The sequence below is a fragment of the Somniosus microcephalus genome, chromosome 14 (assembly GCF_052327205.1).
Source record: "Somniosus microcephalus isolate GS21.2 chromosome 14, FLI_Smic_1.0, whole genome shotgun sequence".
In the NCBI taxonomy this organism is placed as follows: Eukaryota; Metazoa; Chordata; class Chondrichthyes; order Squaliformes; family Somniosidae; genus Somniosus; species Somniosus microcephalus.
This window is the reverse complement of record NC_141000.1, coordinates 17,839,538-17,911,626: the sequence shown is the minus strand read 5'-3', so window position 1 is coordinate 17,911,626 and position 72,089 is coordinate 17,839,538. Positions and strand designations below refer to the sequence as shown.

General features: G+C 47.7%; 1 long non-coding RNA gene across 1 annotated transcript; it reads right to left on the bottom strand.

Moving 5' to 3' along the window:
* Positions 1 to 26,520: 26,520 nt before the first annotated feature.
* Positions 26,521 to 61,763, bottom strand: LOC147107358 (uncharacterized). The gene is made up of 3 exons (XR_015080775.1): positions 61,209 to 61,763; positions 46,771 to 46,883; positions 26,521 to 29,116 (listed from the first exon to the last, which is right to left on the bottom strand). It is a non-coding gene; the product is annotated as an uncharacterized LOC147107358 (long non-coding RNA).
* Positions 61,764 to 72,089: the final 10,326 nt, after the last annotated feature.

Here is a 72,089-nt window from a genome sequence, read left to right as displayed (position 1 = left end):
CCATGCCCTCTGCCTCCATGCATAGGTCTCCATTTTGGTCCCTAATCAGCCTCACCCCTCCTCTTACTACCTGTTTACTATTTAATTGCCTATAGAAGACTTTTGGATTTCCTCTTATGTTAGCTGCCAATCTATTCTCATACTCCCCCTTTGCCCATCTTATTTCCTTTTTCACTTCCCCTCTGAACTTTCTATATTCAGCCTGGTTCTCACTTGTATTTTCAACCTGACATTTGTCATACGCCCCCATTTTCTGCTTCATCTTACTGTTAGAAAAAATAATTTCCACACGGATAAAGGCAGGAGCAGTCTGGAAGCAGTGCTCATTTATTCGGCCCACAGTATTTGAGTTGGTGGGGGGTGGCGGTGGGGGTGCGGGGTTGGGGGGGGGAAGGCGGAGGGAAATGGACCTGCTTCAAGTTATGCCTAAAATCGGGCCGAGGCTCACGTAGATTTTTGATAATGTGGAGATGTGTTGTTTGCAAGTTTACTCGACAAAAGATGTTTCCAAAATGGCGCACTGTTTTGTAGACCCTGAGCTATACTACATTAGGAAGTTCTGTACTGGCTGTATTTGCAGCAGTAGCCAGCTGATAGAACACTTTCAGAAGATAGCACAAGTCCAGATTGGCTCCCAATCTAGTCCAAAATTGTGGTCTATATTAGAATAAATGCAGCTGCTCTGAGGCTGAGGTGAAGGAGTCACAAAGTATTCCCCCTCCTAGTACAGTTCTTTTCACTTTAAATGCACAGATACATTTAGACATCCCAGAAACACTGCAGCAAATATTCTCTCCTGGTTGACCACGCACAGTATCATTTCACTAGATTTAATCAATATAGTTCATAGCACTTTCTCAAGAAATTAACTTACCCACTATACATCATTTCACCTCAAAACTCACCTGAGGTCTGTGTCTGTTACAATATTTATTCATTGGAGCGGTAAATATAAGCTACTACAGGTAGACTATCCTTTATCCGAAAACCTCGGGACCAGCCGTGTTTCGGTTTTCTGAAAATTTCGGATTTCGGAAGGTATTTTATAAGACTGGGAAATTTGTCGGGGGTGGGTCGGCGGGGGTCGTCGGGGTGTCGGGGGTGGGGGTCGGCGGTGGGGGTCGGCGGGGGGGTCGGCGGGGGGGTCGGGGTCGGCGGGCGTCGGGGTCGGCGGGGGTCCGCGGGGGGGTCCGCGGGGGGGTCGGCGGGGGTCCGCGGGGGGGTCGGCGGGAGTCGGGGTTGGCGGGGGTCCGCGGGGGGTTCGGCGGGGGGGTCGGCGGGAGTCGGGGTTGGCGGGGGGGGCGGCGGGGGTCCGCGGGGGGTCGGCGGGAGTCGGGGTCGGCGGGGGGGGTCGGCGGGGTCCGCGGGGGGGTCGTCGGCGGGGGTCGGGGTCGTGCGCCACTCTGGTCATGTCGTGCGCATGACTTACGCTGAACGAAAAAACCTTCGGTTTTTAGAGGGTTTCGGTTTTCGGAAGTTCGGATAAAAGGTAGTCTACCTGTATAAAGAACAAGCATGCTGGTCAATGCGTGTGTCAGATTCAGAACTCGACGTGCTAATATTTAGGAGTAACTGAATCCAAAGCTTCAGGATAAATCAGTTTTGAAACAGGTAAGGAAATTCAATGTAGTCTGTGGAGTCTACCATGGAGTCACATGCCCGCCCCACCAGACCCACAAGAAAACATAATGCAAAGCCACCACTAGACCAACAGGGAATACATCATCACAGAAAGTCGATGACAATTGTTTTTCTTTTAAAAAGAAAGCTGTTTTTAAAAGTTAAGAGTGAAGACTATCAACACCCAGATAGTAATGTACATGCAGAGATTCGGCACAAACTGTGCATGCATAGTACCGTGTTCTGAAAGAAACAGGCAGATCTGTTCCAATTGTTCCCATATTATTTCAGAAGAACATTAATTTATTCAGTGAGGCTAAAGCTACTTAGTCTTTACGGTTTATTAATGAACAGCTTTGATAGCCTGAGTTTTGTTAATTTTAATATAATTAATAAGGTCCATGGCCGTACATTCTATTGGGGATGGAATGGACTGAACCATAACCTTATAGTCTATTGGTGAATCATTTGGATAGGTCACTGGCCTTAACATAAGAACATAAGAAGTAGGAGCAGGAGTAGGCCATACGGCCCCTCGGGCCTGCTCCGCCATTCAATAGGATCATGGCTGATCCGAATCTAGACTCACGTCCACTTTCCTGCCCTCTCCCCGTAACCCCTAATTCCCTTATCTGCTAGGAAACTGTCTATCTCCATTTTAAATTTATTTAATGTTGCAGCTTCCGCAGCTCTCTGGGGTAGCAAATTCCATAGATTTACTACCCTCTGAGTGAAGAAGTTTCTCCTCATCTCAGTTTTGAAAGGGCAGCCACTTATTCTTAGATTATGCCCCCTAGTTCTAGTCTCGCCCATCAGTGGAAACATCCTCACCGCATCCACCCGATCAAGCCCCCTCACAATCTTATATGTTTCGATAAGATCGCCTCTCATTCTTCTGAACTCCAATGAGTAGAGTCCCAACCTACTCAACCTTTCCTCATACATCAACCCCCTCATCTCCGGAATCAACCGAGTGAACCTTCGCTGAACCGCCTCGAGAGCAAGTATATCTTTTCTTAAATATGGAAACCAAAACTGCACGCAGTATTCCAGGTGTGGCCTCACCAATACCCTGTATAACTGCAGCAAGACTTCCCTGTTTTTATACACCATCCCCCTCGCAATAAAAGCCAAGATTCCATTGGCCTTCCTGAACACCTGCTGCACCTGCATACTAACTTTTTGTGTTTCATGCACCAGGACCCCCAGATCCCTTTGTACTGTAGCACTTTGCAGTTTCTCTCAATTTAGATAATAACTTGCTCTTTGATTTTTTCTGCCAAAGGCATAACCTCACACTTTCCAACATTATATTGCATCTGCCAAATCTCTGCCCACTCACTTAGCCTGTCTATGTCCTTTTGCAGGTTTTTATGTCCTCCTCACTCACTGCTTTCCCTCTCATCTTACACTATTAATACATGATTTAGGCAGGTGCATGGTCTTAGAGTTCATCAGGGGATGGTCTTAGAGTTTATTAGGGGATCGTCTTTGAGTTTATCAGAGGATGGTCTTAGAGTTCATCAGAGGATGGTCTTAGAGTTCATCAGAGGATGGTCTTAGAGTTCATCAGAGGATGGTCTTAGAGTTTATCAGGGGACGGTCTTAGAGTTTATCAGGGGATGGTCTTAGAGTTGGTCAGGGGATGGTCTTAGAGTTTATCAGGGGATGGTCTTAGAGTTTATTAGGGGATGGTCTTAGAGTTCATCAGGGGACAGTCTTAGAGTTTATCAGGGGATGGTCTTAAGGTTTATCAGGGGATGGTCTTAGAGTTTATCAGGGGATGGTCTTAGAGTTGGTCAGGGGATGGTCTTAGAGTTTATCAGGGGATGGTCTTAGAGTTTATTAGGGGACGGTCTTAGAGTTTATCAGGGGATGGTCTTAGAGTTTATCAGGGGATGGTCTTAGAGTTGGTCAGGGGATGGTCTTAGAGTTTATCAGGGGATGGTCTTAGAGTTTATCAGGGGATGGACTTAGAGTTTATCAGGGGATGGTCTTAGAGTTTATCAGGGGATGGTCTTAGAGTTGGTCAGGGGATGGTCTTAGAGTTTATCAGGGGATGGTCTTAGAGTTTATTAGGGGACAGTCTTAGAGTTTATCAGGGGATGGTCTTAAGGTTTATCAGGGGATGGTCTTAGAGTTTTTCAGGGGATGGTCTTAGAGTTGGTCAGGGGATGGTCTTAGAGTTTGTCAGGGGATGGTCTTAGAGTTTTTCAGGGGATGGTCTTAGAGTTTATCAGGGGATGGTCTTAGAGTTTATTAGGGGATGGTCTTAGAGTTTGTCAGGGGATGGTCTTAGAGTTTATATGGGGATAGTCTTAGAGTTTATCAGGGGATGGTCTTAAGGTTTATCAGGGGATGGTCTTAGAGTTTATCAGGGGATGGTCTTAGAGTTTATCAGGGGATGGTCTTAGAGTTTATCAGGGGATGGTCTTAGAGTTTATCAGGGGACGGTCTTAGAGTTTATTAGGGGATGGTCTTAGAGTTTATATGGGGATGGTCTTAGAGTTTATCAGGGGATGGTCTTAGATTTTATCAGGGGATGGTCTTAGAGTTCATCAGGGGACAGTCTTAGAGTTTATCAGGGGATGGTCTTAAGGTTTATCAGGGGATGGTCTTAGAGTTTTTCAGGGGATGGTCTTAGAGTTGGTCAGGGGATGGTCTTAGAGTTTATCAGGGGATGGTCTTAGAGTTTTTCAGGGGATGGTCTTAGAGTTTATCAGGGGACGGTCTTAGAGTTTATCAGGGGACGGTCTTAGAGTTTATCAGGGGACGGTCTTAGAGTTTATCAGGGGACGGTCTTAGAGTTTATCAGGGGACGGTCTTAGAGTTTATCAGGGGACGGTCTTAGAGTTTATCAGGGGACGGTCTTAGAGTTTATCAGGGGGTGGTCTTAGAGTTTATCAGGGGACGGTCTTACAGTTTATCAGAGGATGGTCTTAGAGTTTTTCAGAGGATGTTTGGGTTGGCACATAAAGGATCACCCATGGATATTTTAGGCGAGCCTCTTGTTTTTACAACTTATTTAATTGTAGCTTCAGCAGCTCCATGTGCTGTATAATTAATAAACAAAATGTTTGAGCCATGGATGACTATAAAATGTAAGAGAAAGCATAAAACTAAAAGAAAAGGAATACAATAATGCAAAAAATAGCACAGATCCTGGTGAATGGGAAAGATGCAAAGATACAAAGAACAGCAAAGGGTGACAAAACCAGATAGTAAGATCTGCAAAAAGGGTGTATGATAAGAAACTTGCAAAGGATACCAAAATCAACACAAAGAATGTTTACAATTGTATTAAGAAAAAGAGGGTGGTCAGGAGCAGTGTTGGCCCCTTGAAAACTGATATCGGTGATATTGGCCTGGAAATTGCAGTCGGAGACTTGCTGCCTGCATACGCCTCCGAGCCGAAAGAAAACGACGTACTTACCTGGTGTCTCCGGAGCTTTGGACTCTTGGGGTCCTGGGCCTGCAGGCGTAGGCCTACGTAAAGGCCCACGGATCCCAGGGGGGTCCCTGGGATCACATGTGTGCCAGGCCAACCAATGACAAAGGGGGATTTCTATGATGCTTATTGGGATTCCATTTACATACGGAATCCCCAGGAGTAGAATAGAAATCACCTAATAAATGGAATTTCATACCACTTACACAAAAATAAATGACCACAGGTTCAAAATAGCCCTTAATTAAACATTTAAAATAAAAAATTTATTTTTTGAAAAATAAATTTGAACATTTTTAAACGGGACAATATTTACCTAAACTAAGTTTAAATGTAAGTGAACGTTTAAACCATTTCAAAAATGTTATTTGAACATTTATTTTAACCATTACGCTGGTAAAAGTAGGCCTTACGCCAACTCTGCACCAGGGAAAGTGAATTTACAATGGATGCGGTGGATCTGTCCGAGCGAAACTTGACAGATCGCAAGTTCCGGGTTTTCGCAGATGTGCAGCGCTTCTGAAAACTTGGAACTTGCCGGGCCTTTCCGGAGGCTTCCGGCAGTGTACGCTGTGACAGCTGTGTGTACCCTGTCGGAAGCACCGTAAAATCAAATTTTCAGTTGATCAGAGAGAGCCAGCATGGATTTGTGAAAGGTAGATCATGCCTGACAAACCTGATTGAATTTTTTGAAGAGGTGACTAAAGTAGTGGACAGGGGAATGTCTATGGATGTTATTTAAATGGACTTCCAGAAGGCATTTGATAAAGTCCCGCATGAGAGACTGTTAAGGTTGAAGCCCATGGAATTGAAGGAAAATTGTTGACCTGGTTAGGAAATTGGCAGAGCGGCAGGAGACAGAGAGTAGGGATAATGGGTAACATAACAACATAAGAAATAGGAGCAGGAGTCGGCCAATCGGCCCCTCGAGCCTGCTCCGCCATTCAATAAGATCATGGCTGATCTGATCCTAACCGCCAATCCACTATCACAGAACCATCTCCTGAATCCAACAGAATTAGACACACGAAATAGGAGCAGGATCAGGTTACACGGCCCCTGGGCCCGCTCCGCTACCCACAGGGCCATGTCCGATCCGAACCTAGACTCATGTCCAAATTCCTGCCCGCTCCCCGTAACCCTTAATTCCCTTTACTTCTAGGAAACTGTCTATTTCTGTTTTAAATTTATGTAATGATGTAGCTTCTACAGCTTTTTGGGGCAGCATATTCCATGGACCTACCACCCTCTGAGTGAAGTAGTTCCTCCTCATCTCAGTTTTGAAAGAGCAGCCCCTTATTCTAAGACTATGCCCCCTATGCCTTAGAGGAACTCTAATTGGCAGGATGTGACTAGTGGTTTCCCACAGGGATCTGTTTTGGGGCCTCAACTATTAGCCATATTTATTAATGACTTAGATGATGACATAGAAAGCTACATATCCAAATTTGCTGAAGACACAAAGATAGGCGGCATTGTAGGCACTGCAGATGAAAGCATAAAATTACAAAGGGATATTGATAGATTAAGTGAATGGGCAAAACTGTGACAAATGGATTTCAATGTAGGCAAATGTGAGGTCATCCACTTTGAACCTAAAAAGGACAGAACAGAGTACTTTCTAAACGGTGAAAAGCTTGAAACAATGGAGGTCCAAAGAGACCTGGGAGTCCAGGTACATAGATCATTAAAATGTCATGAACAGGTACAGAAAATAATCAAAAAGCTAATGAAATGCTGGCCTTTATATTTAGAGGATTAGAATACAAGGGGGTAGAAGTTATGCTTCAGCTATACAAAACCCCGGTTAGTCCACACCTGGCGTACTGTGAGCAGTTCTGGGCCTTGGAGGGAGTGCAGCCTAGGTTTACCAGAATGATACCCGGTGATTTGATCGAAGTTTTCAAGATAATAAAGGGAACAGATAGGGGAGATAGAGAGAAATTATTTCTGCTGGTTGGGGAGTCGAGGACTAGGGGGCATAGTCTAAAAATTAGAGCCAGACCTTTCAGGAGTGAAATTAGTAAACACTTCTACACACAAAGGGTGGTAGACGTTTGGAACTCTCTTCTGCTAATGGCAATTGATGCTCGATTAGTTGTTAATTTTAAACCTGAGATTGATAGATTTTGTTAACCAAAGGTATTAAGGGATCTGGGCCAAATGGAGTTAAGTCGCGGTTCAGCCATGATCTCATTGAATGGCAAAACAGGCTCGAGGGGCTAAATGGCCTACTCCTGTTCCTATGTTCCTATGTTCCTAGATCTATGGTAGTTACAATTCATTAATGAATGGTTAGGGCTGGCCTTGGACACTGGTGGTTCAATGCTAGATAGCACTAATTGACCCATGGGCTTTATAATTCATCAATGAGCAGTTTAGGCAGGTCTAAGATTCATATTATTCATTGGCATATAGTTTCAAGTAGTCCATCAATGTTATAGGTCATTAATGGAGAAAATAGGTTGACCCATAGCCTTATGATTTATTAAAAGTCATGTAAGCTGGCCATTGCTGTTTCTAATCTTTCATTCAATGCTCTTGGCAGGTTGCTAGTTCACTAATGGGTGTTTAGGTTGGCTCATGGGCCTGACAGTTCATTGATGGCTGGTTTGGCTGTTGTTTAGGCCCTATGTTTCAGTAATACATAGCTTGGGCTAGCTCAGGGGCTTTATAAGAAGAAATTCATTAGTTCATTAAAGGATAGGGTGAGCTTATCCTAGGAATGTAGCAAATGATCCAGAAGAACCCCAAGACAATTAACCCTTCAAAAACCCCTTTAACGTTTATGTTAGAAGCACATGATTTCAAACAATTCATTTTTATGACTGTGATAAACCCTTGGTTACTTACCAAGCAATCTCCGTGGTTTCCTTGCACTGTAGTATTCGTACTCTGCTATGTAACATCAATGAGTATTAGAAAGAATTGTGGTCCAAGGTAATGAATATCATTCATGTTTCACATATAACTTCATTCTTAAGCTATTTTCCAAACCTGGTACAGATTGCAGCTCCATTATCTTCTTCCATTTTAATCTTAGCCTATTGAAAATGGCACATTGAGGTCCCTCAATAGCTCAGTCTGTCTGAGAGCTGCCTCCCTGACTGGGGGTTCCTGGCATGGATCACTGGTTGGGAAATCAGCGCTACATTGTATTATAGGACTGAGCCCTGCAGACCATGCGTGCGCCCGTTGCGACCTCCGTCGTGTGGTAGGTGTTGGGGAGGAACTGTTAACCTGGGGATGAGGTAAAAATAGGCCGATCTTCTTCTCCTCACCACTATCCAGCCACTCTTCTTGTTCAGTGAGAACAGGGAGCAGGCTCAAATGTGATGACCTCTCCGCTGATACCAGAGGGTGCCACTGTCATCAGGCAGGAGACGTAAATGGAGAGAATTCGATTTGATCATTGGACTCCACCTCAGCCATTCCTGGGAGGCACATCTAGGCCAGTTCTCCCTATGCTTTGTCCCTCCCCCGCTGTGAGGAAGCATTGTGCTCCTGATCACCCTTTGTCTTGATTGGGCAATTCAGAACAGCAACTTACCTTGTGGGAAACTGCTGTCACAACCCCCCATTCAACCACTCATTAGCACAAGTATATTCCTCCTAACACTGCACCTCTGGTCACCTGGCTTTCCTAAAAACAGCTTTTTGTTGCTTGTTACCCATTTTCTAAAGTTATTTTCTCTCTCGCTTTTGGGCCCATATGTCTATTCTTTTTTAAGAGGACACAACATCCTCCTCTGAAAACATCTTACCTTGGGTCAAAAAAAAAATCACCAAGTGATAAAAGCTCTGTAAGCCTGACATCGGTAGTGGGGAAAATGCTAGAGTCCATTATAAAAGATGTAACAGCAGAGCACTTGGAAAACAGTGACAGGAACGGACAAAGTCAACATGGATTTACAAAAGGTAAATCATGCTTGACTAATCTACTGGAAGTTTTTGAGGATGTAATTGGTAGAATAGATAAGGGAGAACCAGAGGATGTGGTGTATTTGGACTTTCAGAAGGCTTTCGATAAGGTCCCACATAAGAGATTAGCGTGTAAAGTTAAAGCACAAGGGATTGGGGGTAAGGTACTGACTTGGATAGAGAACTGGTTGACAGACAGGAAGCAAAGAGTTGGAATAAATGGGTCTTTTTCCGAGTGGCAGGCAGTGACTAGTGGGGTACTGCAGGGATCGGTGCTAGGACTCCAGCTATTCACAATATATATTAATGATCTGGACGAGGGAACTAGATGTAATATCTCCAAGTTTGCAGATGACACAAAGCTGGGTGTGCGTGTGTGCTGTGAGGAGGATGCCGAGAAACTCCAGTATGATTTGGACAGGTTGGGTGATTGGGCAGATGCATGGCAGATGCAGTATAATGTGGATAAATGCGAGGTTATCCACTTTGGTGGCAAAAACAGGAAGGCAGATTATTATCTGAATGGCAATAGATTGGGAGAAGGGGAAGTGCAACGAGACCTGGGTGTCCTTGTGCACCAGTCGCTGAAGATAAGCATGCAGGTGCAGCAGGCGGTTAAGAAGACAAATGGTATGTTGGCCTTCATAGCGAGAGGATTCGAGTACAGGAGCAAGGATGTCTTGCTGCAGTTGTACAGGGCCTTGGTGAGACCACACCTTGAGTATTGTGTGCAGTTTTGGTTGCCTTACCTGAGGAAGGATGTTCGTACCATGGAGGGAGTGCAGCAAAGATTCACCAGACTGATACCTGGCATGGCAGGAATGATGTATGAGGAGAGATTGGGTCAATTGGGCTTATATTCACCGGAGTTTAGAAGAATGAGAGGGGATCTCATTGAAACTTATAAAATTCTAACAGGACTAGACAGACTAGATGCAGGAAGGATGTTCCCGATGGCGGGGGCGTCCAGAACCAGGGGTCACAGTCTAAGGATAAGGGGTAAGCCATTTAGGACAGAGATGAGGAGGAATTTCTTCACTCAGAGAGTGGTGAACCTGTAGAATTCTCTACCACAGAAGGCAGTTGAGGCCAATTCATTAAATATATTCAAGAAGGAGTTGGATATATTTCTTAAGGCTAAAGGGATCAAGGGATATGGGGAGAAAGCAGGGACAGGGTACTGAATTTGGATGATCATCCATGATCTCATTAAATGGCGGAGCAGGCTCGAGGGGCCGAATGGCCTACTCCTGCTCCTATCTTCTACGTTTCTATGTTTCTATGTAGTTGCATTAAACCGGTACAAAGAATATCACACGGACTGCAATGGTTCAAGCAGATGGCCCACCACCACCTTCTCTGGACAACTAGGCATGGGCAATAAATAGTGGCCTTGCCAGCAATGCCCACATCCTGAGAATTAATAAGTTTAAATAAACTTCCAGTAAAATCCCAATGATAAAAACTTTATGAGCGATACCAAAATGAAATGCCTCTGTGTCTCCAATCATTGGCAGTAAAGGAGCAACTGGGGCCCTTCATCCACCAGTGAAATCTTCCCAATATGTAGCTCCAAGTCCAGGCATGCACAGGTACTGAGCAGTCAGGAATATCCCACATCTGCGATATTTATTCCAAGTTGGACGTGACGGTATTTTTAAATAGGAGTTTGTAAAATCAATACTGTATCTGGATCAATGGTAGGCCTAGACTTGGAGCCATGTATTAGTCTTCCCAACACGCACTTACCAAAGTGATGTATAGAAATAGAAACCCTTTAAAGGTTTTCTGCAAAGCTTGGCTGTTCATGCGTCTTATAATGTACTACACTGAAAGACGAGGGGCCGAAATTCCTGGCTTTACTAATTTCAAGTTTTTAAAAAATGACAGCTTGAGTAATAATTGGTGGCGTGTCGATAGAAAGTGCTAACAGGCTATTCGGCCATGGGTAGCTCTGCTCTGGCGATTCCTGCCCGTTCAAAAATGGATTGATGGGCATGAGTGAAAAGTGAGAGAAAACAAAAAGACATTGGCCCAGAAATTCAGGTCCCAACGCGTGAGTACGGACGGGGTACTCACGCGTGGACCCGTTGGAAGTGCCGGATTTCAGCATGCACAACGCATGCGCGGGAAACCAGCATTTCCTCCAAGGGGTTCAGAGGTCCAACGCGTGCGCGCAAGACTCTGCGCGCACGCGTTGAACTTCCTTCTTTTTGACAGGTTTGCGCGTGTGCAAGGGCCTGAACTTTTTAGACATATAAAAAGGAGGCGTAAGGAGTGGATTCTTGAAGGTAAGTGGTCTATTATTTAAAATTATAACATTTTTCCACAGCTTCATTGTTTTTAAGGACTTTACAGTAAGGTAAGTTTATTTTTAGACCCGATTTCGTAAAAAATTATTATTTTCAAAAATTTTATTAATTGTTTAAAATAGTTTTTTAAAGTTATTTATAGTTTCTTTAATTATTGGGATGTTTTTTAAAATTTTATTTAAAGTTAAACTAGTCTTTTGGGCGCCCGTACTTTTCATGAGTTTGACAGTCTTTACTATCAAACTCATGAATGACGTTTCCCCTCCCCTGATTGGCTGCAGAGTGCTCACCTGATCCCAGCCGGCACATCGCACTAACTACGCCGTTGGATCAGGTAAGCACAGCGCGCCGACATCTGAACCAGGCCAGTGACAGGAATTCCAAGCAGGCCCGGGCTTCAGATGTCGGCGCGCCGGGTGAGTGCACATCGGGGGCTTGCACGCGCGACAAGCTCCCGATCCTAATTTCTGGCCCATTGATAAGGAACTTCTGCAGCTTTCCTGAGCAGCACCGTCAAATGGCAAAGTGAGTCTCCAGGTCAGAACTGGCTAAAGTGAATTTAACAAACAGAAATTGTTGAAGTATCACCATAGCAGTGACAAAAGTGATCTCACGGCACATGGTGCCCAGGGTTATATATACAATAGTCTATCTGACTGTAACTGTTATTATCTTACACTGTTTCTATCGCATTGTGCAGTTATATTCTTCAGTGTGTATCCCTGTTAAATTTTCTGATGTGTACACTGCAGTTATATTGGCCCAGAAATTCGGGTCCCAACACGTGAGTACGGACGGAGTACCCACGCGTGGACCTGATGGAAGTGCCGGTTTCTTGCATGCACAACGCATGCGCGGGAAAACGGCACTTCCGGTCCCCTGAACGAAGGGGTTAAGAGGTGAAACGCGTGCGACGTATGAGGCAGCACGTGCGCGTTGAACTTCCGGTTTTTTGACAGGTTTGCCCGTGCGTGAAGGCCTGTACTTTTTGCACATTTAAAAACCAGGCGTAAGTACTTCGTTTTAAAAGGTAAGTGGTCTATTAATTAAAGTTAGAAATTTTTTTCCACAGGTTTATTATTTTTAAAGACTTTACAGTAAGGTAAGTGTATTTTTAGACCCGATTTTTAAAAAAAAATTTTTTTTCAAAAATTTGATTAATTGTTTAAATTAGTTTTTTACAGTTATTAATAGTTCATTTAATTAGTGGGATGTTTTTTAAACTTTTTTGGGCACCCGGAGTTCTTACTATCAAACTCATGAATGAACTTTTGCAACCTCCTCACGTGATCCCAGCCGGCTCATCGCACTAACTACGCCGCTGGATCACGCAAGCACAGCGCGCCGGGAGCTGCAGCAGGCCACAGACCGGAAATGCACGCAGGCCCAGGCCGCAACGGCCGGCGCGCTAGGTAAGTGCAGGTCGGGGGCTTGCACCCGCGGGAAGCCCCCGACCCGAATTTCTGGGCCAATATTCAGTATCTATGGCTCTAATTACCCATTTGACTCTGCAATATATTTACCGTACTGTGTTTCAGGCTGTAATATTACAATTTTTTATGTCTTTGGTTATTTATTATTTTATGACTACCTCACTCACTCACTCTCTGTTATATTGTTTTATATACTCTTTGCGATGTTACATTCTATTACTGTTTATAGTAGAATCCAGTGTCATAATATTTTATATTTCCCACTCTCTCTCTCGGTGTCCTGTGGCTCACACACTGCATTGTTTAGATAGTCCATTATATTATTGATTATTGCTTAAAATATAAATGTTCACAACGGTTATATTTTAAATAATGGCCAACACAAGATGGTGGTCGAAGAACTCGCAATTCGGAGGCAGGAGAGGCACAGGAAAATTTGGGAGCCTCCCAGAAGTTCCTTAAAGCTCAAAGGGCATATTTTCAATAATTTTTGGGCAGGAAAAGCAGCGCTATCACTGTGAACCTGAGCATGTGCAAAGCCTTGTAGGTAAATCGGAATTTTTTCCATTTTCCACAAAATTCGCTCACTTCACAGCTTTGTGAATCAACTTTGTGACATTTACACTTGTTACGAGGCTCATTAGCTGCTTGACAATGTTAAAGGAGCATTATTGCAAGTGTGTTGCGATTGGATGCTAGTTTTTCATTACCAATAGAACTGAACTCACAGGAAGCATTTCAAGGCCACACATTTGTTAGTGATTCTTAAATCTCAACAACAACAAAAAGGACTAAAAACAGAAAATGCTGAAAATGCTCAGCAGGTCAGGCAGCATCTGTAAGGTTTCAGGTCGATGCCCTTTCGTCAGAACTGGAAAAAGTTAGAGATGTACCAGGTTTTAAGCAAGTGCAGGGGCAGAGAAAGGGGGGCGGGGAGGTAAGAACAAAGGGAAGATCTGTGATAGGATGGAAGGCAGGAGAGATTAAAAGACAAAAGAGATGATGGTGCAAGGCAAAAGGAGATGGTAATGGGACAAGAAACAAACAGGACAACTTAGAAAGAAATTTCAGCACCAATGTCATATGATTTCCTCCTCTAAGTATATATTTTTTTACATGTTGGATTCTAAAAAGTGTTTTTGAAATATTATTTTTAATTTTTGCAAGTCATAATTATGTTGTTAGAAGTATTATTTAATAACTAAATGAATCTAAAGATATAGCTTAGCTTAAATAATAACCTACAGGATTGTATCTAGCAAGGATAGACATTTGTGTCATTCTGCTTTTTATGTTGAATTGTGAACTGCAGCGATTTCCCTTATACCTGCTAATTATTGCCTTGAGCCTAGCTATGCAAGGGACTTTGTACATATTCTATAAAAAATAATGTTGTATACACTGATTTTGTTGCTCCCCTAAATTTAAAAAAGTGCTGGTAGTATCTGCACATGTGTACCATCACAACACTGCTGAGTAATGGGATACAGTTAGTGTGAAATGTTTGAATGAAGGACCTAACTTGCAGCAGTAATACAGTGATTTCTGAGTTTGGAATCAGTTTAGCACTAATCCGGTCAGGTATTTTAAGCTGTCTTATTCTGCCTGCTTATTGGAGTCAATTTAGTGAGGCTCTGTTCCCTCATTTGTTAGGGAATCGGGAGCAGCAGTCAGCACACCCCTGATTTTCCAGTCTTAAATTTACTTAGTTGCCCCTTGCTGAGTGCCATGAGCATCAGGGAGATGCAGCAACACAGAGAGTCAACCCTTTATAGGAACAGGTGTTGCACCATTCACTTAGATCATGGCCGATCCGTACCTCAACTCCATTTATCCACTGTGGCTCCATACCCCTTAAAAACCTAACAAAAATCTATCAAATTTAGGCTTGAAAATTGAAAGACCAAATTCCTGAATCAAGAAAGCTTTGTAAAATTATGACGAATGCATTTGCAATTTCTTCACCATTTTATTTTATTACTCTGGGGCGGAAACCGTTCAGTCCTGGAGAGTAGTCTATCTTAAGTCCCATTATTTTCGCCATTACCATTTAAAAAAAAACTTATACAATAAACTCTTGTTTAAACAGCACTTTATCATCCGGAATACTTTAATAACCGGCAAAATAGATGTATCTCAATACAAAACAACACCTCAATAACCGGTAATCTTGCCGATTCTACTATACATTTAATGGAACATTCTGTAGGTGAATACCCAATTATACAGTACATTTCTTGATTTTTTACTTTTGTTTGTGTTAAAAATTGCCTTGGTAGGTATACCTCTCTGTTATCCAGAATTTTTCATCAACCGGCACCATCCTGGTCCCATAGGTGCTGGATAAGAAAGAGTTTACTGTACTAAAGTTCCTCCCTTTGGCTTATTTTAAGGTTCCCTTGGTATTTTTCCCTTTTGTTCCACTGTGAAAATGGATTCAAGATAGGAGAGCAGACTCTCCCAGCAATGGATCACCTAAGGATGCCTATCAGTAAAAGGTTACAAATAATGGTTAATTCAATCAGTGGGTATTGTGTGCTGGCTGTGAGAACCACAAGCTAATAGTTAAGAAAGATCAAGCTCTACATGGTGAAGGATTCCTTCTGAAACTTGAGGCACACCTGCACAGTCAGGATAGGGATGTACAGCCTGATGCACTATCAATAACACCAAAGACTACGAGTTGAACTTATACGAAGTAGGCTTTTATTGACTAAGAACTGGAGCATGCCTCTGCTAGTGGATCCATCCTAAGAGTTCCCGGGGGAAGGGTGGTGAGTCACCTTTATACCCGGGCTTAGGGGTGGAGCCAGGGGTGGAGACATGCCCGGACTTGTACAGAGTTAACAGTGGTTTACCACACAGACATGTACAGGGTTAACAGTGGTTTACCACACAGCCATGCTGCTATCTACCACACCTGAACAGCAACTAAATGTGGCCTTTGTACTATGGTGGCCAGGTCATCTTTGAAGTGAGAGGAGAGGATGTTCTTCAGTTAGTATGATGTGAAAAAAGCAGTACTATAGATTGCTTTTTTTCCAGTTTTCTTCCATTTCTTTCCTGACAGTGGAAAACTTACAGGCACCAGTTTGGAAGGATAACTCAAGGCCAAAAGCAGGGGGCAACCGCGGATATCTTGGCTTGACAACATCAAGCGGGGGACTGATGAAAAGATTTCAACCTGTAAATCTTTACACCTGTGTGGTTGCAACTTCCAATCCTCCATAGTGGGGATCGGGGGCAGTAAATTAATAGACAGAAAGACTGTGTCCTAATCCTAGTTAATCCTCATTTATCTGAAGCCAGATGAGACTTGGAAAGACAGCAGAAGCAATAAAGGGCAGTTTGGCATGCAGCTCTAGATACTGTCAAGACAATTAGACCAGGTTCAGGGGTATAGTTGGAAGTAAAAAAAGAACTAGCAATGATAGGAGGATGCCATTCAAGCCCTCAAACTCTGCATGCAGATTATGCTGTGTAGATGTTTGATAAAGATGCTGTCTGATGTGCAGACACTGACAGCACACTTGGACACTAGTCAAAAATTATAATGCTATAATATTTCCATATAATCTGCATTTCCAGAGCTACCTAAAACTATCAGTTGGGGATTGGGCTATGAGCTCTTCACTTACTTCTGATCCTTACAGTCAAAAGTGTACAAGGAAGCCTTGAAACGTCTCCCATTAGCTTTTTCCCCCATGTCATTACTAGGCTGCCCCTATTAGAGCTAAAACACATCTTTGCAGAAGACCTTTAAGGGCATATGAGAAAAGTTTAAGCACGATAATAGTAAACCAGGAAGCTCCTGAAGTATATATAATGTTTTCCTCCTTACCTGAATGTTTGAAACGAGATTTGAGAAACTGTTGCCCTAAAAGATCAGAATTTTATCAATATTCTGTCCCACCTAAACATGCAGACGAGTTGCATCCTTCAGAAGAAGAACTGCACTTATTACCAGTTTGGACATGAGTTGCAATGCTGGTGGATTGAAATCGCAACTTGACATTGTTAACACAAGTGTAAACACGTGCAAGTGAAATTTCTTTGTCCATCATTCGATCAAAGGCATTGATCTATTTATTTGAAATGAATGAGTGCCTTTCATACAAACATGTCAGCTTATTCATTATGAATATTGCACAGTATGAGTTCAAACCCTGAAGGTTTTGTTGATACCATTTAAAACTCAGCACCAAGAAGCTTTTGGGAGCAAAACCAACTGTTAGAGAATAATACACATATTTAAAGACAATCATTGCCAAATAATTTCTAGTGTAGTAACATAGTAACATTAGGAACAGTAGTAGGCCATTCAGCTCCTCGGGCCTGCTCCATTCACTTAGATTATTTAGAGGGATCTAGACAGAGTAGACAGAGAGAAACTGTTCCCATTGGTGGAAGGGTCGAGAACCAGAGGACACAGATTTAAGGTGATTGGCAGAAGAACCAAAGGCGACATGAGGGAACAAAAATTATGCAGCGAGTGGTTATGATCTGTAATGCACTGACTGAAAGGGTGGTGGAGGCAGATGCAATCGTGGCTTTCAAAAGGGAATTGGATAAGTACCTGAAGGAAAAAATTTGCTGGGCTACGGGGAAAGGGTGGGGGAGTGGGTCTAGCTGAAGTGCCCTTGCATAGAGCCGGCACAGGCTCGATGGGCCAAATGGCCTCCTTCTATGCTGTAACTATTCTATGATTCTCTCATGGCTGATCTGCACCTCAACTCCATTTTCCTGCCTTTGCTTCATATCCCTTGATCGCCTTACCGAACAAAAATCTATCGATCTCAGTCTTGGAAACTCTAATTGTCCCCCATCATCCACAGTATTATGGGGGAGAGAATTCCAAACATCTACTATTAGTGGCTCTGTCATTCTGGAGCATTATGTAATGGTATGTTCCATACATATATATGTAACCCCTGTGTGTCTGTACTATATAAACTCATCCTTGGTACAGATTATAGATCTGCACACAGACCCTTAAGACACACTCGAGTGGCCATTGAGTACCTGACACATGAAGCACATCTCAGGTACACTGCCCGTGTTTTTCCTCCACTGGGCCATTCGCATGGGCTGGGGAAGCCCCAGGTACACTGGCCTATGCATCTAAAAATGCAGAAAGCTAACTGTGCAGAAAAAGGCTGTTGAGATGAGGGCCTGCTTGGTGCTTCTGAAGAGCAACAGCCAGAAGCTCCTGAGTCATCCAAGAGGAGGAGGGGGTGTGGGTGTTGAATAAAAATGTAAATAGTTGTCTCATGAGTCTTCAGCCTGCCCTCCCGAACATCTCCAGACCCTCTGGTCCATGGGGATTCCAGGACAAGCCCTCATGCCAGCAATCTTTAGGACAACCTCTGCTGACAACAAGCATATGGAGAGGAAAAATGCAGCAGGAGAGCATTAATTTTTTTTTAAGTTTCCTCGTGGGCCAGAAGGACCAGGAGTCCTTCTCTGGGCCCCACAAAGAAACCTTGGGCCTTCCCTGCCCCAGGCTTCCCTCCCTCTATAACCGTGATTCCACTCCCTGAGTCCTGCGATGCACTTACCTTGTGTCAGAAACCAATCCAGCAGTGGCCTCCTACCACCCAAAATCCCACCCCTGCTTGCCAGTCAGGTGGTGGATGCGGCCAGGTAGCCGGCAAGTTACATGTAAACGAGGTTTGGCAGTTATAATCTGACAGGCCTCATACTGATGATGACGTTCGGGTCCATCGTCCGTCCAGACTCCCCCCTCAGCACCGATTCCGCCCCGACTTAAAGTCAATCTCAATGTCTAACTATAACACATCGAAACAGGTTTTTGTCTGAAAAAGTACTATTAGATCTCCTGTGACATTGCCCATGACAAGTCAAAGGACATATTATTTTATATTATGGACACAGCAACCATCTATCTCACTCCCAGCAGAATCTGAGATGCCCTACGTCCAAAATGCAAAAGGGTCTCTCTCATTCTTTCACTTTCTTCTCTTCCCCCGCACCCCTCCCACCACCCCCCCCCCCACACTGACTTCAACCAGGCCTCCAGGAGGGTCTCTCTCCTTCTCCCTTCACACTTTGCCACAGGGATTATATATTCCTCTTCTTTCTGCTCCTTCAATTGAGTTTTCTCCACTTCCTTCCACTCTTCAAGAGGATATTGCTCTCTTTTGTCTCACCCAACAGTGCCCGTCTCTCCCTCCCTCATCTCTCCCTATTTTTGGGCCATTGCATTGCTGAAATAAATAAAGTCAGTCTGTTCATTAAAAAAAAATCTCCTATGCATGCATATAAGTTTACACAAGGGCAGAACTAGGTTCCATGTCAAGAGGTTCTTCTTTCCCCAGAGGATAGTAGACCTATGGAACAAGCTGCTGGCCCGGGCAGTGAGTGCAGTTTCACTGTATACCTTCAAAAGAGCACTGGACCAGATCCTAACTGGGGTGGAGCTCATGGCATACAAAAGATAGGTGGAATACAAAGTTATATAAATCACGGTCAATGTTTTGATGACCTAAGGGGGTTGGAGAGGAATTTTCCAATTTTTTTCTCCCTAAATTGACCTTTGATTTTGTTTTCTGTTTTTTTGCCTCTCCTGGGAGATGACATGGCTGCTGGTGGCTGGGGGTTGTAAGATAACCTATTCTTATATATACATAATATACGTAGGATTAGGATTTGGTTTAATCTCATATGATTAAAGTTTTTGTTTTATTTTTACTTCTAGATAGCTTGCAGATTTGTACTGTAGCTAGAAATAATGAAATGGGTAGAGTTGTTCATTCACAGGATACTTTAGGGTTTACTGTGTCAGGGTACAATTTAGCTCACTGTGCTGTTTAGCTTCTGCTGAAAGTGCCAGATGTGGGTTACAGGATGTGTGATTCGTGCCGGTTGACTTTTTTTTTGTCACCACATTGTGCAATGAGATAGCCTGGATTGCCTTGAGGTAAATAAATTGGCAATGGGGCTGAGATGATTAGTTACGTGCTTAATGGTAAACAGATTGGTCATCTGAAAGTTTTGCAGCAACAATAGCTGTTATCAGGAAATAATGAATCAGCAAGGAGAGTGTGTGTGACTAGAAGCCTAAAGAGATCTGGAGCTGTCCTTAACAATTTGTAGAGAGCATCAGGGTCGAAAGGATTGATGAATGTTACATCTCTATCCAGGGAAAAATGGGGTAATATTGTTTATGTCTCTGTATGTCTACTGCTTAGATACATTGCGTGTGTCAAAGGCTTGATCGAACATAATAAAAAGTTTAAGTTGCAAACCATATTTGCCTGTCGGATTTGAATTGTCTTACAGGGTGTCGTGCACCATGATGGTTAAAGCATCATGGCTGCATGGGGCAGGCCCAATGGACAAGCTGGTATTTTCCAGTCCCATTATTTTCATATGTTTGTATCTGCATTTCAGGAATAATGCTGGCTGCATGAAGAAAGAAGCACTTTCCCTTGAGCATGCTTTAGAGTCATGGCAATTGTCATCATTAATATCGGAGACAGACTTCTGTGCACATGGATTTTGGTTGTTTACATCAGGATGGTTACTGGACCACCAAATGTGAGAAGTCAGCGGGCCAGATGAGAATTGTGCAACATGGAGTGGAATGATGAATCAGAAGTCCAGTATGTTTATGGTCCAGTGGAGTGAATCGCAATGTTTGTGGAAGAGGGGAGCCATTGAAATGTAGTTTATCGTTGGTTTGTGATTTTTTTTGTGTGTTTGTTAAGTGAATAATACTTTTTTTGCAGTTTATGATGAGGTAAGTCAGGTAATCATAGCAACTGTATCTCAGAGAATTGTTTTTCTTGAATATGAATTGGTAAAAAAATGTTGGTGAAGTGTGATGGGAAGAAATTTTAGGTAGAGTGTGAATTAAAATTTGGGCAAAAGGTTTTAAACAGAATTACATAGGATATACGGCACAGAAACAGGCAATTCGGCCCAACCAGTCCATGCCGGTGTTTATGCTCCACTCGAGCCTCCTCCCGTCTTTCCTCATCTAAATCTATCAGCGTAACCCTCTATTCCCTTGTCCCTCATATATTTGTCTAGCTTCCCCTTAAATGCATCGATACTATTCGCCTCAACCACTCCCTGTGGTAGCGAGTTCCACATTCTCACCACTCTTTGGGTAAAAAAGTTTCTTCTGAATTCCCTTTTGGATTTCTTGGTGACTATCTTATATTGATGGTCTCTAGTTATGCTCTTCCCCACAAGTGGCAACATTCTCTCCGTATCCAATCTTTCATAATTTTAAAGAGCTCTATTAGGTCACCCCTCAGCCTACTTTTTTCAAGAGAAAAGAGACCCAGCCTGTTCATCCTTTCCTGATATGTATACCCTCGCACTTTTGGTATCATCCTTGTAAATCTTCTCTGCTCCCTCTCCAGTGCCTCTATATCCTTTTTATAATATGACGACCAGACTGTACGCAGTACTCCAAGTGTGGTCTCACCAAGGTTCGATACAGGTTTAGCATAACTTCCCTATTTTTCAATTCTATCCCTCTAGAAATAAACCCTAGTGCTTGGTTTGCTTTTTTTATGGCCTTGCTAACCTGTGGCACAACTTTTACTGGTTTGTGTATTTGTACTCCGAGATCCCTTTTCTCCTCTACCCCACATAGACTCGCATCCTCCAAGTGATTCTGGGAATCACTTGGAGGATGCGAGTCTAGGTGGGGTAGAGTATTCTTCCTACCAAAATGTAATACCTCACATTTAACTGTGTTGAACTTCATTTGCCAATTATTTGCCCATTCTGCAAGTTTATTAATGTCCTCCTGTAATTTATTGCAGTCCTCCTCAGTATTGGCTATCCCCCCCAATTCGGTATCATCCGCAAATTTAGAAATTGTGTTTTTGTTTCCAAAGTCTAAATTGTTAATGTAAATTGTGAACAGCAGTGGTCCCAGCACTGATCCTTGTGGAACACCACTACCCACCTTCTGCCACTGTGAATAGCTACCCTTTACTCCCACTCTCTGCTTTCTGTCTTGAAGCCAGCTAGCAATCCATTCGGCTACTTGTCCCCTGACTCCGCATTTTCTGACCTTATTCGTTAGTCTATTATGGGGTAACTTATCAAGGCCTTTTGAAAATCTAGATAAATTACATCTACTACACTGCCCTTGTCTACTCTCTCTCTGTTACCTCTTCAAAAAATTCAATAAGGTTGGTCATGCAAGATTTTCCCTTGTGAAATCCATGCTGATTATTCATTATTATACTTTTTGTTTCTAGATGTTCTTCTATTCTCCTTTAGTAGGGATTCCATTATTTTTCCTACCACCAATGTTAAGCTGACTGGATTATAATTCCCTGGACATGTTCTATCCCCCTTCTTAAATATCGGTATTACGTTAGCTATCTACCAGTTCTCTAGCACTACACCTTTTTCTAACGAATTATTAAATATGTGTAGTAATGCCTCTGCTATCTCTTCCCTAGAATCTTTTAAAATGCGTGGCTGCAATCCATCTGGACCAGGGCTTTTATCCTCTTTGAGTTTGATTAGTTAATTTAATATATCCCCTTTTTAAATTTTAAATGCATTTATCTCATTACTCATCTCATCATCCAAGGTTATATCCACCTGTTCTATCTCCCTGGTAAATACTGAAGCGAAATAATGATTTAATATTTCTGCCATCTCGTTATCATTACCTGTGGTATTGTCCTGTCGATCCTTTAATGGCCCTATTCCCATCCAAACCTTTTTTTTTATTGATGTGCCTGTAAAATATTTTACTATCTTGTTTTATGTTCTTTGATCATTTAATTTCATAGTTCCTCTTTGTCTTCCTAATTGTTTTTTTGACTTTGTGGTAAACCACTAATCTGCCTGTACAGAACATGTCTGGGCATGCCTCAGCTGGCTCCACCCCTGGCTCCACCCCTAAGCCCAGGTATAAAGGTGATTGACCTCCAGTCCCCCTGGCTTTAAGGATCGGTCTACCAGCAGAGGCATGCTCGTATTCTTTTGTTAATAAAAGCCTACTTGTTATAAGTTTAACTCTTAGTCTTCTGGAGTTATTGATGGCGCATCAGACTTCTCTCCTAATCCCTTCATATTCTCTCTTATCATGCACTCCTCTGCCATCTATGTACTTAATGTATGCCTCTTTCCTTACACTCAATTGTTTCCTTATGTCTTTATTCATCCATGGAGTCTCATTAGTGTTTAGTTTGTTCTTTCCTTTTAGCGGAATATATTTTTCCTGCACTCTGTTGAACACCATTTTAAATGTTTCCCATTGTCCTTCTACATCGTTGTTTGCCAATATTGTTGCCCATTTTATCTTCCCAAGTTCTATTCTCAGCCCCTCAAAACCAGCTTTTCTCCAATCTATTAACCTGTTTTTTGTCATATTATGTCCTTCTCTATTATCATCTTAAAGCGTATTATATTATGGTCACTATTGCTTATATGTGCCCCTACTTTTACTTCTCTGATCTGCTCTGGCTCATTCCCCATAACTAGATCCAATAGCGAATCCTCCCTTGATAGGCTTTTTATATATTGGGTTAGAAAGGAGTCCTGTAGACATTGTAGGAGCTCTATTCCCTTATCCCATTTACCTTCCTCTTTTGTCCAATTAATATTGGGGTAGTTGAAATCTCCCACAATTATTATCTATGTTTTTTACTCATTTCTCTAATTTGTCTGCATATTTCTTCCTCCACCTCTTTTCCACTATTAGGTGGTCTGTAGACTACGGCCTAGAATTTCAGTATAGCCAGTTTTGGGGCGCTAACGTTAGCGCCCGCCCAAAGTTAGCGCCCGCCCCAAAGTTGCGCCCCCTTGCCGGAAATTCAGTGGCTTCGCCCTAAGAGGTTGGTGGAGTGCTAAAAGAGGTGTTCCACTACTATCTTTAGGCGCTAAGCCAGCGGTGCAGAGGGATAGTGCCGAGGCGGGGCGCAGCGCGGGTGCGGTCATTTTTTGATTGACAGCAGACCCCGTGGCGCCGACCAGCTCTTAAAGGGGGAAGGGACGATTTGGTCTGCTGCCATGCCCTGCACACTGCAGCTTTGCAAATAGGCCTCAACACTGCTGCTCAGCCCCAGGGAGCCAGAGAAGGCCCGTGAGCGTGCCCTGCGCTTCTCAGAGCGTGATCTGGAAATAATGGTGACAGCTCTGGAGAAGAGGCGCAGGATCTTGTTCCCAGAGACTGGGAGGAATCCGAACCACCAAGAATACACCAGAGCCTGGAAGCAGATCGCCAACAGGGTGACGTTCACCGGCGATGCCCCCAGGACCCACAAACAATGTCGGAAAAAATACAACGACCTGACCAGGATTGTCAGGGTGAGTACCCTTTCCAGTCTCCTCCTCATTCTTGCATGTACACCTGACATGATGGGCAAAGGGAGCTGAAAGTCCTAATGGCCAGCCCTCAGCCAGCAGCTTTGGGACAGTCATGAGCATCAATTGCCCATTCTGCACTCTACACTCTGGCCAAGCTATTCCACCATGGGAGGCAGTGCACAGTACATCAGGGCTACACTCTGGCCAAGCTATTCCACCATGGGAGGCAGTGCACACTACATCAGGGCTACACTCTGGCCAAGCTATTCCACCATGGGAGGCAGTGCACACTACATCAGGGCTACACTCCGTACTTACAGCCCGTCCTTTCCATTGCAGGCTAAAGTTGCCTATAATCGCCAGGCCCGTGCCAGGACCAGGGGAGGCCGCGCCAAGCTACAGAAGCTCACTCGCCTGGAGGAGCGCGTGTGTGGGCTCATGGGAGCCCGGTTGATCGTGCCCACAGCGTGCGGAGTAGCCGACCCTCCACTGCCCTGCAATGGTAAGGACCTCACCTTTTGGCCCTCTCGCGTCGCACTTGCGCATCCGAGCTACCTCCTTTGCCACTGTCCCACCAATGCGCTGAATGCCACCAGTCCTAACTCCCTCGCTGACGCCGTCTCCTCACTCTGAAGCTACTCTTGTGCATTCCTGCTTTCAGCTGGTGACGACCAGGACCCTGAAGCTGCCAGTGACAGCCCCTCCGAGCAGGAGGAGGAGGAGGAGGAGGAGGAGGAGCAAGAGCAAGCCGGACCATCAGGAGAACACTCAGGTCCCGCAGGAGAGGACGAAATGATTGACATGTCCTCACTGGACGAGTGCCTGGACCAACTGTCGCAGGGGATTGCAGCTTCTGGCACCAGTGGCGTCCAGCCACCCAGGAGCCCTGCGCGTGGGCCGCGGCCTTCCCCCCAAAGGGGGGAAGGATCAGAGGGGAGTGCAGTTGATCGGGACACTCGCCGCCACCAACGTGGCAAGGTTACCCTAGTTCGGTCCCCTGCTCCCCAGCGGGAGAGTCCCGACTCCAGTCCGGACACCTTCACCTCGGAGGAGGCGCGGAAGCTGGACAAGATGGCCGAGGATTCGGACCGGCGCCACACGGAGCTCATGCGCGTGGTGGGGCGCATGCCTGAGGCCATCGAGTCGCTGGCGACCAGTGTGCGCGAGTTCGGGGCATCAACTGCCGCGAGTGGCCGCATGCTCACTGATGCCGTCAAGTCCCTGGCGGGTGTGATGCGGGCGCACACCAGGACGACAGGGGCACTCACTGCTGCCACACGCGCTGTCTCAGGCAGGCATCACCAGGGCAGCCGCCGCGCTGGAGCATCCCAGCGAGCCGCCCCTCGGCTGATTGTTGCGGATCCTGCAGTGCGGGCCCGGCCGAGTGCCAGCGCGCCACAGCACCAGCCAGCGCATCCCAGACGCCAGCTTGCCCACATTGCACCATCCGTCGCCGCCACTCCCCCACTGGGGCGTCAAGGGCAAGCGGCTGGAGCTGATGTTGGCCAGGCTCAGGTGCGCCACTCAGCAGCCGGCCCCTCGAGGCCCAAAGGCCGTGTAGGCCGCCCCCCAGCGGCATCTGGCGGAAGGACATCTGAGCCTCAGGCGCCATCCCCCAGCCTCGCAGCAGCCACTGGGCAGAGCTTGCGAAGGAGCAGCAGGCCGGGCAGGGGAGGCAAAAGGCTGGACAAGGTCTCGCCCTCGCGGGCCACTCAGTAGAGGGTGTGGCGAGCTTTCGTTTTATATGGCGGTGGCCATCTTTCTTTTGCCCATGGTTGTTTGGTTTGTGGGCTTATTTTTTGCGTTAAGGCCGAGGTTGAGGCCAGGTTTGTACAAATGTGGAGTGACGCCTCCCCAGTTTGTGGGAGTGAGTCGTTTGTTGGGCTTTTTGTGGGGCCCGTTGATTGTTTTTGGGGATTCATGTGGGAAGGGGTTTTCATTTTTGTGTAATAAATAATTATCTTTATTCATACAGTCTCCATGGTTGTTCTTGATAGTGTTTGTTGGCTTCGCCGGCTGAGGGCTTGCGGAGCGGCTGCATTCATCTTCCCTCATGACCCCAAGGCATTCCCTGACAGGGGGCTTAGAAGTACCGTGTAATAAGGTGGCGTCGCGCGGCCCTTGGCCCTGGTCGCTCCCTCCTGGGAACGTACTCCTGCTCCTCCTCCTCCTCCTCCTGCTCCTCCTGCTCCTCCTCCTGAGGTGCTGGTCCAACGTCAGGTGGCAGTGCCTGAGTCCTGCGGATAGCCAGGTTGTGTAGCATGCAGCAAACTACCACAAATTGGGAGACCCGGTCCGGCGAATACTGCAGAGCTCCTCCGGAGCGATCAAGGCAGCGGAACCGCTGCTTGAGGACCCCAATACTTTGCTCGATGATGTTGCGGGTGGTTTGATGGCTCTCATTGTATGCCTCTTCAGCAGCAGTCCTGGGCGCGCGGAGCGGGGTCATGAGCCAGGTACACAAAGGATAGCCTTTGTCCCCGAGTAGCCATCCTCTTGGGGGAGGCTATGCCTCGAACATGTCATGCACAGTACTCTGCCGCAGGATAAACGCATCGTGGCTGCTGCCTGGAAAGCTGGCATTGACAGCCATGATGCGCTGCTTGTGGTCACACACCAGCTGCACATTCAGGGAATGGTAGCCCTTCCTGTTGCGAAACTGCTCGCCATGCTCCAGAGGGGCCCGCAAAGCCACATGCGTACAGTCAATGGCGCCCTGCACCAAGGGGAAGTCCCCGAGTCTGGCAAATCCCAATGCGCGCTGATGCTGGCTCTCCAGGGCCATGGGGAAGGAGATGAATTGTCTTCTCCTTCTGAACAGTGCTTCGGTCACCTGGCGGATGCAGCGATGCGCGCTGTACTGGGAGATGTTCGCTATGTCCCAGCAGCGGATTGGAAGGAGCCGGTGGCATAGAAGTTCAATGCCACCGTCACCTTCACTTCCACCGACAGAGACGTCCTGCACCTGAGCTTTGGTCGCAGATCTCTGCGAAGCAGGTGGCAGATCTCTGCAACCACCTCCTTTCGGAATCGGAGCCTTCTAACACATCGCACGTCAGTCATGTTCAGGTAGGAGCGCTGCTGGCGGTATAGCCTGACTGGGTAAGGCCTACGTGGCCGACGCCTGTAGCCCCCTCTGCCTCTAGCCAGGGCTGCCCCTCTCACAATGCGTCTGCGAGCCCTACGGACATGGCGCTGCAGCTCCACGTTGGCACCCCATGCAACCCCCATCAAATCCTGGCAAACAGTCAAATTTCCAAAAGGCCACTTGCAGCGCTCTGGCCTGAGTCCAAAAATACCTGAGCTGTTGCTGCTTGAAACCAGTTAGCTATCCTCCTTGTTGTGTGTCCACAAATGCGTTGCACAAGAGTGTTTGCTGAAAAATGGTTGGGCTTTATACTGGAGGGTACGTCCCCTTTAATTTGCGCCCCCCGGGGCCCGCGCTGGTTGTGTTGCGTTCCTTTTTACAAACGCTCCGGCCACCAGCCGCACAATGGGGCGGTCCGACTGAAGTTTGGAATCGGGGCGGCCAAAGGGCGTTGCACGAGGATGTGACGTCATTTTCTGCGCGCGCATCCGGGCGGGCGCTAAACTTTGCGCCGGCGCTAAGGGTCAACTTAATTTGGGGCGAGGCGCAAACTGCACTGCGCCCGGGCGCTACACGCATAGCGCCCGAAATTCACTTCTCTTAAGGCGCTAACTGCTGGCGCAAGCAACTGAAATTCTAGGCCTACGCCTTTTAGAGTGATTGATTTTTTATTATCTTTTATTCATATCATATGGATTCTATTTTTGTCTTGCTGATATCTACGTCCCTTTTTTCTACTGACATTATGTTATCCCTAATAAGTACAGCTACTCCACCTCCCCCTTTTCCCTCTCTATCTTTTCTAAATATGTTATATCCTGCAATGTTTAATTCCCAGTCCTGAATTTTCTGTAGTCATGTCTCAGTAATCCCTACTATGTCTGGTTCCTCCCAATGCATGATTGCCTCCCACTCCCCTGTTTTATTACGGACACTGTGTGCATTGCTGTACAGACAGTTTAATTCATTTTTAATAGGATTTCCTCTCAATTTACGTTTAACCATCTATTTAGACTCCCGTTCTGTAACTGTTTTGTGCAATATGATTGATAGAAATTAGCCAATATAACAAATTAGAAAGGAGAAAATATCCTACATTTAACAAATGAGGAAGAAGAAAATTGGCAACTAGACTTTATAGTCAATACTTAGGCAATGGCACAAGAAATGTTATAATAGAGATTATGTAACTCTTTTTTCCAAGGAAATAGAATGAAACTACTTTGTCGCATAATGTTATCACTGTAATGTTGTGGCTGTGGAAATACACACCTTCTTCCATTCAGCCTGGTGATGAGATCATACCTTAAACAACTTATTTAATGAATGCAGTGGTACTTACAGCAAGGCAGCGAGTCGTCATTTTCCAAGATTAATCCCCTGAAGTCCCATTGTTGGCTGTCCCAGGTGATGACATTCCCATCTTCGCAGTTCAACCTAGAAATTGGCTGCTGTCTTTCTACATGATCCCACAACCTGAACAAGTATAAGTCTCCAACAAATGCCCTCTCAAGGTCCACCTCCAACCGGTCTGCCCTTCGCCTGTGCGTTCGACCAAGCACCAAGCTCCCATTTTGACCAAGTCTGTGATTTTTTTTCAGTGGTTCTGTAAACACCATTGTTTCATTCACATAGACATGTGCTTTATTAGTTTGCCCATTCCACGTTAAACACAAAAAGTGCCAGCTATCTACGGAAAGACTTTTCTTTACTTCAATCTTCTTATGAAACAACCAGATTATCAGTTTATTGTTTTGCACCATGATGCCAAGTTCATGGTGGGATCTGGAATGGGTATGCTCGGCGTCTGTGTTGTAGGTAAATGCTACCATTCCCTTTTTATTATTCTGTCTTAGCCTGATGTCAATGCAGAGAGTAAAATTGGCAAGTGAAGGAATGTTTGCTCGTGGCGACAGCGTCCCGTATTCATTGCGTGCACCAGGCTGGAAAACTGCTTTTTGACCTTTGAGGGAAGTGCCCGTTGCTAAAGGAATTGAAAAATAAAGTTAGTATATGCTCATTGCCATTTGAGTTCGAGATCAAAGAAGAAACAAGTCTGAATGTTCAACTGTCAAAGCCTACTAACAAAATGTTCTATTTCATATGAATCAACTGTTTGAAATATAAATGCTGTTTCTGGATATAGTTCTCATCTCTTATAAAAGAGGCATTGTCTGAGTTGGTAATGGCTACACCAATCAGTAGATAACAGCATTGTCCAGTGTGAAACTGAGCCATACAGGCCAGGGCAGTCCCAGGTAGGAATCCCAGTCGTATTGGTGGTAGAGCAGCTACATTTGATCCCAGTGAATAGTCAAGATTCCCATTCTTGATTTATTTCCAGGGTGGGGGGTGGGGGTAAAATTTCCATGGAAGTTCTTCCAATCTCCTGCTGTAACTTCAGTGGAAACCCCAGAGAAACACCACTTCTCTGTGACTGCCTCCAAAGTAACAGCAGAAGGTTGGGAGAACTCCAGCGGCCAATTTATCCCCCAATGGCCTCTGCTGGAAAGTGCGTTTGTGCACATCAGGTGAAGTCAGGATTCAGCTTAGTTATGCTAACCCTTCAGTTGAAAGGGGTAGAGGCCTGGTAGGATCAGTTCAGGCAGGATGTAGAGTTGGGGTTGAGCCAGCGTGGAGTTAAGCAGAGCAGAAAGGCCAGATCAGACATAAAGATAATAATTTTAAAGATATTTATTTATATAAATATAGGATTGACTAAGTCTGGGATTGAACCTGAGGATAATCTACAAATCTTTTACTCCAATGTGTTTAGCAACAATATACACTTCTTGAAAAATGAAAAAAGCAACATCCACAAATCAATGATTACTGAATAAATACACAGTGGAAAAGAAGCAGTACTGGGACTGAGTGTTATAAACCAAATGATCCATTAGCTCTGCAAGTATTTCCAGTGAGTCAGGAAGCACTATAGGTGAGTTTGAGGCTTAGGACCACTTAACAATAATTTGCATTTGTAGAGCATCTTTAACATAGAAGCTGTCCCAAGGTGCTTTGAGAGGAGGGAAAAAATAGGTAAAAGGAATATCGGAATGGAAACTGTGCCATAGTAGGAATGTTAAGAGAGGTGACTGAAAACTTAGTCGCGAAGGTTGTTTTTAAAAGCGGAATGGTGAAGAAGCGGAGGCCTTTAGGCAGGGAGTTCAAGACGGTGGGGCCGAGGCAGCTGAAGGTTCCGCCATCAATGGTGAGGCGAAGGGAGGGGAGATGCACATGGTGCCAGAGATGCAGGACCAAAGGGTGTGGGAGAGGGCATAAAACTGGAAGAGGTTTCAGAGATGGGGTGGGACGAGGCCATGGAGCGATTAAAAATGAAGATAAGAGTTTTGAATTCAATGCATTGGAGAACAGAGTCAATGAAGGTGGCGATGGGTGAGATAGACGTACATAGTGTGCAACTGAATGCAGTGGCTGTATTTTTAATGAATTAAATTTTATGGAAATGTGGAGGATGGGTGGCCAGCAAGGAGAAGATTGGAGAAATTAAGTCTAGAAGTGACAGAAACATGGATAAGTGTTTTAGCAGCAGTGGGGAGGAGGTAGGGACAGAGACCATAGTGTGGTGGAGATGGAATGATGTATTATGTGGTCATGGAGAGGGTGTGTGAAGCTCAACTCGATGTCGAACAAGTAACCAAGGTTTCAGACGGTCTGGTTCAGCCTAAGCAAGTAAGGAGGCTCATATCAGTGGAACGTGAGTGTAGCTTATAGCAGTTTAAAAACAACAACTGGTTTTCCCACTGTTCAGTTGGAGGAAATTTTGATTTATCTGCAAGTTGATGTCAGACAGACAATCTGATCGCACAGGGGTGGTCGAGTGACTTCTGCCCATAAGTATCATTACCATTTGCAGGAATGCAGCGTTTGTGTTGGCCTCTCCTGTGATATAAGCCTGGAAATGACTGTATTTAGGATCAGCTAAAAAATGCTTAACCCTGTTTAAACAAAGTGGGTTAATACCTTCATTAAAATAGCAGAGAGAGGACTTCCATATGAATACTTTGAGCATTGGTCTGCTAATATTACTCTGTCTTTCACTCATTTTTATGTTACATCAGCTTACATACAATTCTAAAGTTACAATTTTAATTTTTGTTTTCACTGATTTTCTCCCCCATCCCAATAGCAGAGACTCACTGTGATGTGGTACTTTGCTCGAGAGGCCAAGTATTTTCCAATCGGGGGTGTTCACATCCAAACTCTTAACGCACTGTAATACGTTCTGTGTGCGCTAGTTTTAGGCAGGCATTAACCCATTTATAACAGGTTATTAATGGCACAAAGAGAAATGTAGTACGAGTGAGCTAAGCAAACCTCCAATTGAAAAATGCGTCAGCAGGCTGTTCAGCCAGGGGTTCACACTAACCCAGCCTGATCTTGTTGACACGACCATGTTTACACACGTGCACTTTCCAGGAGGGCTTAATTGGATGACAGGGGCCCTCATTGAAAAACATATACACCAAACAAAAAATGGGAAAATATTCGCCTGTTTCATCGACTTCAAGAAAGCCTTTGACTCTATATGGCACGAAGGGCTCTATTATAAACTTCTTCAGTGTGGAATAGGGGGCAAAGTCTATGACCTTATTAAATCAATGTATCTGAAAAACAAATGCGGGGTCAAAATTGGAGACAAACGCACCGATTTCTTCACCCAGAGAAGAGGCGTCCGGCAGGGCTGCAATTTGAGCCCAACCCTGTTCAACATATACATAAATGAATTAGCAGACATGCTGGAGCAAAGCAAGTCACCAGGTCTCCGTCTCCTGGATGGAGAAGTGAAATCCCTGTTCTATGCGGACGACCTGGTTCTGCTGTCTCCCACAGAACAGGGATTACAGCAACAACTAGACCTACTCGACAAATACTGCCAAAATTGGGCTCTAACAGTAAATCTAAAGAAAACCAACATCATGATTTTTCAAAGAAGGCCCAGATGTCAGGAAAACAAATACCAGTTTACCCTCAGTGATACCACTATAGGACACACTATGAGCTACACCTACCTTGGTCTAACTATTACAGCATCAGGGAGCTTCAGCATAGCAGTGAATGCACTAAAAGAAAAAGCCCGAAGAGCCCTATATGCAATAAAAAGAAAATTCTACAACATCCAAATCCCAATCAAAATCTGGCTCAAAATATTTGACAGCATAATCCTGCCCATTGCACTGTACGGTAGTGAAGTATGGGGCCCGCTAAATCACCAAAGCTACACTAAATGGGAAAAACACACAATAGAAGTCCTACATGCAGAATTCTGCCGAAGCATCCTTCGCACCCAAAGAAAAACGCCAACAAATGCATGCAGAGCCGAACTAGGCAGATACCCACTGATAATAAACATCCAAAAACGAGCACTAAACTTCCTAAATCACCTCAAATCTAGCTCCCCAGACACCCTTCATTTCAAAGCCTTTCAGACCCAAGAGCTAAACCCAGAAAAGAGTCCCCTGAGTCAGCTGCTACTGAAACTAAGTACTCAGCCGGACCCTGACCAGCCCCAGACCAACACAGCCGTCCAAACACCAATCCGAGTGAACCAAATCATTAAACAATGCAAAGAAACCTACCTGGAACATTGGAACAAAATAACCGAAAGCCAAAGCAGATTAGAATGTTACCGGGCCCTAAAAAGAGAATATAAACTGGCAGACTACCTCACGACCATCAGAGACACAAAACAGAGACAGACCCTCACCAGGTACAGACTAAGCGACCACCAACTGGAAATTGAAAAAGGCAAATACAAGAAATCCTGGCAGCCTAGAGAGAATAGAATATGCGATCAATGTCTGGCCGGCGAGGTTGAAACAGAAATGCATTTCCTCCTAAAATGCGAAAAATTCAACACATCAAGAAACATATTATTCAACAAGCTAAGCCAAACAACCCCAGATTTCAAGGAATTGGATGACCTGTCAAAATTGAGATTAGTCCTAGGAGAAGGAGACAGACCATACCTTGGGGCCAAATATGTAACAACATGTCACAACCTGAGGACTGTTTAAAATTAAGACTGTTTAAAATTAATATTGAACGTACCAAATGAAGTACAAAGACTGTTTAAAATTAATATTGTTTAAAAGTAATATTGTATGTACCCAACAAATGTCAAATCGATTGACACCTACAGAATGTTGGAAAACTGTACCTTTTTGCTATGTAAGCTTTGGCAATATGGTTCTCTGTAAACTTTCATGCCAATAAAGCATTTGAATTGAAAAATTGAATTGAAATTGAATTGAATTGGATCCTGACTGATTTTTTTTTCCCATTCTTAGCCCAGGAATGCTGAAAGCGTACATGGCACCCTGACGGAGGTCATCAACCTCAGTACAGACCATAGAATGAACTTGTGAATTCTCTGGGTGGCATGTTTCAGTAGCACCCCAGACAGTGCAATTAAACAGCATGAAGAGCTAACACCAACACAATGAGCCAGACGGGAAGGCGCCGAACACCTCGAGTCTCTTCGCCGGGAGCAAGCGGAACCCAAGCGCAGGCAGCGCAAGGAGCGCACGTCAACCCAAGCACCCCGCCCACCCGCCCCTTCAACCACCGTCTGCCCCACCTGTGACAGAGACTGTAGGTCCCGCATTGGACTCATCAGTCACCTGCAAACTCATTTTTAATGTGGAAGCAAATCATCCTCGGTTCCGAGGGACAGCCTAAGAAGAACAACAACAACTTGCATTTATATAGCAGCCTCTTTCTGTGCTGGAGTTACTACGATTCTATGAAGGAAACAAAAGAACTTGTATTATATCGCACTTTCCATGATCTGAAGACACCCCAAAGAGCTTCTCAAACTTTTAATTAGTTTTTGAAGTGCTGTCACTGGTTTTTTTGTAGGCTTTATGTGTGTGGAGTTTGAACTCATAGCCTTCTGAAGCAGATGTAAGAGTGCGACCAACTGAGTCAAGCTGATAATTGAATTGCCCATTAAGCCATCAGAAGAGGAAAAAGTAACAATTTTAGCCATTTGCCCACACCACTTCATTGCAAAATTTGAGGGTTCAGGTATCAAAGTACAAAAGGTAGCTGGCAAACCAAATGCGAGTGGATCAGTTGTAAGATACATTTGTGCCAGCTGATCGCTTGCGCCCTGGTGATCTCTGAAAATTTGCTCCTTTGTGAAAGCTGTGGTCCTTCTATTCTACTTTGTTTATTATTGTTGCCGTGTGACTATGACAACTTGCTTCAGGCCATTTGACTCAAGAGCTGGCGGATAAGGTGGAGCGTGAATCAATTGTAGACTACGTAAAGGGTGGGGTGGAAACACTCCTTAATTTTACCAGGCAATCCCTCAGCATTACGTTAGGCATAACACATCAAGTCAAAACCATTAATAACCTCAGGTCAAAATGGGCGTATATTGCTTGAGAGAGAGAGAGGAATGTGATCCCTATAAATTAACATTTGTGTTAAACTGCCTTGTTAACATTAAGGTAAGATCTAATTGAAACATCATTCACACTGTGATAATGCTACACAATGTTCTATAAGTTGAATAAGTCTTTTAAAGAGACACGGCTCACCTTAAAAGGTGACTTGTTAGATCTTAATTCCTTCGTTTATGAACATGATGAAACTTGGCTGTCATAAACATTGATAATGCAATGTGACTCCCCAATGGCTCAGTGAGTCTATCCAGTGGGCATCTGAGCCACACAGAGCAGGGATACCCAGGTTTGATCCCCGGTTAGTTGATTTTAGCTGGGGTGGCAGCAGTGGCACAATATTTGACCTCAGTATCTCTATTTCAAGGACTAGGAGGAGACATTCATGCCAGGGTTCCCCTTCCCGATTTGTATCCAGTGACCTTTACTAGAGGTATACGTGAGTGAGGACAGAATCAAGCTTGGCCATGATGTCAACCTGCTGTTGAATTACCTGCTATCACTTACAGTCAAGGCTTATGTATGAACGAAGGTCACCTGTCCAAGGTGCTGGAGGGCAGCCAGTGGCTGAGAATCAATACTTTCAGAATAGTGTTGAAAATTGACAGGGCAAAAGATTTAAAGGGTACTTACAGGGATAATTCCACTGTTGCAGGAAATCCTTGCTCCAATCCCCACGAAGAGACAGTAAGATCCCGACTCCACTCCCCATTAGGAGGCATTGAGATCCCTACTTCACTCCCCCACTAGGAGACACTGGGATCCCTGCTCCTCTCCCCACTAGGGGACACTGAGATCCCTACTCAACTCCCTACTAGGAGACACTGGGATCCCTGCTCCACTCCTCATTAGGAGAAACTGAGATCCCTGCTCCACTCCCCACTAGGAGACACTGAGATCCCTGCTCCACTCCCCACTAGGAGACACTGAGATCCCTGCTCCACTCCCCACTACGAGACACTGAGATCCCTGCTCCACTCCCCACTAGGAGACACTGAGATCCCTGCTCCACTCTCCCACTAGGAGACACTGTGATCCCTGCTCCACTACCCACTAGGAGACACTGAGATCCCTGCTCCACTCCCCACTAGGAGTCACTGAGATCCCTGCTCCACTTCCCACTAGGAGACACTGAGATCCCTGCTCCACTCCTCACTAGGAGACAGTGAGATCCCTGCTCCACTCCCCACTAGGAGACACTGGGATCCCTGCTCCACTCCCCACTAGGAGACACTGAGATCCCTGCTCCACTCCCCACTAGGAGACACTGAGATCCCTGCTCCACTCCCCACTAGGAGACACTGAGATCCCTGCTCCACTCTCCACTAGGAGACACTGAGATCCCTGCTCCACTCCCCACTAGCAGACACTGAGATCCCTGCTCCACTCCCCACTAGGAGACACTGAGATCCCTTCTCCACTCCCCACTAGGATAGACTGAGATCCCTGCTCCACTCCCCACTAGCAGACACTGAGATCCCTGCTCCACTCCCCACTAGGAGACACTGAGATCCCTGCTCCACTCCCCACCAGCAGACACTGAGATCCCTGCTCCACTCCCCATTAGGAGACACTGAGATCCCTGCTCCACTCCCCACTAGGAGACACTGAGATCCCTGCTCCACTCTCCACTAGGAGACACTGAGATCCCTGCTCCACTCCCCACTTGCAGACACTGAGATCCCTGCTCCACTCCCCACTAGGAGACAGTGAGATCCCTGCTCCACTCCCCACTAGGAGACAGTGAGATCCCTGCTCCACTCCCCACTAGGAGACACTGAGATCCCTGCTCCACTCCCCACTAGGAGACAGTGAGATCCCTGCTCCACTCCCCACTAGGAGACACTGGGATCCCTGCTCCACTCCCCACTAGGAGACACTGTGATCCCTGCTCCCCTCCTCACTAGGAGACACTGAGATCCCTGCTCCAATCTCCACTAGGAGACACTGAGATCCCTCCTCCACTCTCCACTAGGAGACACTGAGATCCCTGCTCCACTCCCCACTAGGAGACACTGAGATCCCTGCTCCACTCCCCACTAGGAGACACTGAGATCCCTGCTCCACTCCCCAGTCGGAGACACTGAAATCACTGCTCCACTCTCCACTAGGAGACAGTGAGATTCCTGCTCCACTCCCCACTAGGAGACACTGAGATCCCTGCTCCACTCCCCACTAGGAGACACTGAGATCCCTGCTCCACTCCTCACTAGGAGACACTGAGATCCCTGCTCCACTCCCCACTAGGAGACACTGAGATCCCTGCTCCACTCCCCAATAGGAGACACTGATTTCCCTGCTCCACTCCCCACTAGGAGACACTGAGATCCCTGCTCCACTCCTCACTAGGAGACACTGAGATCCCCGCTCCACTCCCCACTAGGGGACACTGCGATCCCTGCTCCACTCCCCACTAGGAGACACTGAGATCCCCGCTCCACTCCCCACTAGGGGACACTGCGATCCCTGCTCCACTCCTCACTAGGAGACACTGAGATCCCTGCTCCACTCCCCACTAGGAGACACTGAGATCCCTGCTCCACTCCCCACTAGGAGACAGTGAGATCCCTGCTCCACTCTCCACTAGGAGACACTGAGATCCCTGCTCCACTCCTCACTAGGAGACACTGAGATCCCTGCTCCACTCCCCACTAGGAGACACTGAGATCCTTGCTCCACTCCCCACGAGGGGACACTGCGATCCCTGCTCCACTCCCCACTAGGAGACACTGAGATCCCTGCTCCACTCTCCCACCAGGAGACACTGAGATCCCTGCTCCACTCTCCACTAGGACACACTGAAATCCCTGCTCCACTCCCCACTAGGAGACACTGAGATCCCTGCTCCACTCCCCACTAGGAGACACTGAGATCCCTGCTCCACTCCCCACTAGGAGACACTGAGATTCCTGCTCCATTCCCCACTAGGAGACACTGAGATCCCTGCTCCACTCCCCACTAGGAGACACTGAGATCCCTGCTCCACTCCCCACTAGGAGACACTGAGATCCCTGCTCCACTCCCCACTAGGAGACACTGAGATCCCTGCTCCACTCTCCACTAGGATACACTGAAATCCCTGCTCCACTCCCCACTAGGAGACACTGAGATCCCTGCTCCACTCTCCACTAGGAGACACTGAGATCCCTGCTCCACTCTCCACTAGTAGACACTGAGATCCCTGCTCCACTCCCCACTAGGACACACTGAGATCCCTGCTCCACTCCTCACTAGGAGACACTGGGATCCCTGCTCCACTCCCCACTACGAGACACTGAGATCCCTGCTCCACTCCCCACTAGGAGACACTGAGATCCCTGCTCCACTCCCCACTAGGAGACACTGAGATCCCTGCTCCACTCCCCACTAGGAGACACTGAGATCCTTGCTCCACTCCTCACTAGGAGACACTGAGATCCCTGCTCGACTCCCCACTAGGAGACACTGAGATCCCTGCTCCACTCCTCACCAAGAGACAGTGAGATCCCTGCTCCACTCCCCACTAGGAGACACTGCTTTCCCTGCTCCACTCCCCACTAGGAGACACTGAGATCTCTGCTCCACTCCCCACTAGGAGACACTGAGATCTCTGCTCCACTCCCCACTAGGAGACACTGAGATCCCTGCTCCACTCCTCACTAGGAGACACTGAGATCCCTGCTCCACTCCCCACTCGGAGACACTGAGATCCCTGCTCCACTCCTCACTAGGAGACACTGAGATCCCTGCTCCACTCCCCACTCGGAGACACTGTGATCCCTGCTCCACTACCCACTAGGAGACACTGAGATCCCTGCTCCACTCCCCACTCGGAGACACTGAGATCCCTGCTCCACTCCCCACGAGGAGACAATGAGATCCCTGCTCCACTCCCCACTAGGGGACACTGCGATCCCTGCTCCACTCCCTACTAGGAGACACTGAGATCCCTGCTCCACTCCCCATTAGGAGACACTGAGATCCCTGCTCCACTCTCCCACTAGGAGACACTGAGATCCCTGCTCCACTCTCCCACTAGGAGACACTGAGTTCCCTGCTCCACTCCCCACTAGGAGACACTGAGATCCCTGCTCCACTCCCCACTAGGAGACACTGAGATCCCTGCTCCACTCCCCACTACGAGACACTGAGATCCCTGCTCCACTCCCCACTAGGAGACACTGAGATCCCTGCTCCACTCCCCACTAGGAGACACTGAGATCCCTGCTCCACTCCCCACTAGGAGACACTGAGATCCCTGCTCCACTCCTCACTAGGAGACACAGAGATCCCTGCTCCACTCTCCCACTAGGAGACACTGAGATCCCTGCTCCACTCCCCACTAGGAGACACTGAGATCCCTGCTCCACTCTCCACTAGGAGACAGTGAGATCCCTGCTCCACTCCCCACTAGGAGACAGTGAGATCCCTGCTCCACTCCCCACTAGGAGACACTGAGATCCCTGCTCCACTCCCCACTAGGAGACACTGAGATCCCTGCTCCACTCCCCACTAGGAGACACTGAGATCCCTGCTCCACTCCCCACTAGGAGACACTGAGATCCCTGCTCCACTCCTCACCAGGAGACACTGAGATCCCTGCTCCACTCCCCACTAGGAGACACTGAGATCCCTTCTCCACTCCCCACTAGGAGACACTGAGATCCCTGCTCCACTCCTCACTAGGAGACACTGAGATCCCTGCTCCACTCCCCACTAGGAGACACTGAGATCCCTGCTCCACTCCTCACTAGGAGACACTGAGATCCCTGCTCCACTCCTCACTAGGAGACACTGAGATCCCTGCTCCACTCCACACTAGGGGACACTGCGATCCCTGCTCCACTCCCCACTAGGAGACACTGAGATCCCTGCTCCACTCTCCACTAGGAGACACTGAGATCCCTGCTCCACTCTCCACTAGGGGACACTGCGATCCCTGCTCCACTCCCCACTAGGAGACACTGAGATCCCTGGTCCACTCCCCACTAGGAGACACTGAGATCCCTGCTCCACTCCCCACTAGGAGACAGTGACATCCCTGCTCCATGCCCCACTAGGGGACACTGCGATCCCTGCTCCACTCCCCACTAGGAGACACTGAGATCCCTGCTCCACTCCCCACTAGGAGACACTGAGATCCCTGCTCCACTCCCCACTAGGAGACACTGAGATCCCTGCTCCACTCCCCACTAGGAGACACTGAGATCCCTGCTCCACTCCCCACTAGGAGACAGTGAGATCCCTGCTCCGCTCCCCACTAGGAGACACTGAGATCCCTGCTCCTCTCCCCACTAGGAGACACTGAGATCCCTGCTCCACTCTCCACTAGGAGACACTGAGATCCCTGCTCCACTCTCCCACTAGGAGACACTGAGATCCCTGCTCCACTCCTCACTAGGAGACACTGAGATCCCTGCTCCACTCCCCACTAGGAGACACTGAGATCCCTGCTCCACTCCCCACTAGGAGACAGTGGGATCCCTGCTCCACTCCTCACTAGGAGACACTGAGATCCCTGCTCCACTCCCCACTAGGAGACACTGAGATCCCTACTCCACTCCCCACTAGGGGACACTGAGATCCCTGCTCCACTCCTCACTAGGAGACACTGAGATCCCTGCTCCACTCTCCCACTAGGAGACACTGAGATCCCTGCTCCACTCCCCACTAGGAGACAGTGGGATCCCTGCTCCACTCCTCACTAGGAGGCACTGAGATCCCTGCTCCACTCCCCACTAGGAGACACTGAGATCCCTGCTCCACTCCCCACTAGGAGACACTGAGATCCCTGCTCCACTCCCCACTAGGAGACACTGAGATCCCTGCTCCACTCTCCACTAGGATACACTGAAATCCCTGCTCCACTCGCCACTAGGAGACACTGAGATCCCTGCTCCACTCCGCACTAGGAGACACTGAGATCCCTGCTCCACTCCCCACTAGGAGACACTGAGATCCCTGCTCCACTCCGCACTAGGAGACACTGAGATCCCTGCTCCACTCCCCACTAGGAGACACTGAGATCCCTACTCCACTCCCCACTAGGAGACAGTGAGATCCCTACTCCACTCCTCACTAGGAGACAGTGAGATCCCTGCTCCACTCCCCATGAGGAGACAGTGAGATCCCTGCTCCACTCTCCACTTGGAGACACTGAGATCCCTACTCCACTCCCCACTGGGAGACAGTGAGATCCCTACTCCACTTCCCACTAGGAGACACTGAGATCCCTGCTTCACTCACATGAACTAATACAATTGCTATGAGAGAATAGAAAAACAAACAGGAGAGTACAAAAGAACAAGGAAAGAGGAAAAGGAAAAGTTAAATTCAGTTAAAGGTAAGGGGAAGTGAGCTGCAGCAGAGAGAGGCCTTGAAATCTCCGATCCGCCAATGGTTTCTCCTCTCATGCCCACACCGGCACCAAGCCTTGGTTCGGTCCTTTTCATTATTGACATGTCTCCCCTTGATGGCATCATCCGGAAGCTTGGAATCAGGCTCCATATTTATGCTGATTGTATTGATTTCTTTGTGGGTTCAAGGATGAGACATTTATGAACGAGAATGAGTTTTAATCTAAAGTCTGTTCAACTCTTTATACAGCATTTCCGGAGACACCCTGCTAGTGATGCATCTAGAATGAAACTGAAACTAAACTGAACTGCCTTGCTTGTCTCGGTCACATGACCTCTGCTGGTCAGGCACAAGCAATCAATCAGGCAACTCTGCCGGTAAGACATGATAATCAAACAGGCAAATAACATCACTATTTGCTGATATCATTACATCTCCTTTTCTTAAAACAAAAGTACTTTACTTTTAACTAACAACATGTTTTCTTTGTATTAATCTGCATTTTAACTGTAACACTTAATGAACTTACATTATCATTATCATGATCAAGGTTTTTTAACCTTGCTTTGTGTGTTCACATGAAATATGTCAATACACTAGAACTTGAAGAAAGAATAAGATAACATTACTTCCTTCTATAACAATAGTCCTTAAATTTGCTCATTGAGTCTCTCAGGAGGCTTCACGTGTCTTGAGGAATTTCTGATTGATTGTCCTTGAATCTGAGTTGTTGCCTCAGATGATTGGTTCTCAGCTGTGTGATCAGGTTGTTCAACAGTATCAGTCTCTTGACCTGCTGTGGCTGGTCCCATGAAAAGATCTCGACGATTTCTTCTCAGAACAGCACCCTCATCTGTCTGAATGGTGTATGATCTTGGTTGAACTTCACTCAGGACAGTTCCCTTCTGAGTCCATGTGTTTGTTTTGTCTTTGAACCTTACTTGGTCACCAGTGTGGAGTTCAGGTAGGTTTTGTGTTCCTCTGTCATAGTAGTACTTTTGCTTTTCTTTCTGTTGTTCTTTGAACTTCCTCACTTTCTCCCCCTCTTTTGTTTTCAGGAGGTTCTCCGGGATGGGTAGGTTTGACCTTAGCCGACGTCCCATCAGGAGTTGGGCTGGTGACATACCACACTCGAGCGGCGTTGTGCGGTATACAAGCATGCTCTGGTAGAAGTCAGTTCCACTGTCTTTTGCCTTGTACATCAGTCTTTTCACTGTCTGGACTGATTTTTCCACTAGTCCATTGGACTGTGGAAAGTGAGGACTTGACGTTGTGTGGACAAAGTCCCACTCTTTGGCAAAGTGTCGGAAACTTGCATTGTAAAACTGAGGTCCGTTGTCTGTGAAGACCTCGCTTGCCACGCCATGTCTGGAGAATATGGCTTTCATACATGTTATCACAGCATCTGCAGTGGTGGTGTGCAGTCTACAAACCTCTGGATACAGGGAGTAATAGTCTGTGACTACAAGATAGTCCTTCCCTTGACATACGAATAGGTCAGCACCTACCTTCTGGTAAGGTCTGTCTGGTGTTGGGTGTGGCTTTAGTGGTTCTACCAGATTGCTTGCTCGATATTTCAGGCATATTGTGCAGTTTGACACCTCATTTGTCACATCTTGGTTGATTCGTGGCCAGTACATCACCTCTCGTGCTCTTTTCTTACACTTTTCGATTCCCAGATGTCCTCCATGGATCTTTTTTAGCACCTCTCTTCTCAGACTCTTTGGGATAACTATTTTACTTCCTTTGTAGATGATGTCTTCAACCACTGATAGTTCCGCCCTGCAGTTCCAGTACTCTGCTATATCAGGTGAGCAGTCTTGCTTCATGTTGGGCCATCCATCCAAGATGCCTTTTCTCAGTCGTCTCATTGTTTCATCTTTGTTTGTCTCAGTCTTTATGAGCTCCATTTTTGCATCTGCTATGGGCAGTGCACTTGTGATCATGTCCACGTAGGCGTTCACTTTGTCATCCATTGTGGTGTTTGCAGGCTCACTTGGGTCTACAGCTCTGGACAACGTGTCTGCTGTATACATCAGCTTACCCGGTGTGTACGCAACATTCAGTGTATAGCGTTGCAGCCTGATCATCATTCTTTGTATTCTAAGCAGACAGCTATTTAGAGGCTTTTGGAACCATGCAATCAAGGGTTTATGGTCAGTCTCTACACTGATTGCTTGTCCTGCCACAAACTGGTGAAATCTTTCACAGGCGTATGTGATGCTGAGCAGCTCCTTTTCTATTTGAGCATATCGCGTCTCCGCGTCTGTCATTGAGCGCGATGCATATGCAATAGGTTGCCAGTAGTCATATTGTTGCAGAAGAACGGCACCGAGCCCACTCTGTGATGCATCTGATGATATCTTGATGGGTCTCGCTGGGTCATAAAACCTCAGAACTGGTTCCTCTGTGAGCAGTTTCTTTAGATCGCTCCATGACTTCTCATGCTCATGATTCCATTCCCATTCTATGTTCTTTTCAGTTAGTCTTCTCAGTGGCGCCATCTTTTCTGAGAGGTTGGATATGAATTTCCCCATGTAGTTGATCATTCCATTAAACCTCTGCACGTCCTTTTTGCATTGTGGCTTTGGCATATTCTCAATGGCGGACACCTTTCTGGAATCTGGTCTGATGCCCTCACTGCTAAGGATATCTCCCACGAATGTAAGTTCTGTCACCCTGAGCTGGCATTTCTCTCTATTCAGCTTCAGGTTTGTTTTCCTTGTTGCTTCCAGCACTTTTTTCAGTCTCTCGTCATGCTCAGTTCTCGTGGTTCCCCATACTATGATGTCATCCATTGATGTATCAACTCCCTCCAGGTGCTCATAGATCATATGGATAGTCTTGTGATACACTTCAGGAGCTGAGGCAATGCCAAATGGTAACCTTAGGAATCTGTATCTGCCAAATGGACTGTTGAACGTGCACAGTCTTGAACTTGCTTCATCCAGCTTCATCTGCCAAAATCCTGATGATGCATCTAACTTGCTGAAATATTTTGCTTTTGCAAACTGTGCCATGATTTCCTCACGTGTAGGAAGCTTGAAGTGCTCTCTCTTTATTGCTCTGTTTAGATCTCTTGGATCCAGGCAAATTCTGAGCTTTCCATTCTTTTTGTCCACTACGACGAGGGAACTCACCCACTCAGTTGGCTCATCTATCTTCTGAATCACGTTCAGGCTTTCCATCCTGTCCAACTCTGCCTTCAGTTGCTTTTGAAGAGCAAACAGAACTTTTCTGCATGGATGTATGACCAGTGTCATACTTTTATCTACTCTGATCGTGTGTTCTCCTGGAATGCAGCCTAGACCCTTAAATAGGTCGTTGTACTCTTTCATGAGCTCATCATAGACTGTCTCTCCTTCGCTTTCCACAACGAGGACTCTCTTTACCAGGTTCAGTCTCTCACAGGCTTTTAAACCTAGTATGGCTTGCACATCCTTTGGCACCACGATTAATGCTAGCGTGTGCTCTCTGTCCTTGTGTGTTACTTTGACAATGCATCTTCCTTTCACTGGTATATCAGTACCTGAGTATCCTGTCACTTTCACTTTTATTCCATGTATCTTTGGTCTGGGTCTAATTTTCTTAAAATCAGTCTCTGATATCACATTAACTTGCGCTCCAGTATCCAATTTAAATGGAATGTGTATGTCATTCACTTTTAGTGTCAACATCCAGTCTCTTCTTTTTTGTTTTCAGACACAACATCTACATAGAACTCCTCTACGTCGCTTTCATCTACTGCATGGACCTTGCTTTGTTGCATTTGGTTCTTACAGCAACGGGCATAATGGTTGTTCTTGTTGCAACTATTGCATGTTTTACCATATGCTGGACACTTTCTTGGTGGATGCTGTGTACCGCATCGACTACATGTCTTTCGATTGTCCCTTTCATTTTTGTTCGCTGGCCACGCCTCTTTTTTCACATTGGCGCTCTTTTTGTTAAACGGTTTGTATCCGTTCTTTCTCACTGCATCCACGTTGCAGCTTTTGTCACTGAACAGCTCCTTTGCCTGCAACTTCACAGTCTCTGTAGCCCTACACAGTGCTATGGCTTTTCCCAGGTCTAGATCTTGCTCTCTTAGCAGTCTTTCCCTTAGACCATTATTCGGAATACCACACACCAGTCTGTCTTTTATCAGCGAGTCTGTCAGTCCCCCAAATTCACATGATTTGCTTCTGTTTCTCAGTTCAGTCACATACTGATCAATAGTCTCACCCGTTTTCTGTACACATGTGAAAAATCTGTGCCTCTCAAACGTCACGTTACGTTTAGGTATGCAGTAGGCCTCAAACTGTTCCATTATTTTATCTAGCTTCATTTTGTCTCCATTAGCAACGAATGTGAAGTTATTATACACCTCCAGCGCTTCATCACCCACGACATGTAAGAACAGTGACGATTTCTTATTATCACTTTTCTCGTCAGCTCCGATTGCTGATAAATACAACCCCACACGTTGTTTGAACCTTCTCCAATTTTCAGCCACATTACCTGTCATCTGAAGCATCGCCGGTGGGTGTAAACCTTCCATTTTTTCACTTCGTTAGCTATTCTCCAATGGTAAGCAACGATGTTCACTTTTGGCTTGCTAATCTGTGGAGAGCTGATTTTGCTTATTTGCCACTATCTCGTCGAGTTGCTAACTTCAGATTTTTTCTCTTCATCTCTTTCAGCCACTTCTGACACCATGTATTGATTTCTTTGTGGGTTCAAGGATGAGACATTTATGAAAGAGAATGAGTTTTAATCTAAAGTCTGTTCAACTCTTTATACAGCATTTCAGGAGACACCCTGCTAGTGATGCATCTAGAACGAAACTGAAACTAAACTGAACTGCCTTGCTTGTCTCGGTCACATGACCTTTGCTGGTCAGGCACAAGCAATCAATCAGGCAACTATGCCGGTAAGACATGATAATCAAACAGGCAAATAACATCACTATTTGCTGATATCATTACACTGATGACATCTAGTTTAACCTTTCCTTGCCCAATCTTGATTCTTGGCCAACTGGCTGACATTAAAAGGGGGATTTTAACTCCCTCCAGCTGGTGGAAGCCTTGCCCTTGCTGCTGAAAGCAGTGCATTTACGACTATATTTCCAACTCACATGAGGTAATACAGGAGTCAGATGGTCTCCTCATAAATATATGCAAATCAGGGGCCATTTTAACAGCCTATTAAGTGGAGTGTCTGTCATCGACACTCTGATCAGTAGAAGCAGTCTGAGCTGAAATGGAAGCCCCGAAAAATAGGTACAAATATTTGCACCCCCGACACTGAGGTCTAATTCTTTTCAGTCCATCATTAATGGCCGGTCTTTCAGTTACCATACTCCTGTGCTATAAAAATTCCTCTGAAAAACCCTTCCACACTACCCCCTGCATTCAAAATCCCGCTTAAGACTTTTCTCTTTGTGCACTCTTTAGGCCTTACCCCTAAGCCATTCTTTCCCTCCTACTTGGTGGCCATTTTACCCTCCTCACTGTAAAGTGCTCTGTGATGTTGCAATGTGAGGAGAGCCATACTATGTAAGTTGTTGTCGCTCTTGAGTCAACTTTCTGAGCCAGCTCTTGTCATATGGGCACGGTTTCAACTTTTAAACGTCTTAACGTTTGCACTCAACTAGAGAGAAAATGAAAGCAATTGTGTCTGAGTCAGCTAACAGAAAGGATTCTCTTGGAGCCACTGCAGTATCTACGTCTGGGGGTGGGTCCAGCACACTGCCAGGTGGAACACTATTTGAACACAGATTTGAAGTTGGCCCCCTAACCTGCTGTGTGTTTGACAGGTTAAGTTCAGTAGAAATGGTATCATTAACTGAAGCAAACACCAGTTCTAATTCACAACCTTTGGTTCTTACCTTGGTCTACAGTGACAAGAATAAAGATAAGAACTGCAGAGAAGAAGGAAATACGAGCTTTCGAAAACATCCAGCCGCTTGAGCTGTAGCGTTGTGTTCCACAGGGAATCATTCTAGAAAGAAAGCAAAATCAATTAGAATAGAAACATACTCAGGGCAATAAATGCATTCTGCTCCATAAAATAAACAACTACAAACAAAACAACAACTTACATTTGTATAGCACCTTTGAGGTAGACAAATGTCCCGAAGCACTTCACAGACGCCTAATCAAAACAATGGACACCGAGCAAAAATTGGTCAAACAGATGGGTTTTTAGGATGGTCTTAAAGGAGGGGAAGGAGGTGGGGTGGCAGACAGATTCGTGGGCAATCCCAGAGCATGGGGCCTAGACAACTGAAGTTAGAGCCACCAACGATGGCCCAAAGGGAGTGGGGGATGCCCAAAGAGATTAGAGGCACAGGGTGGAGAGGAATATGATAGCAAAATTTTCCCAGCCCCTAACTTGCTTCACAATCTATTCCTTTTCCTGCTTTTTTCCAGTTCTGACGAAAGGTCATCAACCTGAAATGTTAACTCTGTTTCTCTCTCCACGGATGCTGCTCTGGCCTGCTGAGTTTTTCCAGTGTTTTCTGTTGTTGATTTGGAGAGGAATATGCTTCATTTCAGGGAGGTGGTGAATATCTGAGAGCGGTACCAGTCTCATCGATCTCCTAAAAGCCAGTAACAGTGTGGAGTTTGTAGAGGCTTGCTTTACTGCTCATAGAGTTGTGTGTGCTGGCAGTAGCAGCTTGTGGGAAACTTATTTTTTTAGTACCTAATTCTACAGTGATTTAAAAGATACACAGTAGAAACAGAGTGTAGACGGCCCTTACTTGGCATTCTTATACTAATAAAGTTACAAACTGGATTGCTGAATATTAAATATTGTGGCAGAGCCACTGAGGGACTCTGAACAACTGTACATAATTCCCTTTAACGATGTGTTAGCTACAGACTAAATCTGTACCATTGTATATACTGTTTGCATGTACAGTGCGCGGTCCCTTTGAGAGCGCGGGCAAACGCGATGACGTCATGCCGCTAATCACGTGATCACCCAAAAGTGGGAAAAACGTGATGACATCATGACGCCATCCACGGGACCGCCCTGGCAGTCCTTGTGGAGCCTCCGACCTGTTAAGACCTGTATTCATAGTTCTCTTGCATCAATCTGTTTAAACTCATTAGTTTGACATTAAAAACCTTTTTGATTGATTGCCTGCATCAAACTCAATCTCTAGATAGGAATTTGACCATTCCTACATTGGTGACCCCGACTTTTGTGAACGGATTTCGCAAAAGAAACACAGCATGGAGGCAAACGCCGTTTCATTGAAGCTGCCATAGTTCTGGGAGCAACAAGCGACCTCGTGGTTCATCCAAGTTGAAGCCCAGTTCACCCTGAGAGGCATCGTTGAGGATCAGACCCGATACTTATACGTGGTCTCCGCACTCGACAGCTCTACCGCCTCGCGGATCGTCAGTCTTCTCGGGAACCCCCCAGCGGACCGCAAGTATGAGACCCTCAAGGCGCGGTTGCTACAGGTTTTCGGGCTCACGAAATCAGAGCGCGCCCGTTGGCTGCTCGCTATGCCCGGGATCGGGGACTCCAAACCTTCCGAGATGATGAGCCAAATGCTCACACTCCTCGGCTCCGAACCGGAATGCTTTCTCTTCAGAGAGTTATTCCTCAGCCAATTGCCGGAGCAAGTGCAAGCGGCCTTGGCGAGATCCGAGGTCGAAGACTGTGCAGTGCTCGCTGCCGAGGCAGACAAAATGTTCGCTGTTACGCAACAGTACTGCGCTGCCATGAGACGCCCATCCCCCACAGACGCCGCCCCAGTTCTTCAGCCCGCGGGGCTGTGCTTCTACCACACGCGGTTTGGCATGAAGGCGAGATGTTGCCGCCCTCCCTGCAGCTTCTCTCAAAAAAAACCAACTCCGTCCAATGAAGAACGGGTCTAACGGGTGCCCCGCGGTCACGATGGCAATCGGCAATGCAGGCAAGCTGCTCTTCATCACAGGTACCCTCTCCGGTCGTCGGTTCCTGTGCAACACCGGAGCGCAGTGCAGCATTCTACCCGCGTCAGCTCTTGATGTACAGGCTGGGAGGCACGGCCTCTCCCTCAAAGCGGCTAATGGCGGAGCTATTCGGACCTTCGGCAGACGGCGGGTCCAGGTGTGCTTCGGCGGCCAGCGGTTTTTCTGGGAATTTGTTACGGCCAAGGTTTTGGTGCAGATTTCCTGTGCGCCAACGGCCTCCTGGTCGATGTAAGGAACCGATGGCTGATCAACGCTGCCACGTTTCACTCTATCCCTTGCCACCGTAGTAACACCATGTCGCGCACCGTCTCCTGTGCTTTCCCGACTCCGAATGAGTTCGCTGGCCTGCTAGGCGACTTTCCAGACCTGACCAGGCCCATGTTCTCCTCCACGGCCACAAAACATGGTGTGGAACACCACATCACCACCACTGGACCCCCAGTCCACGCGCGGGCCCGGCGCTTCAAACCTGGCAAGCTAGCGGTCGCGAAGGCGGAGTTCGCAACAATGGAACGCTTAGGGATTATTCGCAGGTCGAATAGTCCCTGGTCTTTGCCTCTTCACATCATTCCGAAACCTGGTGGCGGATGGCGGCCCTGCGGCAACTATCGGCGCCTAAACGACGCCACCACTCCTGATCGATACCCGATCCCCACATCCAGGATTTCTCTGCCCATTTGGCAGGAAACACCGTTTTGTCCAAGGTTGACCTTGTCCGAGGCTACCACCAGGCCCCGGAGCACCCGCAAGATGTCCAGAAGACCGCAGTCATCACCCCTTTCGGTCTCTTCGAATTTTTAAGGATGCCGTTTGGGTTGAAGAACGCTTTCCAGCGCCTCATGGACTCCGTGCTGCGGGACCTCAAGTTCCTTTTCGTCTACTTAGACGATATTCTCATCGCCAGTCCTAATAAGGAGGATCACATCTCTCATCTACGCACCCTCTTTCGACGCCTCAGCCAACGTGGCCTGATTATCAACCCAGCCAAGTGTCAGTTTGGTCTGCATCAAATTGATTTCCTGGGACATCGCATTACCGCAGAGGGAGCGGTTCCTTTGCAAGTGAAGGTGGAGGCGGTGGCATCCTTTCCACGCCCGCAGAACATAAAGGCCCTGCAGGAATTCCTCGGCATGGTAAACTTTTACCACCGTTTTGTGCCTAAGGCAGCACTGCTCATGCAGCCCCTGTACGAGGTCCTCAAGGGCAAGTCTGGCAAGGATCCGGTAGGCTGGACAGGTGACATGGACCGGGCACTCACCGACACCAAGAGCGCCTTAGCCAACGCGACCATGCTGGCGCACCCGCTACCAGGAGCCACCATCGCCCTCACCACCAACGCATCAGATTATTCAATCGGCGCCATTCAGGAGCAGTGGGTGAACGGGACATGGCAGCCGTTGGCATTCTTCAGCCGTCAACTGTGGCATAACGAGCGGGCGTACAGTACTTTCGACAGGGAGTTACTAGCCCTTTTTCTGGCCATCCGCCATTTCCGGTTCTTGTTGGAAGGACGTCCTTTCACCGCCTTCGTCGACCATAAGCCACTGACCTTTGCCATGGCCAAGACCGCCGAACCATGGTCATCTCGACAACAACGTCAGCTGACATACATCTCCGAATTTACCACAGATATTCAGCACATGGCCAGTAAAGACAACCTGGTGGCAGATTGCTTCTCCCGCGCGACCGTGCATGCGGTCCAGCTGGGCATCAACTACACCCTCATGGCAGCAGACCAAGTCTCAGACCCAGAAGTGCAGACTTACCGCACCAACACCACTAGCCACCAGTTGGCCGACGTCAGGTTTCATTCGACTGGTACCACGTTGCTGTGTGACGTCTCCGTTCGGGACCCTCGCCCTATTGTGCCGGTCACCTGGTGCCGCAAGGTGTTTGACGCCATACATGGGTTGTCACACCCAGGAATGAAGGCTTCTCAAAAGCTAATGTCATCTAAGTTCGTTTGGCGGGGCATGCATAAAGATGTCCGTGACTGGGCCAACACCTGCGTGGTCTGCCAAAAGGCCTAGGTACAGTGCCACATCAAGGCTCATTGGCCACCTTTGCAGTTCCTGAGCGACGGTTTGACCACGTTAATGTGGACCTGGTAGGACCACTTCCACCTTCCCATGGTTTTACGCACATCCTGACCATGGTAGATCGCACCACCAGATGGCCGGAGGCGGTTCCCCTGTCATCTACTACTTTGGCGGACGTGGCCAGGGCGTTCATCTCTTCATGGGTCACCCATTTTGGAGTGCCTGCTGACATCTCTTCAGACCGGGGACCGCAGTTTTCTTCCGAACTCTGGAATGCGGTGGCTCAATGACTCGGTGTCAAATTACACCACACCACAAGCAAACGGTCTGTGCAAACATTTTCACAGATCGCTTAAGGCCGCACTGAGGGCCAGCCTCCAAGACGCTGGATGGGCAGACAAGCTGCCATGGGTCATGTTGGGCCTTCGCACGGCCCCCAAGGAAGATCTTCACTCTTCCGCGGCAGAGCTCGTTTATGGTCAGCCGCTGCGAGTGCCAGGGGATTTCCTGCCAACACCAACGGAGCCATGGTCTGCCTCACGCCAGCTTATCAGCCACCAGGAAGCAGCCAGATATTTCGCACCGGTTCCCACATCGCATCACGGGTTTCAGGGCTCTCACGTTCCAGCGGAGCTGAAACAAGCCGACTACATGTTCATCCACCACGATGCTCACCGGGATCCGCTCAAGGCCCCATACACTGGTCCTTTTCGCGTGTTAGAGGCAGGAGACAAAACCTTCAAGGTGGATGTCGGTGGTAAACCGGACCACATTTCGGTCGACCATTTGAAGCCAGCACACCTGGACCTTGACCGTCCCGTCGAGACCGCACAGCCACTGAGACGAGGTTGGCCGCCCACCGTCATCATGCCAGAACAAGTGCAACCACCCGCCAGACCAGCCACTGAGGGACTCTGAACAACTGTACATAATTCCCTTTAACGATGTGTTAGCTACAGACTAAATCTGTACCATTGTATATACTGTTTGCATGTACAGTGTGCGGTCCCTTTAAGAGCACGGGCAAACGCGATGACGTCATGCCGCTAATCACGTGATCACCCAAACGCGGGAAAAATGTGATGACATCATGACGCCATCCATGGGACCGCCCTGGCAGTCCTCGTGGCGCCTCCGGCCTGTTAAGACCTGTATTCATAGTTCTCTTGCATCAATCTGTTTAAACTCGTTAGTTTGACATTAAAAACCTTTTTGATTGATTGCCTGCGTCGAACTCAATCTCTAGATAGGAATTTGACCATTCCTACAATATCACGTTTAGGCAAAAATCCCTATCAACTATACTAGGAATGTAAGAACAGGAGTAGGCCATTCAGCCTCTCAAGCCTGTTCCGCCATTCAATTAGATCATGGCTCCATCTACTCACCTTCGTTCTGTAACCCTTAATACCTTTGCCAAATGAAAACTTATCAATCTCAGTTTTGAAATGCTCTACTCTTAACGGTTTCCAGTGTAACAAGTTATAAAAAGACTTGGTTGATACCAGGGAGTCTATCAACTATTTGGGGGAAAAATTAGGTTGTTTTGCGCCCCCTGTTAGCGCCCTAAGAGGGCGCTAATGGGGTGCAAAGCAACTAGCGCCCGGGCGCGGCGATGTTTGCGTCGCTTACGAAATTGACCGAACATTTTGTGGTGGCGCTAACCACTACCGTACGATCTCCTGCATCCGCAGATCATGACATCAGTCGAGCATGCAACGCCCGGTAGCACCCCGGACTGGATGTTGAGTGGCGCCCCCTGCCTTTCCGCCTGCCGCTAGCAATGACAGGTAGAGGGGAACGTTTTGCAGTCGGGAAGGGACTGGGGGAGTGCTATTTAAAGGCGGCTGCTTCCTGCCTTTTTTGTCTGCGACATTTTTGCACCACGCATTCTGAGAGAGAGAGACTTCTGGAGAGATTCAATGCTGTGTGAAGGAGTTTTGGGTACTGAGCAGAACTTTGCAGGTTCATTTTGATTTAACCTTCCTTGCAGCAATTTAGAAGAGACTATGGGGGCTGCACTCTGAGCTCTTTCCCTGGGCCTCTCCATTGTTCTTTCGAGCAGAATTGATGTAAAGGTCTCTACAGGCTGAGATTCAAGGCTGCAATGAGCAGGGTGTGGCTGGAGAGCAAGATCGACCCTCCCCTTTAAGAACTGGCCGGCGCCAGTGTGTCTGTGTTCCATTGCTAACTGACATCACATGAGCTTCGCCAACGCTCTGAGGTAGCGCCTCGCTCCTCGGCGTTAGCGCCTTAAGAGAGGTGTGTAGCACCTGATTTAGCGCTCCAATCACCTCTGAGGGCGATAGAAGCCAAGTTTGCAGTCGGAGGCGATAATTAGCGGCAGGCGCTAAACTTTGCGCCCGGCCGATAATTGTGCCCCAAACGGGGCGATACCGAATTTCTCTCCCTTTGTCTTTTAAAGAGGAATTATCACTTCAAGGGTTTTTTTTAAGAAGAGTTGTGTTACGTTCACACTAAAGCATACAGAGTATCACCTGCCACATTGCCAATATTAGTGGTGATACAATTGTGTCACTGTTCAGTAAATAAAATGTATTTCAGGACTGTTTATCTTGACAACAAAGACCTCCTAAGGATCAATGTAAGTGAAGTGACCTTCCAGAGGTGGTCTCACATCGATTTTGCTTCAAACCAGCAACAGTGTAACTGAAGACAGCACAAAACCTATTCCTGTCCATTGTGAAAACCTAAGTAGCTTCCTGTGTTGTCACTGAATTTCCTATTGATTGAAAAGACTAATTTTCCTTCAGCTCTTTGCAATCAGTAGAAGGCACACTGAGAGTGCCTGTCATGTGAAGGGAATTATGCCCCGCCCTCACCTCACACTGTAGCAGCGAGAGCAGGCAGTATAACTCACACTCACATTGCTGCACAGATGTCACTGGCATTACAGTAGGCAGGATCCAGTCAATGCTCTCAGGTATATTTGTCTTTATGGACTCCATCCTTTCCTCTGGAAAAACAAGCTAATTTCTGGTTGCAACTTAACTAAAGATGAAACTTGCCAAAATCCTACTAAATCACTGGTCCTTGTAAATAATGGAGACACTAGAGAAGCTGGTTAGAGCAGAGAAGGTTCAGGGGAGATTTAATAGAGGTGTTCAAAAGTATGAAGGGTTTTGATAGAATAAATAAGGAGGAACTGTTTCCACTGGCAAGAGGGTCAATAACCAGAGGACACAGATTTAAGATGATTGTCAAAAGAACCAAGAGGGAGCTGAGGAGGAATTTTGTTACACAGCGAGTTGTTGTGATCTGGAATGCACTGCCGGAAATTGTGGTGGAAGAAAATCAATAGTAACTTTCAAAAAGGAATTCGATTTATACTTAAAAGGAAAATTTTGTAGGGCAAAGGGGAAAGGGAGTGGAACTAATTGGACGGCTCTTTCAAAGAGCCGGCATAGGCACGATGGGCTGGATGGCCTCCTTCTGTGCTGTCAGATTCTATGGTTACAACCCATATTTAGACTTGTTTCAGAAATGGAACAAAAGCAACTGGCATCACCAGGATTTCAGCAAAGATCCAAATCCCTCTCTGTTTGGGCAAAGTCCTTGCTGCAGATTTTGTCCGCATGATTCGTAACTCCATCCTGCCCCCACCATCCTCCAGACCATTTGGCAGATCCCATTGCAAACAAAAGTGAGAGTATTATGGTCAAAACAACACAATTTTCATTGTGGTGCTTCAAAAAATGACAATGGTTTGCACAATACATTGTAACTACATTTAAGGTAAGAAGTATGTGGGGCAGAAGGGACATGGCATTAATGGTATCGAACAGATCTTATTATAACTTGTTAAATTAGGAACCATTACTGTACAAGGAAATAATCTAGAATTAGTTTAAAATGGAGGGTGTGTCAGATTACTGGGCAGCAATCAAATCAAGCAGGTCATGTGACATTGTAACCCAAGAGAATGAAACTCAAGCAGTTAGGTAAGCAACTGAACCAAAGGACTGAATGACTACTTGTAATCCTCTGCCATCCATTCAGTATTTCTTATGTTATAGTTGGGATTTGTTTTAACTTCTGTCGCAGTTTGTTTTTGGGTAGTCATGTAAAATGACACAGAGCAACATAAAGTATGGCCTTTGTGAGGCAGAATAGCATGGGTCTGGCAGAAGACCTGGTTCTTTTGGATGATGAACTGCACTGCATCCTCCTTCATATGACAAGATAGGCCTGCCTCCCTCTCTCATTACAACGGTGACTACACTTCAAAAGTACTTCATTGGCTGCAAAGCACTTTGGGATGTCCTGAGGTCATGAAAGACGCTCTATAAATGCAAGTCTTTCTTTCTTTCCCCCAATTGGATGGTTGCAGGCTCCAGCCCCATGGGTGTTTGTCACTTGAATCTTGGTCCCAGCAGTGATCCGCAAATGACCTCTATATATTCCAGTCCTGCCATCAGCAGCAGCCCGACCTTGGGCAACACTGTCCAGCTTTGAGATCAAGATAAATCAAGAGGTGATTTATCAGTGCCACCAGTGGTATAGCCCAGCCAATACTAAACACAAATGGACTTGCAAGCCCCTGCAGGGCACAGTTTTGGTACTACAGCCCCACATGAACTTTCCCTGACATCAGGGGAGGTCTGCGCTAAAGACATTTTGGCCCAGAAATTCGGGTCCCAACGCGTGAGTACAGACGGAGTACTCACGCGTGGACCCGATGGAAGTGCCGGAATCTTGCATGCACTACGCATGCGCGGGAAACTGGCACTTCCGATCCTCTGAACCAAGGGGTTCAGAAGTCGAACGCGTGCGCGCGGGAGTCTGCGTGTGCGCGTTGAACTTCCTTTTTTTTACAGGTTTTAACGTGCGGGTAAGTCTGTACATTTTAGAAATGTAAAAAGCAGCCATAAGGACTTCATTTTCAAAGGTAAGTGGTCAATTATTTAAAATTAAAACATTTTTTCCACAGGTTTTTTACTTTTAAATACTTTAAAGCAAGGTAAGTTTATTTTTAGCCCCGTTTTTTTATTAAATTATTTTTTTCAAAAATTTAAATTTTTGTTTAAAATAGTTATTTAATGTCATTTATAGTTTACTAGCTGGGGGGAGCCCGGCTTTGCCAGGGCTGTTTTGGGCTGGGCAGTTTAAATCGAGTGCCAGGCTTTGGGCCCTGTCTGTGTCCCTCTGTGAATCTGCTAGCGGGCAACATTTCTACCTTTTAATACCTTGAAAGATGAAAGTGAAAGTACTTATAAAACGTTTTTGGTAAATCTTATGTTATTTTTAAAAGAGAAACTAACTTTTTCAAAGCTGGATAAGGAGAGTAGTTTGAGCTGCAAGCAGTGAAGGAATGGCTGGCAGATCCCTGAGATGAAAACGATTAGTCCCGCCCACACACACACTTAATACCTTGAAAGATGAAAGTGAAAGTACTTATAAAACGTTTTTGGTAAATCTTATGTTATTTTTAAAAGAGATACTAACTTTCAAAGTAGTTTGAGCTGGAAGCTGCAAGCACTGAAACAATGGCTGCCAGATCCCCGAGATGAAAACGATTAGTCCCGCCCACACACACACACACCAATTGGCCAACCATCAGGGGACTGTACTGTAGGATTGGTCAATCGTGACGGCACAGGATTGGTCGAACCTTGACGTCAGTCAATCAATGCTAGCAGATAATGAGTTTAATTTTGAAGGTTTTTTGCATAAGGCGCGAACAATTTTCGTCCGACCGAAAAGTAAATACGCTTACCAGCGTCCCGGAAGCGTAAGCTTTCTTGGGAGGTAACGCGCGCGTAGGTACGCCGTATAACTTTCGAGCGCATAGCCGGACAGACGCACACCCGAAGACAGACAGACAGACAGAAGGACAGACAGATCGACCGCTTTATATATATAGACTAGCTGAAGTGCCCGGCGGTGCCGAGGCTTTTTCGAGGGCATGTTGTTGTTGGAAGAGAGAGAGAGAGAGCGACTGGGGGGGGGGAGAGAGAGAGAGAGAGAGCGTGACTGGGGGGGGGAACAGAGAGAGCGACTGGGGGGTAGAGAGAGAGCGACTGGGGGGTAGAGAGAGAGCGCGGGTGGGGGGAAGGGAGGGCGGGGGGGGAAGGGAGGGGGGGAAGGAGGGGAAGGGGGGGGCGGGGTGGAAGGGAGGGCGGGGGGGGAAGGGAAGGGGGAAGGGGGGGCGGGGGGAAGGGCGGGGGGGGAAGGGAGGGGGGGAAGGAAGGGGGAGGGAGGGCGGGGGGGAGGGAGGGAGGAAGGGAGGGCTTGAGGCTGAGAGACAGGCACGGCCACGCCCGGTTGCCGTGGTAACCCTGCCGCGCCGCCCCGCACTGCCGAGAGCCCAGCTCTCCGAACCCCGCCCCCCCCCGGCCGAGAGCCGCGCTCTCCGAGCCCCGCACCCCCCCGGCCGAGAGCCGCGCTCTCCGAGCCCCGCCCCCCCCCCGGCCGAGAGCCGCGCTCTCCAAGCCCCGCCCCCCCCGGCCGAGAGCCGCGCTCTCCAAGCCCCGCCCCCCCCAGCCGAGAGCCGCGCTCTCCAAGCCCCGCCCCCCCCGGCCGAGAGCCGCGCTCTCCAAGCCCCGCCCCCCCCGGCCGAGAGCCGCGCTCTCCAAGCCCCCCCCCCCCGGCCGAGAGCTGCGCTCTCCAAGCCCCGCCCCCCCCGGCCGAGAGCCGCGCTCTCCAAGCCCCGCCCCCCCCCCGGCCGAGAGCCGCGCTCTCCAAGCCCCAGCCGGCCCGCACTCCCGTTGCCGGGGTAACCCGATCTGCACTCTCGAGAGCCCCGCCCCCCCCCGCCCGAGCCGAACGCGGAACAGAGTCTCACCTGCTCCTGCTGCGCCGCGCACCCTGACCCTCGTGGCTGACGCCGTTGCCCCGGGTAACGTGACACGGCGGGGGGGGTGGTGAGGAGCTTAGCAGCAGCCCAGTTACCTAGCTCGGGCCTGGCTGGGGAAGAAAGGCCCAGGCTTTCAGGCCTAAGAAAAAAACGGGCAAAGGTAGGAAAAAGAATGTTCAGGTGAGATAAAATATTTACAAATGAGTGATTTATTTTAAAAGAATTTAATAAATTGAATTTTATTTTGCTGGAAATGTATATTTGAAAAGAAAGATGCAGAAAGCAGGAAAAAGAATGGAAGCAAGATGGCGGCGACTCACCTCGGTTCAGAACGATAAGGCCCGCCCACACACGCACCAATTGGTCGACCGTCAGGTCACCAAAGTGTAGGATTGGTCAATTGTCCCGTCACTCGACCGTAGGAGGGCCTGGCCGCACGCGGCAGCAAGCCGCCGTACGATTGGTCGACCTCGAGGTCACTCTGTCGCTAATGAGCGGATAATGAGATGCTAATGAGCGGAATGTTGAAGGTTTTTGGGATACCGCGGGTGCAATTTTAGCCCGGCCAAAACGTAAATATGCTTAAAACCGTCTCGGAAGCGTAAGCTTTCTTTGGAGGTAACGCGCGCGTAGGTATGCCCTGTAACTTTCGAGCGCATAGCCCGACAGACGCACAGGCGATGACAGACAGAATGACAGACAGACAGACAGATCGACCGATTTATATATATAGATTTACAAAGTGTGATTTTTTTAAAAATTTATTTGAAGGTAAAGTACAGTTTTACAGCCTCAGCATTTATACGTTTTGACAGGTTTATCTGTCAAGACTTATGAATGGAGCATTCCCTGCTCCGATTGGCTGCCTGTTGCTCACGTGATCCCAGGGGACGCTTCGCACTAACTACGCCCCTGGGACACGCCAGCATAGCGCGCCGGCCTCTGGGACAGGCCTCGGAGAGGAATTCCACGCAGGCCAAGAGGTCAACTGCTGGCACGCTAGGTAAGTGTAGGTCGGGGGCTTGCACCCGCGGGAAGCCCCCAACCCGAATTTCTGGGCCATTAAAGGTTTCTTTGGGCCACTGGTGCTCTCTGAAACCTGCCCTGCAATATAAATGGGGCAGATTCCAAGCATCAGGAGCCACAGCTCATTAAACTAGCACTTCTGCTAAAAGCTCTTCTGCAATATAAAGGGGCACAAATGAAATCTCAGGAGGGTTAGAAAGAACTTGCATTTATATAGCCCCTTTCCCATTCTCAGGTCATCCCAAAGAACATCACAGTCAATGAATTACAACTGAAGTGTAATCGCTGTTGTACTGTAGGCAAAACGAAGCAGCCAATTTGCGCACAGCAAGGTCCCACTAACAGCAGTGAGATAAATGACCAGATAAATCTGATTTAATGGTGCTTGTTTCAAGGAAGAACTCTCCTTGCTCTTCTCCAAATGGGATCCTTTACTTGCACCTGAGAGAGCAGTCTGAAAGAAGGCACCTCCGACAGTGCAGCACTCCCTCAGCACTGCACTGAAGTGTCCAGCGATGTAAACACTCCAATGCAGTACTGAGGGAGTGCTGCATTTTTAGGGGTGCTGTCGGAGGTGACATTAAACCAAGGCCCCATCTGCGGGTTCTGTTGTATCGGTTGGCCGTTAAAGATCCCATGGGACTAGCTGAAGAGTAGGGAGTTCCCCTGGTTTCCAGGCCAATATTCCTCCCTCACCAAACACCACCAGAAAGCAGATAAATTAGTCATTCATTTCACGGGTTTTGTGGCATCTTGCAGCATGCAGAATGGTTGCTGTGTTTACTTCCATAACTGTCGCTGCGGCAATTATTCGCTTGCAGAATGCTATGGAATGTCTCTTGCTGTGCATTTACACGACAGATTCAGTGTTGGTGTGAAGTGGTTGCAGCTTTGCGCTGGCACTAAACTTGTGCTGTGTAAATCCAGTGTCCAGACTCCAACTCCCCCCGAAGCAACACCAAGTGATACCCTCTCCTCCAGGGAATTTGACACAATTGGCTCCAGGGTCAAATCAGGCTCCCACGCTGGATTTCAGGCTGTCTGTAGACTATATCTGCAGCATTGCCACTGATGCTACAGCTATAGAGTAAATGTATCTTTCGAGAGGTGACAGGGCAATGCATAAATGCCAGTCTTCCTCGTTTCATTACACTGTGCTTAAGATTTCTCTACAAATAACCTATAGAGGAAATCCCCTGAGCTGTGCATTTGTAGGGGGTGGGGTGGAGTCACATTGTCAATAAGATGGAATCTCTTTAGAAATAAAAAAAACCTTACATTACTTCAATGGGACTGGCAGTAAGTGTCTGGGATACGCTTGTCCTCTGCCACACTGAAGAACAGCAGTAAGGGCCCATCACACCAACATCACTCCGGATTATAATCCATGAGAGATAAAACGCTTCTTCGCCCACCTCATCAATAAAGAGACTGCGAGGCTTTAACGATTTTATGATCGAATTACTTTTTTTTTAAAAGGCAACGTCTCCACATTTCTGGAGGAGCAGGGAACAGGCTGCTGAATTATTAATATGACTCCCGAGCTATAGGGAGAGCAGCAGCCCAGGACTGTCTGACAGGAGGGCGGCCTGGAAGCTCAGCTCCGGGAAAGTGATGAAGAACACACAATCAGAACAGTAGCGTGGGAACTGTACAGTTAGGAGATGATCAAAGCACCCCCACCCCCTGTGTGTGTGTCTGTGTCAAGTGTGTGTGTGTGTCTGAGTGTATGTCTGGGTTGTGTGTGTGTGAGTGAGTATGTGTCTGTGTTAAGTGTGTGTCTGAGTTAGCGTGAGTGTGCCAGAGTTAAGTGTGTGTCTGTGAGTGTGTGTGTGTCTGAGTGTGTGTCTGTGTTAAGTGTGTCTGAGTTAGCGTGAGTGTGTCAGAGTTTAGTGTGTGTCTGTGAGTGTGTGTGTGTCTGAGTGTGTGTCTGTGTTAAGTGTGTCTGAGTTAGCGTGAGTGTGTCAGAGTTAAGTGTGTGTCTGAGTGCGTGTGTGTCTGAGTGTGTCTGTGTTAAGCGTGTGTCTGAGTTAGTGTGTGTGTCAGAATTAAGTGTGTGTCTGAGTGTGTGTGTCGGAGTGTGCGTCTGTGTTAAGTGTGTGTGTGAGTGAGTGTGCCTGAGTGTGTCAGAGTTAAGTGTATGTGTGTGTCTGAGTGTGTGTCTGTGTCGTGTGTGTGTGAGTGAATATGCCTGAGTGTGTCAGAGTTAAGTGTGTGTGTGTGTCTGAGTGTGTCTGTGTCAAATGAGTGTGTGTGAAAAATGTTCATCAATTTAGCATAACCATTTGTTTTCCAATAAGGAATTGTCCTCGAATCAGTCCCTACAAATCAGTAGGTCTGATATGTTTGCAAATCAGTTAGTCACATCAGGAACAGATGAATCCAAAGATGAAAGACCCTCTACATCCTCCTCATCACCCCCCCCCCCCCACCCCCCTCATCCCTACCCCATCAATTACCCCACACTTACCTGTCGGGGTTTATTGCTTTGGGATCTGAAAAGTTTGAAATTCATTCTTTCATTTGAAGGAATCCTCGCAAGTCAGGTACCATCCCGCTGCGTGTGTCTTGAAAGTGAAGAATGAGTAAGTTTTGTTGTTAGCGGAGGTTTTATCCTGTAGATGGACCGCGCTGAGACCGGCCAGGCTTTCTCGCTCGATCCGATTTGTTCACAGTCAATGTTTCGCTGTTCAGTGTTTTTTTGGGGGACTGCCGGATCCGGCACAGGGTCAGAAAGTGACAGCTTCTGCTCACATTCACGGGGCGAGTTTCGTCGGATCAGCGGTCGAAGGATCTCTCTGTATATCGTAGTGTCAATGAGCAACAGGAAGAGAATCCCCAGTGAATCCAACAGTCACGAAACTGACACAGATTGAAACTGATTAGGGTTGGTCCCAGATTGAAAGTAAGATCCTCATTCCCAAACTCGCCTTCCTCCCGCCAGATTGTGGATAGGTTTGCAGCTTCCCGGTTGGCAGATGTGTAACAGTTTGAGCCCCACCTGTACACAATGGGTTTAATGTTTCCCCAAAGTGCAGCTACGCGAGTGTGAGAGAAAAAAACCCATGAAAACATATAGAGGTGGGGCAACTTCCCAGAGGGCGATCCATTGATCAGGTTACATTTTTCTTTATCATCGGAAAGGATGAGGTACGGGGGCAGTTGACAAACTTGCTCCAGGAATCCACTGACTGTTGGAATCTGCGTGCTTGTCTGACCCATGGAATGGTCCACCATGTGAACCTACTGCCTTATCTTTACTGCCGAACTTAAGCTTATTTATATAAACTAGATTGTATACTAGATAAACTAGTATATCTATTATATATATAAACGGATGCTTCTTTCTGTCTGTCTGTCCTTCTGTCTGTCCTTCTGTCTGTCTGTCCTTCTGTCTGTCCTCACGTGTGCGTCTGTATGGTATGCGCTCGAAAGTTATAGAGCGTACCTACGCGTGCGTTACGTCGAAAGAAAGCTTACCTTTCCAAAACGGTCTTAAGCGTATTTACGTTTCGGCCGGACAAAAATCGCGCTCGCGGTATCCGAAAAACCTTCAACATTCCGCTCATTAGCATCTCATTATCCGCTCATTAGCGACAGAGTGACCTCGAGGTCGACCAATCGTACGCCGGGTTGCTGGCGCGTGTGGCCGGGCCCTCCTATGGTCGAGTGACGGGACGATTGACCAATCCTACGCTTTGGTGACCTGACGGTCGACCAATCGGTGCGTGTGTGGGCGGGCCTTATCGTTCTGAACCAAGGTGAGTAGCCGCCATCTTGCTCCCATTCTTTTTCCTGCTTTCTGCGTCTTTCTTTTCAAATATACATTTCCAGCAAAATAAAATTGTTTTTATTAAATTGTTTAAAAAAAAACTAGATTCATTTGTAAATATTTTCTCTAACCTGAAGATTCTTTTTCCTACCTTGCCCCGTTTTTGTTAGGCCTGAATGCCTGGGCCTTTCTTGCCCAGCCAGGCCCGAGCTAGGTAATTGTCCCCACGGCTTCTGCTAAGCTCCTCACCCCCCGCCACCCCCCCCCCGGTGTCACGTTAACCCGGGGCAACGGCGTCAGCCACGAGGGTCAGGGTGCGCGCGCAGTAGGAGCAGCTGAGACGCGGCGTCTCTCTGTTCCCCGCTCGGCTCGGGCGGGGGGGGGCGGCGGGGCTCTCGGGAGTGCGGCTCTCGGCCGGGGCTTGGTGAGCAGGAAGGGTTACCCCGGCAACCGGGCCCGCCGGCCGGGGCAACGGCGTCAGCCACGAGGGTCAGGGTGCACACGCAGCAGGAGCAGCTGAGACGCGGCGTCTCTCTGTTCCCCGCTCGGCTCGGGCGGGGGGGCGACGGGGCTCTCGGGAGTGCGGATCTCGGCCGGGGCTTGGTGAGCGGGAAGGGTTACCCCGGCAACCGGGCCCGCCGGCCGGGGCAACGGCGTCAGCCATGAGGGTCAGGGTGCGCGCGCAGCAGGAGCAGATGAGACGCGGCGTCTCTCTGTTCCCCGCTCGGTTCGGGCGGGGCTCTCGGGAGTGCGGATCTCGGCCGGGGCTTGGTGAGTGGGAAGGGTTACCCCGGCAACCGGGCACGCCGGCCGTCTCACAGCCGCAATCGGCGGTCTTGAAGCCAGCTCGGGAGGGCGGGGCTCCGGAGGGCGGGGGGCCGTGCTCGGAAGATCGGGCCTCCGGAGTTCGGTGCTTGGTGGGGGTGTTAGGGTGGGGTGGGGTGGTGGGTGGGGTGGGGTGGTGGGTGGGTTGGGGTGTTCAGGTTGGGGGGGTGGGCCAACCTCGGGAGTTCGGGGGGGGGGTGAGCCTCAGGGGGGCGGGGATCAGGGGGCTCGGGAGTTTGGCGGGGGGGGCGAGCCTCGGGGATCAGGGGGCTCGGGGACTCTCCCCCTTCTCCTCCCCCCCTCTCTCCCCCTCCCCCTCTCTCCCTCCCCCCTCCCTCCCCTCCCCCTCCCTCCACCGCCTCCCCCCTCCCTCCCCCTCCCCTCCCCCCTTCCTCCCTCCCTCTCCCCCTCCCCTCCCTCCCTCCCTCCCTCCCTCTCCCCCTCCCCTTCCCCCTCCCCCCTCCCCTCCCCCTCCCCTCCCCACCTCCCCTCCCCCTCCCTCTCCCCTCCCCCTCCCTCTCCCCCTTCCCCTCCCCTTCCCCTCCCCTCCCCCTCCCCTTCCCCCCCTCCCCTCCCCCTTCCCCCCTCCCCCTCCCCTTCCCCCCTCCCCTCCCCCCTCCCCTTCCCCCCCTCCCCTCCCCCCCTCTTTCCCCCCCTCTTCCCCCAGTCGCTCTCTCTCTTCCCCCCAGTCGCTCTCTCTCTTCCCCCCAGTCGCTCTCTCTCTTCCCCCCCAGTCGCTCTCTCTCTTCCCCCCAGTCGCTCTCTCTCTTCCACCCCAGTCGCTCTCTCTCTTCCCCCCCAGTCGCTCTCTCTCTTCCCCCCAGTCGCTCTCTCTCTTCCCCCCCAGTCGCTCTCTCTCTTCCCCCCCAGTCGCTCTCTCTCTTCCCCCCCAGTCGCTCTCTCTCTTCCCCCCCAGTCGCTCTCTCTCTCTCTCTCTTCCAACAACAACATGCCCTCAAAAGACCCTCGGCACCGCCGGGCACTTCAGCTAGTTATATATATTTAAGACACATGTATGACGTCATAGAGTCATAGGGGGAGAAATTGGGTGAGTAGCGCCACCTGTTAGTGCCTAAAGAGGTAGCCAGTGGCTCTAGCGCCACTGGCTGCGTCTGCGGCGATATTCAGTAGGGGCGCTAATGGTGGTGTTAGGCATTTGCGCTGCGCCCCCACCGATGACGTCATCGGTGTGCGCAGCGCCCCATTCGTGCCCCGTTCGCGATATTTGGTAACGAACGCCGCAGTTGCGCCGCTCGCTACCCGCACCCGGTTCACGGGGCCTTACTGTGCCGGCAGCGGCGCAAGTTAAGGTGGAGGTGCGGGGCGGCCGCTTTTTCGGCGGCCGCCTGCCAGCACCTCCGTCCCCGGCCTCCTGACCACCCCCCCCCCCGCAGCATTGCCGGCTGTTTCCCGAGAGCCCGGCACTTCTCCTTGGTGCCGCGCTCATTTGCCGGCACTCGCGATCACAGATCGCGCTGTTGCAGGCACCTCCCCCTTAACAGTGGGAGGAAGGCCTGCAGTACCGCAGCGTGCCATGCCGCAGCATGTGGCGCTGCGGCACGTTGCGCTGCGATAATCAGTTTCAGCGCCCTAAGAGGGACATGGAGCGCCTCGAGCCTCGCCCCGTGTCCCTCGAGGGGCACTGAAACTGAATTTCTGACGATCGGTATCACTCCGATCGCTGCGCTAAATCCTGTGCTCCGCCGAATTTTGCGCCACTTTGGCGCCCCAACCCAATTTCTAGGCCATAGAGTTATACAGCACAGAAAGAGGCCCTTTGGCCCATCGTGTCCGTGCTGGTCATCAAGCCCTGTCTATTCTAATCCCATTTTCCAGCACTTGGTCCGTAGCCTTGTATGCTATGGCATTTCAAGTGCTCATCTAAATGCTTCTTGAATGTTGTGAGGGTTCCTGCCTCTACCACCCTTTCAGGCAATGAGTTCCAGATTCCAACCACCCTCTGGGTGAAAAAGTTTTCCCTCAAATCCCTTCTAAACCTCCTGCCCTTTACCTTGAAACTATGCCCCCTAATTATTGACCCCTCTACTAAGGGGAAAAGTTCCTTTCTATCTACCCTATCTATGCCCCTCATAATTTTGTACACCTCAATCAGGTCCCCTCTCAGCCTTCTCTGCTCTAAGGAAAACAACCCCAGCCTGTCCAGCCTCTCTTCATAGCTGAAGCGCTCCAGCCCAGGTAACATCCTGATGAATCTCCTCTGCACCCTCTCCAATGCAATCACATCCTTCCTATAGAGTGGCGACCAGAACTGCACACAGTATTCCAGCTGTGGCCTAACTAGTGTTTTGTACAGCTCCATCATAACCTCCCTGCTCTTATATTCTATGCCTCGGCTAATGAGGGCATGTATCCCATATGCCTTTTTAACCACCTTATCTACATGTCCTGCTGCCTTCAGGGATCTATGTACATGCACACCAAGGTCCCTCTGATCCTCTGTCCTTCCTAGGGTCCTACTATTCATTGTGTAATCCTTGCCTTGTTAGTCCTCCCAAAATGCATCACCTCACACTTTTCAGGGTTAAATTCCATTTTTCACTGTTCTGCCCATCTAACCAACCCGTCTATGTCGTCCTGTAGCCTGAGGCTTCCCTCCTCACTATTTACCACTCCACCAATTTTCATGTCATCTGCGAACTTACTGATCATACCTCCTACATTCATATCTAAATCATTAATGTACACTACAAACAGCAAAGGACCCAGCACCAATCCCTGTGGTACACCACTGAACACAGGCTTCCAGTCACAAAAACAACCTTCGACCATCACCCTCTGCCTCCTGCCACTAAACCAATTTTGGATCCAATGTGCCAAATTGCCCTGGATCATAGAGTCATAGAGTCATAACGACACAGAAGGAGGCCATTAAGCCCATCGAGTCCGTGCCGGCTCTCTGTAGAGCAATCCAGTCAGTCCCATTCCCCCGCTCTATCCCCATAGCCCTGCAAGTTTATTTCCCTCAAGTGCCTATCCAGTCTCCCCTTGAAAACATTGAGTGCCTCCATGTGTAATAATGTTGGAAAACTTACGATGGAAATTACTGTCAGTGATATTATATAAACACAACGTACTCAGATCAAATTTTTGCTCTTTTAAAGGAAACATTAACTTGTTTTTAGTACTAATCTGCATTACTGATAAAACAAGATACTGGTGGAAAGTATTATGTCCGTGTATAGTTGAGACACGGACTGCAGGAGTTGGTTATAACAAGTCTTTACTGAATGGCGACAACCTGGAACTACTATGCAAAAGTTACTACACAGGCTTATAAAAAGGAGTGGTCACTACTGGTACTGCAGTATACAGGGGCTGCAGAATATAGTCCCTTCTGCAAAGTACATACACTACAATTCCTCCCCTTTTAGCTAAACAGTACATAACATTCGATTAACAATGAAATAACATATTTACAATTACAGTTGCTAGATACATTAGTTGAAGTTAAGCAATTATAAGTTCAGTCTTTGAGGAGGCTTCCTGATTCTGTCTGGATAACGCCTCTTTGGGGTATCAGGTTCTTCTGGCAAAGTTGAGTCGGGATCAATGTCGTTGTTTGGTCCGTCTGCTTCCAATATCACCGATTCTGAGGTAGATGCAATTGGTACTTCGGTTTCATCGCCAGGTGTATCAGATCGTGGTGTGGAGTTGACGTTTTCCAGTGACTCTAGAATCTGGTCAGCATGTCGTCTTACAATGCTCTCTCCAACGTCCGCGGTATACATTAGAGGTCCTTGCCGTGTACAGATCGTTCCTGGCTGCCATTTCTCTGTGCGCTAGTCCCGGGCCAAAACTGGTTGACCTATCTTAAAACTCCTGGTCAGCCTTTCATTCATATTCTGAAACTGCCTGTTCTCCACATCTCTTCTGATGTTTGGCTTAACCAAATCCAAGCGGCATCGTAGTCTTCGATTGAAGAACATCATGGCTGGAGTTTGGTTGGTAACCGCATGTGTCGCATTCCGGTAGGCAAACAAGAAGCTATCCACCTTGTGTTGTAGGGGTATATCTTCATTACACATTGCCTTGATAGCCTTCTTGAATGTTTGAACGAACCTCTCGGCCAATCCATTGGTGGCTGGATGATATGGGGCGGATGTGTAATGCTTAACACCATTGTTCTTTAAGAACCTTCGGAACTCTTCAGACACAAACTGTGGTCCATTGTCGGAGCAAATCTGTTCAGGCAGCCCATTCCTGGCGAATATGGTTCGTAAGACTGTGATAGTTTTTTCTGTGGTGGTTGAGGACATTTTTATTACCTCTGGCCACTTTGAATGTGCATCCACCGCAATTAAAAACATCGAGTCCATAAATGGACCATCAAAATCAATGTGCACCCTTTGCCATGGAGATGAGGGCCACTCCCATGGATGTAGAGGGGCTTGTGGTGGGGCGTTTTGGACCTTCTGGCATCCTGTACCGCTCTTGGTCAGCTCTTCAATTTCTCTATCGATTCCCGGCCACCACACAAACGCTCTGGCTAAGTTCTTCATTTTTACCCCTCCCAGCTGACCCTCATGAAGCTCATTGAGCACTCTATCCTTCAATTTGGGTGGAATTACTACTCTGGATCCACACATCAAGGTTCCTCTGCACACTGACAGCTGTTCTCTTCTCGGCGAGAATGCTGGCAGCAGTGGTTCGCCATGTGCTGGCCATCCCTTCACCGTTAAATCATAGACCCAGGAGAGTGTCGGGTCATTTCGTGTTTCCTTTTCTATGTTTGCATTCATCACAGGGAGACATTCGACTATGGTCGAGTGGAATATCTCCACTGGATCCACTGCAGGTGCTTCTTCCACCGTCGGAAACGGTAGGCGCGACAATCCATCAGCATTCCCATGCTGTTTAGTTCCTTTGTACTCGATGTCATATTGGTGTGCCCCTAGGAAAAGGGACCACCTCTGTAGCCGTTGTGCTGTCATTATCGGTACGCCCTTCTGAGGGTTGAAAATGGAGACAAGAGGTTGATAATCAGTTAGTAGAGTAAATTTCTGACCGTGCAGGTAGTGATTGAACTTCTTCACCCCCACACCAGGCTGAGGGCCTCTCTGTCAATCTGGGCGTAGTTACGCTCGGCTGAAGTTAACGAGCGTGACGCAAAAGCTATCGGCCTCTCTGAACCAGCAAGGAATTTATGTGACAGTACCGCTCCAATGCCGTAGGGAGATGCATCACACGCCAGTCTTATCGGCAGTGATGGGTTGTAGTGAGCCAATACTTCCCTTGAAGTGATGAGGTCCTTACTCTTCTAAAAGGACCGCTTACATTCATCGCTCCATTTCCATGCTACTCCGGTTTGTAGTAGGGCGTTCAGTGGGTGCAGAATTGTGGACAAATTCGGCAAAATCTTATGGTAGTAATTCACCAATCCGAGGAATGACCTCAATTGCGACACATTTTCAGGCGCTGGAGCCTTAACTGCCGCTTCAATTTTGTCAGGGGGCTTATGTAACCCCTCTTCATCAAACATCTGGCCACAATACGATATCTGTTTCTTAAAAAACTCGCACTTGGGGCGATTGGCTCGTAGCCCATGTTCTCTTAGTCTAGTGAGCACCTGCTCTAGGTTGGCAAGGTGTTCACTGTCATCTTCACCTGTCACTAGGATGTCGTCCAAGTAACACTGAGTCCCCGGAATCCCTTGCAGGACTTGTTCCATCGCTCTTTGCCATATCGCCGGAGCTGATGCTACTCCGAATACCAGTCGATTATACTGGTAAAGACCTTTGTGAGTGTTTATCGTGAGATACTTCTTAGAGGATTCTTCAACCTCCATCTGCAAATATGCTTGCGCTAGGTCAATTTTTGTAAAACGCTTCCTTCCAGATAGTGAGGCGAAGATATCTTCTATCCTCGGAAGAGGATATTGTACTGTGTGAAGGACAGGGTTCACCGTCACCTTGAAGTCCCCACAGATGCGAACCTTCCTTGGCTCCTCAGACTTATTGTTTAACGTTTTCTTCATGACAGGAACGATGGGTGTCGCCCACTCGCTCCAGTCTACCTTAGATAACACGCCTGCATTCTCCAGATTCTCCAGCTCTGCCTCGACGGCTGGCCGAATTGCATATGGTACCGGTCTTGCTTTGAAAAACTTGGGAATTGCATTCTCTTCTATTTTTATCGAGGCGGTTACGCCTTTAAGAGTTCCCAGTTCTTGTTGAAATACCTCTTTGGCGTTAGCTAAGATTGTTGACAATCGTCCAGGAGTGACGTCGTCATCCTTTTTACCAGCCACTGTCAGTGCCTGAATGGAGTGCCAGTCTAAACTTATCTTTCTGATCCATTCACGTCCCAATAACGGTGGTCCACCATCTTACAGTATGTACAGATACAGTTTCTGTATTTCCTTGCCGTTGTATTCGACAGGCACCCTTATTTTTCCTCTGGGGTATACTTTTTGCCCCGTATACATCTTCAAGACAATGGATGTCTCTTTCAAGGGTATGTGTGGGAATAGCCGTTCGTAGTCTCGTCGATTCATGACGGTTAGAGCTGATCCTGTATCCAATTCCATTTTGACTTGGGACCCTGCTATCGTGAGGGTGGCCCAAATGGTTCGGTGATCCTCTTTTGCGATTACATTGTGAATTTTGAGACAGCTTAGTCTCTTGTTCCTGGATTCACTATCGCTCATCTGGTCTTCGGAACTACTGTCCGTCATCTTTTGTACTTTCCTGTACTGTTCCTTAGTAACCTTTTTGTTGTCATTGGTCTTCTTCCCAGACCTGCAAACTCGTGGAATGTGTCCCATCTTTCCGCATTGCCTGCATATTTTGTCCTTGGACCAGCAGTCCTTCTGGTCATGGGTTGTTCTGCCGCAGCGATAACATTTTTCAAATCCCCGTGTCATTTCATGGGTGCCGTATTCCTGTGGCTTTTGCTGTATTTCTGCAGCTCCCCTTGCTGCTGCTTTGTACGATACTGCCACGCTGAAAGCCTTATCTAGCGTCAGCTCTTTCTCTGAGAGTAACCTCTTCTGGGTTCCTTCACTCAGGAGTCCACAGACAAATTTGTCCCGTAGGGTATCTGCCAGTCCTGCTCCGAACTGGCAGTGCTTTGATAGCTTGCGTAGTTCCGTAAGGTAATCAGCATTGCTCTCATCTCTATGCTGATTTCTCCTGTGGAATTTAAATCTTTCTGCTATCAGCAGCGGTGTAGGATTTAGGTGTTCCTGTAGGATAGCAACAATTTCGTTAAAACTCTTCGCCTTCGGTTTGGCTGGAGTAATCAGGTCCCGCAATAGGCCATACGTTCTTGCGCCCATTAAGTTTAGCAGTACCGATGCCTTTTTCTCATCGGCCACTCCGTTTGCCTCGAAATATACCTCGACTCTTTCCACATACGTGGTCCAGTCTTCTATTGTATTATCGAAGGCAGTGATATTGCCAGTCTTCGGCATCTTGGAAATCTAAGATGGCACCTCCCGCGCTTTGCCTTCTTCCCCGATTTAACAAAATGGCGCCTCCCGCGCTTTCCATCTTCTCCGCTGCTGCTAGCGCTGTTGCTGGCGTTTTATGCCTTGATGGCGATGCCCTATGGTCTTCGCGCACTCCCCCCGCGCTGCTGCTAACGCCGTTCTCCGCGGTTCCCGTGGCAAACTGCAGCTCCTCGCGGCTTTCTGCGCGTTTAATTTTCATTATTTCCCCATCGTCGGAACAACCCTGCGGGACACTTGCCTCCCTCTTCTCGGGTCTGTACGCTGCCCGGCTTCGTAGCACCGGCCGGGCCCTGTGTGCTCCACCCTCTCTCTCTCTCCTCTTCCCGACAATGCTGCTCGGCCCCATTGCAAAGCCACCCGCTCGAGCTCTAGACCGCCGCAGCCCAGGAAGGATCAGTGTACTACCTGCCACCAGCCCGATTAGCTGAAGTACCAACGACAGGATAACCAAGCCCCGCTCTCGACAGCCTCTCCTGCAAATCTTCAACTCCGCTGAATCAGAGGCGGATGCCCACGGTCGACGCCCGTTTCTTCTGTTTCTTTCTTCCTTCTGGCCTCGACCTCTGATAACTTCGCTTCAGGGATGGATCCCCATGAGCTGGTGCAGACTGTAGGTAAGTTCGTATCTGCTCGTCGCCAGTATTATGTCCGTGTATAATTGAGACACGGACTGCAGGGGTTGGTTATAACAAGTCTTTACTGAATGGAGACAACCTGGAACTACTATGCAAAAGTTACTACACAGGCTTATATACAGGGGTGGTCACTACTGGTACTGCAGTATACAGGGGCTGCAGAATATAGTTCCTTCTGCAAAGTACATGCACTACAGAAAGGATTTTCAAAAAACGTTTTGAGTTATTTGATTGGGTCCCCCTCTTCTCCTTGTTTTATTAGTAACCATTTACTCATTCTTCATTGGTAATTTTTATACCTACTTCTTTCCTACAAGTTTAGTCACGATATGAAGTTGCATGACGAAAGACATTCCAGTCAAACAGGTACAAGTGTGACACTTTGAAGTGTGATGCCTAAAGTGTGACAGGCATGCACTTAAAGAAAGACTAATTTATATGTATATATATATCATTATTACAAGTCTTCCTTATGGTGTACACTTCCTGCACATAATGACAGTGACACAAGAGGGAGCATGACTAGCTACAGGACTCCCTGGTCAGTTTACTCATCCCCAGCCTGGTGGGACAGCAGCACCTACTGCTAGGTCATGGTCTGAACCACAAAGATTTTGAAATTGTTGCCCCCATTGTCCGGTTCCATTA